General features: G+C 48.0%; 3 protein-coding genes across 26 annotated transcripts in view; 2 read left to right on the top strand and 1 right to left on the bottom strand.

Moving 5' to 3' along the window:
- Positions 1-5,360, bottom strand: part of LOC100278116 (uncharacterized) — a 7,336-nt gene extending 1,976 nt beyond the window's left edge. The window contains exons 1-7 of one of the 5 annotated variants that reach the window (XM_035960488.1): positions 4,834-5,360; positions 3,661-3,800; positions 3,381-3,495; positions 3,180-3,278; positions 2,730-3,077; positions 2,284-2,376; positions 1,999-2,205 (exon numbers count right to left, since the gene is read on the bottom strand). In XM_035960488.1, the coding sequence (XP_035816381.1) occupies positions 1,999-2,205; positions 2,284-2,376; positions 2,730-3,074 (645 nt within the window). In that variant the 5' untranslated portion in view covers positions 3,075-3,077; positions 3,180-3,278; positions 3,381-3,495; positions 3,661-3,800; positions 4,834-5,360. Of the gene's footprint in view, positions 1-1,998; positions 2,206-2,283; positions 2,377-2,729; positions 3,078-3,179; positions 3,279-3,380; positions 3,554-3,660; positions 3,801-4,833 lie in introns of those variants that run through there. The other 4 variants (NM_001349965.2, XM_035960489.1, XM_035960490.1 and 1 more) reach the window with 4 other exon arrangements.
- A 66-nt stretch (positions 5,361-5,426) lies between these two features.
- On the top strand, positions 5,427-10,202 carry LOC118471908 (pentatricopeptide repeat-containing protein At2g15980-like). 20 transcript variants are annotated; one of them, XM_035961085.1, is made up of 8 exons: positions 5,468-5,987; positions 6,063-6,203; positions 6,325-6,442; positions 6,545-6,601; positions 6,708-6,797; positions 7,245-9,237; positions 9,452-9,564; positions 9,836-10,202. In XM_035961085.1, exon 6 carries the CDS (start codon positions 7,386-7,388, stop codon positions 8,784-8,786), a length of 1,401 nt encoding a protein of 466 aa, XP_035816978.1. In that variant the 5' UTR covers positions 5,468-5,987; positions 6,063-6,203; positions 6,325-6,442; positions 6,545-6,601; positions 6,708-6,797; positions 7,245-7,385; the 3' UTR covers positions 8,787-9,237; positions 9,452-9,564; positions 9,836-10,202. The 20 variants fall into 20 exon arrangements, 19 of the variants coding, with proteins under 19 accessions (XP_035816977.1, XP_035816975.1, XP_035816971.1 ...); XM_035961084.1 differs by lacking the exon at positions 6,325-6,442 and having other exon boundaries at positions 5,427-5,987; positions 9,452-9,499; XM_035961082.1 differs by lacking the exon at positions 6,325-6,442 and having other exon boundaries at positions 5,427-5,987.
- Positions 10,203-33,942: 23,740 nt separating this feature from the next.
- Positions 33,943-55,988, top strand: LOC100217019 (uncharacterized). Its single transcript, NM_001143394.1, has 13 exons — positions 33,943-34,037; positions 34,164-34,301; positions 35,794-35,881; positions 35,973-36,049; positions 36,427-36,466; positions 45,613-45,679; positions 53,455-53,540; positions 54,067-54,148; positions 54,459-54,515; positions 54,848-54,886; positions 54,996-55,066; positions 55,465-55,518; positions 55,614-55,988. Exons 1-13 carry the CDS (start codon positions 33,974-33,976, stop codon positions 55,684-55,686), a joined length of 936 nt encoding a protein of 311 aa, NP_001136866.1. The 5' UTR covers positions 33,943-33,973; the 3' UTR covers positions 55,687-55,988.
- Positions 55,989-70,900: the final 14,912 nt, after the last annotated feature.

Here is a 70,900-nt window from a genome sequence, read left to right as displayed (position 1 = left end):
ATGGTCAAAAGGAACACCACCCTAGACAGCAGGCTGAATGTTAATGAGATAGGTAGCTAATGAGATAGGTAGCAGTAGAGACAACCTCAACTAGAAGTGAGAGGGAACACATGCGTGATCATGAGAGCACAAGCAATCTCAAGAACATGATGATGCTTATGCTCGAAAACACCATTCTGAGCATACATCAGGACAAGAAAACTGAGCAAGAGTACCAGAAAGATAATGTTAATGAGATAGGTGGTAATAGAGAAAACCTCAGCCTAAAAAGTGAGGGGGGCAGATGAGGCGAACATGAGAGCACAAGCAGTCTCAAGAAGATGACTATGCTTACGCTCGAAAACACCGTTCTAAGCATGCACCGGGACAGAAAAACTGACCAAGAGTACCTTGCTCAGAAAGAACCCAACGAAGTCTAAGAAAGATATTCTCCAGCAGAGTTAGCACAAAAGACACGAATAGAACTATTGAAATGTGTGCAAACCATAGCAGAGAAGATCGTATAGATGGATAAAGCCTCACTACAGTTTGTGGCCAAAGACGAAGACTTATTGTGGTCGTTAGTTGCTGCTAAGGGGTTTTCTTTCCTTCAAGTGCAGAATCCTACAGTTTAGTTTCGGCTAGGTGTAGGGATGTCTGCTTGTGCTGTTGGCGTGCTTCCTGCTGCTGCTCCTAGTTTGGAGCCGGCAATGGTGGGGATCCCAATAGGCAGTAGGTGTGAGTGTGCTGTGGATGTTTTGGGACCTTTCCCCTCTGTTGGTATGTTTTGTATTTGTTTTATTCTTCTTAATATAATGATACACAACTCTCATGCGTGTTCGATAAAAAAAGCCTCACTACGATATTTCATAAAGTAAATCCATGTGGCGAGAAAAATCATCTGTAGAAAATATATAATGTCGATCATTGGGTGGCAGCTTGCTTGAGCGTGAGGCGGGCAAGCCAACCGATAAAAGCGGGCGATTGCGAGGTGCATCGGCTGGCAGGCACACAAGCGATAGGCAAATAGACAAAAGCGAGCATCATTATATATGTCGTCGGAGCCAACGGGCGAACTCGGCGAGCGGTCACAGAGATGAGTGTCGCCAAGCCAAAGAAGCCAACTACGAAGGTGTGCACAACCACAAGGTGACGAGACAGAGCCACCAAGTGATGTGAAAGGAATGATTAGGGAAAGAGAGAGAGAGAGAGAGAGGAATAACTATAACCCTATTTTTTGGCTTTGTGTATCATGTTATGAATAGCACTCATATTCAAAATGAGGGCACTAGGTCCGAATATATACACTGATACAGGATTGAGACTGTACAAGAACTCTATATATAAGACCGGATACAAGGACACATGCATAGGCTTATAACAGAAAGAGCCATCTGGTTTTAAAAAACAAACCACCAGCACGTGCAGAATTTGAACCCTACTTGATGCACATTTTTGCATCATTGTATAAGATTTCGTCACATTTAAATGTTACGCTTCCTTGAACTCTATATTTGTAAAAAATTGAAGTTAATGGCAAATTAAAAAAAAAACTCAACAAGGTGGTCAACAAGTAACCGTGAAGCAATAACCATGCCATTGTGCCCCTACATCCAACTAACATTCAATTGGATCTTGACATTCGAACACCACTGAGGAACTATTGCTGAACAATAAATCACTATCTAAAGCTACCAGCCTACAAAAGTGCACCTTGATCCACCATTAGTGAATTGCACAGATTTTGAAGCATAAACCAAAAGAAGATTACAAGTTACAACTAATTGTGCCTTGGGGTGCTTTAAGCATTATTCATCCTCTGTAGCAATGAGCCAATGACACACTACTTGGCTCATAGCTGAGGAGCACACTGCCCATAACTGCTTCAAACAAGATTTTGTACTACGATTCTTTGTGGTCATAATAGCAAGCAACATAATTTTGTTCGCTTTACCTCTTGGATTACACTGAATAAAACTAAATAACCAGAAAACAGATTGCAAAGTGAGTGGGGAATACCTCAGCATTTTTAATATTTGGGAGCAGGTGGCGGTTGATCAATATATACCATAGGGAATCTCCAGCACGTGGAAGCACATAGAGGGCTAGCTCAGCCCTTCTAGCTTTCTTTTCCAAAAGAATTGAAAGACCCGACATCAAACCAGCAAACCAATACACAAGTTTGTGGTCTTTGTTCGCAACTTTTCGGTGCAAACATATAGCAGCCTACCACCATGCAAGAACACTATCAGAACCATGAAATAATTACGGGTGAAGTAACATATGCTGCTATGCACTGAGTACCTGGAATACAGTGACGAAGGCAGACAAAAAGGTGGTGGAGCGAACTGCACCCACAAGAGCACGCCAACAAGTTGTCGTTGGCGATTCCAAGAACTAACGTTTTTATTAAAAGGATTGCATGAGTTAGTGGCGCATACATCAGCAGTAAGCAAGACTACATATGGAAAACGGCTATACTATACTAGTTTTGTTTAGTTGTTAGCACTTGGGAAAATATTTCCATTGACAGGAAAAAATGGTGCAAGCATATTGAATGTAACATATTTCAAGCATGTTATGCAAGCACGGTGAAAAGGTAGTGGCACAAAATAACTGTAATCATGTCGAGGTAGGTTTCTGCTTGAGGCATAGTTATGTTGGAGAGAAATAAGTTGCACACAAATAATAGCAAGGACATATCAGTAGCTGAATCTTAAACAGGATAAAGAAATAAAGTAGTCAATTACCTTTTGAAGACGTAGGACAACAAAGGGCACAAATGTCAATGAGAAATATAGAGGGAATGTCTTCTTGAATGTTGATGAAACAACATTAACATTTTGAGCCAAGCATGATGCTCTGTCAGGGTGGATCACAGAACATGGGATAATGGATGGATTTGTTGTTAAATTTATCAAATCCGGATTCCTCTTGTTTGATAAATGGGCTGAGAGGGCAGTTAGATCCACAGGACCACCTCTGCAGCATTCTTTGACAACCTTGTAGACAGGTTCTGCTACTGGTCCTGTCTTAAGGATAAATTCTTGGTACGACTTAGGTAAGCTTTCAGGCCTCATAACAAAAGCATACATAACCTGGAAACAGAATCCTGGTGATTACACAATCCTTTCCCAACATAAAAGAATCATATTCATATAAAAAGCAAACTATAGTGTTAGGTAGCTTCATTTTGTTACCTGGGCACATGCTAATGAAAAAAGCAATGCATCTCCATGTCTCCAATGGCTTCCCCAAAAATGAAATTTGTTCTTAGATTTTGCAGAATTATATGCACACTGCAATATTAAGCAGTAATGAATCAATACTTCATGTATAATTGGTCTTCTATAGTTCTATCCATTTTCTCCATATGAACAAACTGTTTAGCTGTTAATGACCTGAGCGAGCCTTGCTAGAAGATATAAAGATAGAGTACGCCTCCTACTTGAATCATCCAGTGCTAGTATGGCCAATCCTGCCACCGAACCTGCTAATATTCTGCTCCATCACGCCCTTCAGTTGAGTCATGGATATGATTTGAGAAAAATATAGAAAATAGCCTAGTATCGACCTATTAGTGACTAACCAAGGTTAGGTACATACTTAAAAAAAACTTCTAAAAAACCAGAGCTCTGCATTGAAAATATAGGCAAGGAGTCATAGCATATAGGCACTTACGCATTGAATGGTGTCTCCTTTTTCCTAAATCTCCTAAGGAAACATCGAAGTGCATGATATGATCCAGTGAATCCGCCAAAAAGCAACCCTACCCGGCAAGCTTCCTCTCTTACTATAAGATCTTTCTCCGAAACCAGTTGCTGTAAATCAGAATGTATTCAGATGAGTATATAGATGGGCAGGCCTAGTGCTATGGTAAGAGTTGTCTCGCTGTGCCACTAGGTCACGGGTTCGAAGCAGCCTCTCCGCATTTGCGGAGGGAAGGCTTGCTCTGTTTATCCATTCCCTATACCCCACTCATGTGGGAGACTCCGACACTAGGTCTGTCCTTTTTATTCAAACTAGCAAAGTGCTTGTACGTTGTTTTGATTTCCATTTATAATTAGGTACAGAATATAAAACACACAGATGTGTGTGTGTTCTGTTGCTAGGTGGGTATGAATGTGGGGTTTAAAGCCAACAGCCATGGTGAATTCGTGCATAATTTTAGCATTATTTATTTATTTAAATGTGGGGAGCACAACGACGATGGAAAACAAGGAACCAGGAAAACTGGTGCTTTAATATAGTAGATAGATATAGATATAGTCTATAGAGATGAGTATATACTTAATTAAATAACGAAACATGGACATGGAGAGACATTAGTTGTGGGATAGTATTTGTAAACAATGAACCAGTAGGTCAGATAGTAGTGGCCGAACAGTATTTGTTTGGAATGGGGCGCGGACAGCCTCATGGCACGAAATAGACCAAAGCAATGCATACTAGGAAACATTATGCAGACATATATCAGTCAAAGCAACCAATTCTGCTCTGGCATGTACTGGCTACTAGAATATGCACTACAAATGCTGCAACAGCTGGCTCAAATATTTTAAATTTTGTCAGTTCATTATCACCGATAGTCCAATCTAATAAGAATTGAGAAAGCGAAAGCTGTAACATCAGCAGTAGCAGCATGTGAGCATGAATCTGTCCTTCGCTCAATTCCTTCTCATGACATTTTCATCAGCGTGCAAAATCGCCAATTCTACTCAAATCAACCAATGAAACCAAGGGTAGTGAATTTGCATATCCAATCCCAAGCTCTCAACTGAATTCCGGCAGCCGATTAATCTGTCATCCCAGCCGATCTAATTACGCCACGATGCGAAGTAACAGGAGGAGTACCTTAAGGTCGAGGAGCGAGCCATAGGACCTGCGGCGCACGAGCTTGAAGGCGCGGAGGAGGATGCCGATGCCGACGCGGACACCGTACGAAAGCAGGAAGCTCTGGCACAGGTTCCCCGCGGCGTGCGCCGCGCATGACTCCCCGTCGTGACCGCACCCCCGCTCTCCCTCCCGCTGCTCGTCCCCATCTCCCTTAACGCCACCGCCCTGGTGCCGGTGTAGCTCCTCGATGGCTTCCCGCAGCCGCTCCTCCGCCTCCCGAAGCCGCCGGGCCGCCGCCTCGGACACCGGCGGCTGATGATGCGCGGCCGCCGTGGGTGGAGGCGGCGGGGCCGCTGAGCGCGGGCCCAGGGTTGGCTCTGCGCCGGCGGATAGGTCGAACGACGGCGTCGACAGGAACGGCATCGCCGGCGACCTACAGGCTACCGCTCGGGCCTGGGCCTGGGCCTGGGACTGGGCCGGACCGAGCTTGGTTGGACTCAGGGGGACTCTGGCGGATCCCTTCGCTCCTGTTCTGAGGCCGCTCTCTCTCGTCGGACGTCGCGCTTTGCGACTTGAAATTCTTTGATGATGATGGCTAACAAAACTAGGGGAAAGAGGTGGCGGGGTCGTTACGGAGTACGGACTGTACCCCGGCACTGGCTACTGGCACGGCACGGCAACGGACCCGAAATCTTTCTTCGATCCAGCTGTGAACGGTGCGGTGTCCACTCCCTCCGGCGCCGCCTCCCTCCGGATCCACCGCTCTCTGGTTTCCACACGCGGTCGCCCGCCTCCTCGCCTCCACAAGCCTACGCCGCCGCCCTCGCCTCTTTGCCGTCGCCCCGCTCGCCTGCTCCGCCACCGGCCCGACCAGCCTCGCTTCCTCCCTCTGCCTCTCCCTCCCAACTCCCGCCGCCGAAGCGCGCAGCTCCGCCAGCCCCGACGCGGCTCTGCCGGCTGCCGCGCCATCCCTCCGCCGGCTCCCACGCGCACCTCCTCGACTGCGCGAAGCCTCCGCGCCGCCGCCGCCAGGGCCGCCTCCTCCGCGACCGCGCGCCGCCCCTCTCCACCTCCTCTGCGGCCGCGCCACCTCCTCTCTGCTACATCGACCAACAGCTCAGGAAGCAACGAGCGTTCCAGCGGTATGACATGATCCCACAGAACGCTTTGAGGTACGCAGCAACAGCGACGCCCCCGCCTCGGCCCTCCCCCATTTATCCCTCTGACCCTCTCCATCCTCCACACAGAGTAGCAGAGGAAGGAGGAACGAGGAAGGGTTTATAGTTTGGATTATATGATTGGATGATCGGATGGTTAGTAGTTTGGATTGGAAGATTGGATCACATCGCGTAGTCCACCTCTCCTCTCCAGTTTCCACGAGAAAAAAAGTACTGGCATATTAATTTCAGATTTTTAGTACCACTTATGTCATTAACATTAGCAATGGTAAATTCCTCTTATTTTGTTAACGTATCTCTCAACATGCTTATTTATATTTATTTGCTGCAGAACATATTAAATCTTTGCTTAATTTTGAATTGTTCGCTGTAAATTAGAACTTATATGTGCATATACATGTAGTCATGTATCAAATCCGCCGTTCAGTCATTCAGTGCTCTGTTCAAGTGTAAGTGTTCAGTACCAATTTTTAATCATGTTCAGTATTACTACATCGTGGTTCATGATGTTCACTTGGAAAATGTTGACCTTTTTTTTTGTTCTTTGATAGGTGGATCCTCTTTCCCACCAAGTCAAGGTTTGTGAATTCGGGAGTGCTAGAATCTTGGTATGTACATGCTCTATAATAACATCAAGAAATATAATATTTTAATTTCAATACATATTTATAGAATTGAAACTGATAACATAGTAAATAAATGGTCATGCTGCAGATCTTCCACAAGAGAATGTCTCCAGAAGCAATGGATAGGCTTCTAGAAAAAGATAAAGTGCCAAACCCATGCTATAGAGTATAGACTGAGGTACTGATTTTCCTTATCTGATGAACCATCTGCTTGGTGCTGTGACGATCTCTAGGATATGCGACTTGTTAAAATGATTTTGATTGCTTCGTTGGTTACATTAGTTCTACTATTACCATGCATTAATGGCCTTCCTGACTATCATTTGGTTATCTCATGTTTCTGAGAATAAAAGATAACCATTGCTGTAAAGTACTAACGTTGTTGTGCGCTTAATCTGCATTTGTATTTGTTTGCCTTATTACACTTGCTTGCCTTTATCTTGTGTTTTCTATGTATAAGTGTGCAATTTTGGCATTTTTGTTTATCTGTTACTGTTGTTCTCTACCTACCCACGTTAGATAAATGATTCACACGGCACTGTACAGGATTCAACACTGGCATGATTCTAATTGAACTTTACCTATTACTAGCATCCTAAGTGATCCCTTCATTTGTTTGTTTCAGTTTCAACATTGGAAGGCTCAACTAAATATACCAGTTCCGGATACACACTACAGGACAAAGGTGCACAGCACCCGATAGCGCGCTGCCTTTTTTAGTGTAGAACTAGAAAACCAACGCACAACACAAACCAGAGAGTTCTCCATGGACGTCGGTGGCGGCGCCACCGGCACACGCTGCCGAGACCCCACCGCTGACCCCTCGTCCCAGTTCTTCGTTGACGCTGGCCATCCATACGCAGTCGCTGCAGCCACTGCGCTCACCTCCCACCGCACCAAGTCCAAGTGGTCCCACCTCTCTTCGGTCCCCGTCCCCTCCCCCTTCCTGGCCTCCGCCGCCGCCGGCGTGCTCCTCCTCCTCCGCCACCGACCGCACACCGCGCTCCGCTTCCATGCCTTCGCCATCCGCCGCCTCCTTCCCTCCCGCTCCCCTCCCCCTCTCGTCTTCTCTGCCGCCGCAGCCCACGTCGCGGCGGCCTCCCGCCTTCGGGGCCCTGCCCTCTCCATCCTTGCCTCTGCCTCCCGCCACTGCTCACCGGCCCAGATCTTCAATGCCCTCGCTGCCACCTACCGCTGCTTTGCCTCCGCCCCATTCATCTTCGACCTCCTCCTCCTCGCCTACCTTCGCTCCCGCCGCGACGTCCTCGCTGCGGCCTCCGTCGCCCGCCGCATCCTCGCTGCCGGCGCACGGCCGCTCCCCTCCACTGCGGCAGCTCTTCTTCGTTCACTCCCTTCCGCCACCGCGGCCCTCGACATGTATCATCAAATCTACACGCATCCAAGTCCACGGAGCAATCACCTCCTCCTGCCGACTGTTCACACCTTCAATTCCCTCCTCCTTGCTTTCCACCGCGAAGGCAAGTGTGATGAATTCAAGATTGTGCTCCAGGAAATGGACAAATATTCCTGCAAGCACAACGTGTGCACCTACAGCATCAGGATGTCTGGGTACTGCAATGGCGGGCATGTGGATAAGGCGCGAACACTATGGGATGAGATGATTCAGGAAGGGATCCAGCCTGATATAACTGCGTACAACACAATGATTAGTGGGTATTGCCATTCTGGGGAGGTAGGGGTGGCAGAGGAGATGTTTAAAAATATGTTGATGGGTGGGATTGATTCAAGTGCCACGACGTTCGAATGGTTGGTCAGAGGGCATTGTATGGCACGGGATGTCGAGGCAGCAATGCTTGTGCGTGCAGACATGAAAAGGAAGGGGTTTGGGTTGGCGCCAGAGGTTGTTGAGGAATTGCTGGATGGATTATGTCAAAATGGGAGGGTTGAGGATGGCTTGAGTGTTTTGCGAGAGGAGATGAAGAGGGAAGAATTTGTGCCAACCCGGAGGAGTTACGAGGTGTTGATTATGGGGTTTTGTGATGGAGGGAAGGTGGAGGTGGCAATCAGACTCCAAGCAGAGATGGCTGGAAAAGGATTCACTGCTGGCAGCGAGGTGTACTATGCATTTATTAGTGCTTATGAGAAGTCTGAAAATTATGAGATGGTCGAGAAGTTGAGGAAGGAAATGTCGGCGATGGGCACTTAGAGCATGTCTAGCAGCTCACCAATAATTCATCCCTAATAAAATGGTATTGGTGGTCACCAATAGTGCTTTTTTTGGAATATTGGGGAGACTCTATAGTAGATTACCAATAATCTTTCCCAATACATGGGACCCACATGTCAGAATAGAGGATGTGGGAGGAAGAAGATGACGACAGTTGTTGTGGTCCCAACACCTATAGAGGGAGATGCAACTCCCCTTTTATTTGAGGGGAGATGGGAGATTTGTTTTGGTGACCACCAAAAAAAGGGAGAGCTATTGGGGAGCTGTTGGAGCAATGGAATTGCCTCATCTCCCCCAATATGACAGTTTTATGGGGATGAGGGATGGTATTGGAGAGCTACTGGATGCTCTATCGGATCTGATATTTGGCTTGGATATTGCACAGTGATGCATGGATATCAACCTCACCTAATTGCAGTTGAGAACTATGGTAAATCACTTATCTTTACATCACTCCTCTTCCTTTGATTAAGTTGCTTAGTTTTAAAACCAGCCATTTGTTCTCTCTTGAATCTGTTTCTTCTTGTAGTTTGTTATTTGTTCTGCATGGCATGTTATAACCATTTATTTCAGAAAATTTTGATGTCTAGTATTGAAACTTGAAACTTCAAATAATCCAAAATTGGTGCTAACTTGTTCTCTAGGTGAGAGGTGTGTAAAGCTTGTTTGCTTCAAACCGATGGTAACAACTGGTATGGAAACATCATGTTAGAGCAGGCATTAGTTCCATATTCCACTCAGTCACATTCATCTAAATGTAAGCGTCTATTGTAGTTATGTAGTTGGCATGAATATTTATACCTGTAAATTATGATTCATAGATGATGAACAATCACTTAAACAATATAAGTCTGGTGCCAAATGCTATTTCAGATGATACCTAAATGTTACAGCACATAGTTTTGATACATGCAGGGTATCCTTAGAAAAGCAAGTAAATTATGTAATAGTTGAAAGATAATTCTCAATATCATATGTCAGATGTTCTTTCTGGTTCACTTCTCTATCTGGTTCACAATTCATTCCAGAGTGGTGCAACAAATTCTGAATTGGTTGAAGGAGTTCTCTCCTAGCACTATCCTGGAGACGGATGTTGGAGAAATATGACTGCTGGATCTGCAATAGGATAATGTCTTTTAGTCGATCCCTTTTGTGCTTGTTTGGTGAACTTGTGTCCCCAATCTGTTGAACTCTGTAAACATTTGCTTTCCATAAAAGCAGAGATATTCTCCTTAAAAACTCAGTCCAGAATGGTGATATATGAATGATCCCTGAGAGTTTATAAGGTACAACCGTACAAGTCCAGGTGCTAGAGACTTCTCAATTTGCTGGAAAATGCTGTAGTATTTTGTGTTGACTTGCTGTTTGATATATGCTCAGTACCTCACTGTAAAATGTGGTTCTCTTGTTTGCCTCTTAACAAAATCCTGAGAAATGACATGAGAACAAATTGAGAATTAGTAGATCAGTACTTAACTGCAAAACTTTTGTAGTTGGAATTAATTTCCAGTCTCTAGCAAAGTAGCAATAGCTGAGAGAGCTAAACTTGAGCTATTGTGTAATCGAAAATGGAGGCACCATTGCAGCCAAACTTATGAACTAACCTCTGATCAGCATATCCCACTAAGCCATTGGCATAGTGGTAGAATAAGTGCAATCACGTGTGCCTCGTATTATGTCAAAGATAAACGTCTCTAGTGATAAGGTCCGAACGTGTGGCTTTATGTGGTGGTCCGCACACCATGTTCCTGATGTTTAACAGAAATCTTGTAGTGCTGGCTAATGTTGTTCTTAATGCTGGCTAATGTTGTTCCAGCGATTTCATCAAATGGGTTCGCAGGTCAACGGGCTTTGCATCTTCGATGGTTGTGTGTTGTGCGCACTCCAAGCGTGACTTTGTTGCTCTATACACTTTAACTGTCAGCGCAGCAGAGGGTATTGTATGTCAGAGCCATTCCTGGTTTGCTAGGAGAGTGAGTCCTTATCTTGATCCTAGTTGCACCAAAGCAGTGGTTGCCTATAATTGCACCTACTTCTCTGACCACTCTGTAGTTTCAAAGGGCGAGATGATGTGGGAGAGATTCAAGCAGTGGTTGCAGCTGCATGAAAGTTTCAAAGGGCGAGGGATGCATGCAAAAGTGGAGGGCAGGTATGGCTGATCTCCGTCACACAAACGAGTGATGTATGACAAGGATTATCCTTTAGTCGGAGTGTCTGACGCTCTGAATTTGGTAACTGCACTAACAAGGCCCACTTTTGATCATTTTCCACTCGGTGTATTGGCGATATGTAAGCTTGCACTCTGCTGTCGATGAAGCTCACAGAAACCACGACCATCCATTGTCTCTGCGAACGCAATCCAATTGTTTACGCCTTACCAAAATACAGTTGTAGCATAAGTAGGCATTATGGGCATGTTTGGTTCGTTACCCCAATTGCCACACTTTGCCTAACTTTTCTGCCTAAGGTTAGTTATTCAATTCGAACGACTAACCTTAGGCAAAGTGGGACACAGTTAGCCACAAACCAAACAAGCCCTATGTGCAACTATGGCTGGATCGATTCTTTTTTTTTCTTCATGTAACCGTTTTGGTGGCCAGCAGCTTAGCTGTATCTGTGTAACGCAATTGATTTCTCCCAACTCATTGAGCTGCAGTGTAGTACCACAAGGGTGTTGGACATAGTAGTGTACATTCAATCGTGCTGAGCTGCTGACTTCCTACCTGCAGATTTTGTGATTTTTCCTTGTTTTTTTTAATCCAAGTCAGTTACACGTCAAGGAATTACGACGATCCATTAACTAGCAGTTGTGTGTTGGAACTTTGGATACTAACAACTAGTATTCACATAAATATGCAGACTAATAGGTGAACTAATTTTTAGTCCGTGCCCTAAATTACACGCACCAGGTGAGTCAACCAATGTGAAAATTAGGTGTCCAAGAACATATCTGGTGAATCAACCAAATTGAACAGCAGGTCACAGGTGTCTATGAATCTATTAGGTGAATCAGCAAATTTGAGCAATGGGGGTCCATGAATCTGTTTTTAGTCAGAGATTCAAATACCACACCACGAAACTAGTCGGCTAAAACTTTAGCTGATTAGTTGTTTTTGATTTAAAGTACTCCTTCCGTTCTAAAAAAATATAGTTTTTTCTAGCTCTTTTTTTTCGTTCACATTTATTTATGTGTACGACCAGATTAATCCGACCGATGTACGACCAGCAAAAATCTACCATTGATTGAATGTGATCTTAACCATCGAGTAGTCTATGGAGCCGAGTCGTATATGAATCGTACGTTTCGGTCGTATGTATAGCATCGCTCTATATTTAATCTGAAATAAATTATATTTGGGAACGGAGGGGTAGCAACTAGTCCTAGACAATCAAATATGCCGTAGATTTTGGTGGTGGATTGTTAGTCATCGGTCATTAAATGTAATCTCGTGTTGAGTGTGCGGTGACAAGCTAAAGTACCACTCTCTCAGTTTCAAAACATAGTTATTTCTAGCGTTCTTTTCTATGTACATATTTATTCATTTATTCGAATGATAATGAATATATTCATACATACAAACTATATTTATATATTAATTAATTAATGTTTGTTTCTTCTAAATCGAATTATATTTTGGTTAGGAGGAAGTATGTTTGGGTGAAACCACGATAATCAAGAATAAGACATAAGAGAGGTCCTATCGCTAGAAACAACATTAATTTATCTAGACACCACATCAAAAATATGATCCCATTGAATTGATTTTATAAAATATTGTTGGAAGCCCAAAAAGGCCTTGCGGACGGTCCAGCCCTGAGGCCGGACGGTCCGCGGTCCGGACTGTCCGCGGTGGCGGCGCAGACGGTCCGCGCGTGCGTAGAGACAGTTACGATTCCTAGTTTCTCGCGAGATTTGTTACCTAAAACCGTGGAATTAACTCGGAAACCGGTTCGAAGCGGATCCAGACATCCTCCTTTATATAGATGAAGGGCTACGGTCGATTGAGCCCCCATCAATCGAACCTTCAATCAATACAATTTACATTTATCCTTAGGAGTAGTTCTGGCCTAGTTCTAGTTTAGCCTCTCAATCCCCAAATTCTCCGCTTCTCTTCGACTCTACGTCGATTAGAGGAGTCTAGGTCGGTCTGCCCGAGCCTAGACAACTCCTAGGATCTCTCCTCCCCGACGGGGTCCCTCCCGGGAGCGAGATCCAGGCGCCGCCGGCGATCTTCTGCTGCCCCTGCGCACGCGCGGACCGTCCGGCCGTCAGGCAGGGAACCCTAGCCCTGCGCCAGGTCACGGACCGTTCGGCCCCTGGCTGCGGACCGTCCGTGCCTGTGCAGAGAGCACCGCCGCCGGTTCTTGTTGGGTGTTTGGCGCCCGAAAAAGGTGTCAATATACTTTTGGCGACTCCGCGGGGGACTAGGTGTCTAGACCTGCTAAAAATCGGCCCATAGATGGCCGGTTCTAAGGATCACACCAAGATCTCCACCACCAACATCATCAAACCGGCCATGGAGGCGCTCCCGGCTTGATAGTCGCCTAGAGGGGGGGTGAATAGGGCGAAACTGAAATTTACAAAATTAATCACAACTACAAGCCGGGTTAGTGTTAGAAATATGATCGAGTGCGCGAGAGAGGGTGGAAAACAAATCGTAAGCAAATAAGAAGTGTGACACACGGATTTGTTTTACCGAGGTTCGGTTCTCGCAAACCTACTCCCCGTTGAGGAGGCCACAAAGGCCGGGTCTTTTTCAACCCTTTCCCTCTCTCAAACGGTCCCTCGGACCGAGTGAGCTTTCTCTTCTCAATCAAACGGGAACAAACTTCCCCGCAAGGACCACCACACAATTGGTGTCTCTTGCCTTGGTACGATTGAGTTGATCGCAAGAAAGATTGAAAGAAAGCACGATTGCAAAAGCCAAGCGACAAGAGCGACAAATAACACACGGATCACTTTCTCTCTCAAGTCACTAATCACTAATGATCTCTTTTCTCAATTGTGAAACTTGGAGAGATGGAGGCTTTGAATGTGTCTTGGAATGGATTGCTAGCTCTTGTATTGAATGTTGAAGGTTGGAATGCTTGGGTTAAGTGAATGGAGGTGGTTGGGGTTGTATTTATAGCCACCAACCACTTCCTAGCCGTTGCTCTATTCTGTCGACCGCGGACGGTCCGCCTGCCTGGCCCGGACGGTCCGCGCCTGTAGATCAACGGCTGAAAACGCAACGGTTAGCAGTAACGGCTATATCAACGGCTATATTGCATTTAATGCGTCGTCAGATGTCAGATAAAGCCAGTCGCGGACGGTCCGGTCGTGCACCCCGGACGGTCCGGTCGTGCACCCCGGACGGTCCGGTCGTGCACCCCGGACGGTCCGCGAGGACGCTATAATTCATTTTTCCGAACCCGTCACCTTCGGGTTTTCGGTTCCTCACCTACCGGACGGTCCGCGCCTGAGGCCGGACGGTCCGCGCAAGGTCTCGGACGGTCCTTTCTTTTCCTCCGGACGGTCCGTAGTGCAGACTTGGATTTTTGCATTGGTTCTGTCTGAGGGTCATCCTGGTGTTGCGGACGGTCCGCCGCAAGGTCCCGGACGGTCCGCGCTTGGTCTGTTTTTCCAAAAAGCTTCTCCTGTCCGGAATAATCTACGGTATTTCGGACAGTCGATTTAGTATAGTTGTAGATGAACCTTTGGCACCTGTAGAACATATAATCTAGAGCAAACTGGTTAGTCCAATTATTTGTGTTGGGCAATTCAACCACCAAAATTATTTAGGAACTAGGTGTAAGCCTAATTCCCTTTCATGACTGATGACCAAAGACCCTTTGAAGACCTTGTAATGCGCGATGAGAAGGAGGTGATGCGGCAATTGAACGAACAACGCGACAAGGAAGAGGCGGAACTGCTGCATAAACTCTCCGAACGGCGCAAGGAGGCGGCGAAAAAGTACTTGTCACACTTCACGGTGGATCGCCACCAGAAGATCATCCGTCAAGGGGACATCGATATGGAATCTCTCCTACCTCCACTTCAGGGTCCCGCTGTAAGTACTCCAGATCTATCTCTTACGACTTTCATGGATCAACGAGGAGATCAGTTAAAGCAATATGTAGGTGAATCTATTAAAATGCATCTACGTGAATACGAGAAATCAGCTGCTCCTAGCTTTCCATCGCGAGAGTCTAATACAGAGCCACCCGCATCAAACACATCGGCTATAAACGGGTCACCCTTGACCCAGCCATCATATGGTATGCCGATGCACGCTTTCGTGTCACCATCACAGCCGCAACCACTAGGCACGCGACAAGTACTGGACGTGGCCGGACCGTCCGAGCATCATCTCAAACAGTCCGGTTATACCGCGGACCGTCCGGCGTATTTTGCCGGACCGTCCGACCCGATGCAGGCCCGCACACAAAATGCTCAGGTCGCACCGTACATGGCCGGACCATCAGGGTACAACCCCGAACAATTCAGCCCCATCACGGACCGTCCGGTGCATCATGCTGGACCATCCGGATATGTTGCGGACCGTCCGCCATCTTACGTCGGACCGTCCGGATATGGCATGAACCAGTCGACGTATTATGCCGGACCATCTGACTCTACACGAGTCCACGCGCAGACTGCCCAAGTCGCACCATATATGACCGATTGATCCGGGTACAGCCCTGGACCATTCGCACCGATCGCAGACCGTCCAGTTCTTTACGATAGACGGTCTGGGTACGAGACTACCCACGTAGCACCATATACGGCTGGACAATCCGGATATACCTTCGGGTCGTTTGGACAGGTCGCGGACCATCCGGCCTCTTACGCTAGACCGTCTGGATATGCGTACGCAGAGCCGAGAGCTGCGCAATATGCACATTTTCCACATTCATCGCAGCAACATTATGGTGCCCCACCAGCAACGCATTATAATCATACCATACCACCTCATGGACATAGGGTTGAATACTGTTCGGCCACAAGAGAGCCTGAGAGGTATAGGGCAGGAGCTGGTGACATTAATAGGACACCTAACACACACCTCAAACATCCCTGGGAGGAAAGCCGACATAGTGATGTCAGGCAACCTGAGATTTCCACCCACAAACTCAATGGATGGTCGCCAGACATGGCGGAGAGGATCAGAGACGAAGTAGATGGGGTGTTTAGGGACAAACTCGGTGTAAGTGTGTCAGGTACAGGGCAATCGTATCGGAAGCCTTATAGCCATCGATTCGACACCGTGCCGTATCCACAGGGAACTAGAATACCAGACTTCTCTAATTTTTCTAGTGAAGGTGGGAAAAGCACACACGAACATATAAGCCAATTCATATCTGAAGCGTCCCCAATCCTCTGGGACTCAAATGTGATACAATTACTAGTCCCAGGAGGCTAGTAAACACATTTATACATCAGATAGTTCCAGATCTGCTTAAACGAGACAAACCTATAAAGGTGGCGAACAACTTTAAGAGTTGGTCCACAACTCGGGACATATCATCAGAGTGGGGCTGAAGCAGCCCGATATACGCAGCGAAGCAAATCAGCGGTCCAACAGCCACAGGCAAGGTTGGGAACAGTCGTAACTCTTACCCGATCTCCTTTTTCTGAAAAACAACAAATAAGCAAGGGTGAGTACAAACGTACTCAGCAGCCCACCTTCACCCGCGGAATGGGGAAATCAGATATAATGCATGGAATATGTGGAGCTCAGGATATTTTGCAGAAACAACAATATTTTATGAAGAGTTGTTTTGAAAAACTTTTTGTATTTTTGCAAAGCGCATCCTCTCCAAAAGGAGCAGGAAGTTTTTCAGTATTATAATAAAATCCCCTAGACTAAACCATCCAGGTATCTCAGCAGTTCCCACTGGTTTTCATTTTCAAAAACAGCTACTGGACTTCCCGTCCACCATAGCTCACGGCTCAACCGCCGAATCTTTTAAAAACCACTTTTCTCAAAACCATCTCTTTTTTTGGAAAACAAAACATTAATTGCCATACCATACCAGACTCGTCCATTCCTGTGGACACAGACTATTCGAATAGGTTTGAACTCTGCGCAGAGGGGTACACTTTACCCACTAGTTCGGCTCTGCGATCCCATGGCCAATGAGACCCGAATCCGACTCTCTTTCTTTCCCCGCACGTCCTAACCTTAACGGTTATCCGGAAGGAGTCAGGCCACCACCATGTCCAAACCGGACAAAACTTTCCCCCTCCTTATCCTCCCGGTGCTCCCCAGCCTTCATAACCCTAGGGTTGGACCGTACGAGTTCAGATTGAGTGACTGCCCACACAGTCTCGAGTGGTTGTACTATTAAAGAGTACAGGTAGTGAAGATGACAAATCGGTCCTTATATGAGGGGACAATCCTTCTGCTCACGCCTAAACCAGCTGAGCCAACACCTTAGGCCCTCCCCTAAACCAGGGAGTCCCTGATTATCCCACTCACAAGGTGATAAGGGTGAAAACCCTTCATCACACACATTTTTAAAAGCATTTTCTTTTGAAAACTCACACCTGTTCTCAAATCATTTGGAACATATATCTTAGGGATTGATTGCGGCAAGCGGCTGGGTGGCTATAATAACTTGTCTCAAAATCATATCATGCATAAAATAACAGGCTGAGGGTTGTGGTTGAAAAATCATAGGTAATTTATGCATCAAAGGGATCCAGTGAGCTTGCCGTGCTTATTCGGCGAAGGGGGAAGGGGAGCTCGCGGAACTGGCTTCTGGCTCCACCGCCTAGCGTAGACTTGCGGATCTGGCCTCCACGAGACGACACGAACGCTCCGATAACTATGTAACATGAACAAGCAAACATACAAACCAGCAAGTATACCAACAAATATTTAGTATAGTGATCAGAATAGCGATATATGGATGGGTAGAGTCTTGAGTAGAATCTGTGTCATATGGTGTTGTGATATTACTGGTGGTGGAGCGGAGGTGCTTACCAGGAGGGTGGACTGGAGGCGAGGCGACACTATGCGTGTAGCCGGCAGAGCGGAGTAATTGAGTGGGTGGGGTGTTTTTCTTGGCTGAGGGTGTTGAGTGTGTGTGGAGAGGGAGAGGGTAGCTGGGTGTATTTATAGCTGGGTGTATGTGGTGTAGCACAGTGAAGTTCACTGTTGGTGAGAATAGTGACGAAATGAATCGTCTGACTTAGTATGAATAGGAGAGTTATAGGCAGAATACGGGACAAGAGTATTTTGGGAGTTTTCTGGAATATGGACCATGGTTAAGGGATGACATGGTTGGATAGGGAATAGTTTGATAAAAATCTAGAAACAAGAATTATTGGAATCAGAGTTTGGAAGCCTGGTTCGAAGGAATCTTAAAGTTAAGCGTGCTCAACTTGGAGAAACCTAGGATGGGTGACCAGATGGGAAGTTCCCACTGGAAGGAAAATCACAGTTACCGGAGTTCGTATGACTGGAATATGGGTCTGGCTAGTCTTAGGTGGACTGGACAACATGATGTATGAGTAGTTGAAATTTGGGGTGATCGGCTAATCGCTGAATAGTAACGATGAATAGTAACGATGAATAGTGACGACGAAAAAGTTACTAGATATCATCGATGAGCAGTAACGATGATGAATAGTAACAATGACGAATAGTAACGCTGAATAGTAACGATGGTAAATAGTGTTAGTGAATAGTAATGATGAATAGTAACGGTGAATAGTGATGGTGAATAGTCGTATGAACGAACGATGAACGATGAATAGGAACTATGAACGAACGATGAACGATCGAATGATCGAACGAACGAACGATCAGAATTTTGGCAGCATAACGGTAGGAAAAAGATTATTTGGATGAACGAACGGACGAACGATCGAGTGATCGGACGAACGAACGATCGGAATTTCGGCAGCATAACGGCAGGACAAAGATTATCTGGAAGAACGATGAATAGGGACTATGAACGAACGATGAATAGGAACTATGAACGAACGATGAACGATCGAATGATCGAACGAACGAACGATCGGAATTTCGGCAGCATAACGGTAGGAAAAAGATTATTTGGACGAACGAACGAACGAACGATCGAACGAACGGACGAACGAACCATGAACGATCGGACGAACGATCGAACGATCGGACGAACGAACGAACAAACTAAGAACAGGGGACGAACGATCGAACGATCCTTGTGCTAGTGTGTGCGTGTGTGGAACATGGAGTGGGTGTGTGTGTGGGGGGGAAGAGAGTTGCCATGAAATGGCTTGGGGTGGGATGAGAGGAGGCCCTTGCCCCTCTATTTATAGCCATGGTGGGGGATTAGGGGGAGGGATGAGAGGATTAGTGGGAGGATGAGATGATTAGTGGGAGATTAGCATGTATTTGTCTTGTATAAGTGAGATTAGCTTGTAGAGCTCACTGTATGACACCGGAGGCATACATATACGTATGAGCATGAGGAAAGTTATGAAGAAAATATTTGTGGGGACTTGAAAAATGATTCTGAAGGTATTTCTCAAGAGGAAAATACCCGGAGATATATCGGTGGAATATTTGGGCAGTATTTCTGGAAAGAACTTGAAGAGGATCACTAGGGAAATATCTGGGCAGTATTTCTGTAAACAATTTGAGGGGGATCACTGGGGAAATATTTGTAGGATATTTTGAGGAGGATTTTAGAGAGAATATAGACCACTATACTTTATTTGTTGATATCAACTCGCAAACAAACATTTTGAAATTAAATTTGAAATTCATTTTGAATTTAGAGCAAGTTTGAGAAAATTTCAGGATTTGAATTTTTGGGATGCTACAAATCTACCCCACTTAAAAGGAATCTCGTCCTCGAGATTTGGCTTAGAAGGGTTATGGGTATAGCTTTACTTCAACTACATATCTTCACTTTGCAGACTCTTCGAGGAGATAGAGCTTCAACAAAATTTGGCCTTTGAGGGGCATCCGGTTGCTGATTGCAAACGCTGGTTTTGGCTACTCAAGATCATCTTCAGGCTTCTAGGTTTCGCTTGGCAGCTAGCTTATTGAAGAAGCATCAATGCCAACACGCAAACCTTTCTCTTGCGAACTCCCACATGGATTCCTTCCTTGATTGGTCTTCTGGTGCTTCATCAACAAAACTTGGGTGACCACTTCTCATCCAGAAACTTATAAGCTTCGGTGATCTGGTCCTCGACAAGCTTGTTGTAGGCCTTCTTCTTTTTCTCCACAACAGGAACCTTACTCGAATACTACCCCACTTAAAAAGAATGAGGGTGGAACTCTTGAATCTTGGGGAGTTGAACTCCTTCAAGTACCTCATAACAAGGGTGTTACGGGGCCTTCTTCTGCTGTTGCTGCTTGAGCAGGCTGCGGAGAGATGACTGACACAGGGTTGATTCTGGGGCAACCTTCTTCTCATCTTCTCTTCACTATCTTCTTTTCACTGACCCTTTCTTTCTCTTTGCTCTTTCCACTGGAGGATTCTATCAAAGAGTATTACCATCATACAAAGGAGGAAACCGAAGACTATGAACCATGTGCAACAGTCTTCAACCCAAGAATCACCAAGCATTGTGATCTTAGGGGCGAGGGAGTGGAAAATGGAGTTGCTTGCGAATTGGCAGAGGGGATTTATCTGGAGTGTGTTTTGCTTTGAGCTACGTCGGGATTGAGGGAGCTGGTGGGGGGGTTTATAGGCGAGTGGTATGCGAGGTGGTGCTCGGGTGTGGAGTGGCAGTGACGGAGCAGATGACACGAGGCAGCAGGTGCGATGGAGGGGGATGGTGTTTCTGGCGGTAATGGTGGTGGGTGCGCTGCAAAAGGGGGTGGGCGGCGGTAGTGCGCTGCAAAGGGGGTGTGGGGGCGGTGGTAGTGCGCTGCAAAGGGGGCGTGGGGCGGTGCCGTGGTGGTAGTGCGCATGGAGGCGGGCACGCGTGCGGGGGCACGGGTGAGTGGTGGGGTCAATGACCCTGATATTTGTGGTCTCTGGTTCCAAGAATCTTTGCCTCTCTGTATGGTAATAACTCCTTCTGTCCTCTTTTCCTGTTTACTTTGACTCAGGGGCAGTGCTTTGATTCTCACGGTCGGTCCTTTTGACTGAGCGGCTGGACTGGTTTCTTCTGTAGCTGGTTCCAGGCTTCAAGGGTAAGCTTCCCGGTATCTTCTTAGGTAAGACACTTTTCTCTTCAGATGGGTTAAGATGAGAATGGAAGCATAAGGTAAGGATTAGATCTAATTTGTGATCTATGTTTTTAGAGAAAACCTTTCTTAAAAAGAAAGAAAACACACAAGCTCAGCAATGATAAGCACAAACAAATCAAATGTTTTGAATAAGGGAAAAATAGAGTTTTTCCAAAGCACGAACTACTCAGATTCGGGGGCTAAGCATAACTACTATTGCTTGGCTCCTGAATTGAGAACTATGCTAAATGCAACTTATGATCACTAACGTTAAAGCATCACATATGCACTCAAAAGGGAGGAAAACATCAAGCGAAATTCATTTTGAAATGCCCTAGGGGGCAACACAATTAGAGTTTTGCAAAACACGAGTCAACACGATTACCTTTCATACATGCAGGGCTCTAGCCAAAGTGAAGAAAAACTTCACTACCCAATGCATGCAAAGAACTGGGCAAAACTAACTTCAGACCAGGAAGCTTCTCTTCTGGCAAGGCTGGCGCACAACTTCAATCTGAGACATCTCCTAGATGGGTCAAGAGGGAGCTGATGTTGATTACTTCTTCTGGCGGCGATTGAGATGGCAAGACGCGGTCGAACTCTTCTTCAAGCTGGACTGGCTCTTGTAGCTCCTCTGAGGGTGGCGGTGCTGGCGGGGTGCTTGCAGCTTCTTCCTTGACCATAAGGGACGGTGCTGGAATCTTCTTCATGATGAGGGGCTCAAACAACTCTGGCGGGGGATCTTGGGAGGATTCAGGGTGCTCTTGCTTATCCATAGCCTTAGGGGAGACTGGAATTCCTTCCAAGACTATGGCTCCTTCCGGGAGTTCCCAAGCCTTCTTCTCTCCTCTGACAGAGACCGGGTGACCTTCAAGAATCTGGGGATCTTCAGCTCTCAAGGGTTGAACTGGGTTGGATGGAGCGGGCTCTTGGATCCACATGGCTCTACGTTGGTTATGGGTTACCAAGTAGGCCTCCATCAACTTCTGGACGTGCTCATCCTTGGCTTGCTTCAGGGCTTCAACAACAATGACTTCACGACTCTCCAAGGCAGTTGCACGGGCTTGAGCTGTGGTGAGATCCACATGCAGCTGACGGTTGCGCTTCTCTGCATCTTCTGCTCGGGCAATCATGTGACGGTGGTGCCGAGCCAAGAAATCATATTGTGTATCAATGGTGAGCAGGTATGCAGTGAGGTACACGACTGTGGGGTCGTCCTCAAGCAGCTGCTAACCTTCCAATGCACGCATCCTAGCCATCCAAACGGGACGGTCTCTCTGAAAGGGCGGAAAGAATCTGAGCGGGGTGTCGGCCACTTCTTCTTCGTAGATCTGACACAGGGCCCTCAATGCCTTGCGAGCGACGACTTGGCAGGTGTCTTTGAATCTGTGCCCAGCAGCAGTGACACACCATTCCACATGGTGTGGACTGGATCCAATGTATACAGTCACGACACACTTCTCTGTGCCATGCTCGACGAACTCACGACCATCATACTCTGGCTGGCTCCTGATTCTGAGGCGAACTGTGCATGCTCTCAGCAACTTGGGGAAACCATCTTCATTCTGGCAGAAGCTGTTTTGGCACTGAACCTCCATCTGACTTCTGAGAGAAGGAAAGGGGGAAAGCATTTTTGAAATGAAGGGATGAGAGCAAGATTTTTTTTAAGAAAATAGTTTGGACTCAAAAACTTTTGATCAGGCTAAGGGTTACGTCCTGCGGCCAACCTAACAGCTCTGATACCACCTGAAGCGTCCCCAATCCTCTGGGACTCAAATGTGATACAATTACTAGTCCCAGGAGGCTAGTAAACACATTTATACATCAGATAGTTCCAGATCTGCTTAAACGAGACAAACCTATAAAGGTGGCGAACAAGTTTAAGAGTTGGTCCACAACTCGGGACATATCATTAGAGTGGGGCTGAAGCAGCCCGATATACGCAGCGAAGCAAATCAGCGGTCCAACAGCCACAAGCAAGGTTGGGAACAATCATAACTCTTACCCGATCTCTTTTTTTCTGAAAAACAACAAATAAGCAAGGGTGAGTACAAACGTACTCAGCAGCCCACCTTCACCCGCGGAATGGGGAAATCAGATATAATGCATGGAATATGTGGAGCTCAGGATATTTTGCAGAGACAACAATATTTTATGCGGAGTTGTTTTGAAATTTTTTTTGTATTTTTGCAAAGCGCATCCTCTCCAAAAGGAGCAGGAAGTTTTTCAGTATTATAACAAAATCCCCTGGACTAAACCATCCAGGTATCTCAGCAGTTCCCACTGGTTTTCATTTTCAAAAACAGCTACTGGACTTCCCGTCCACCATAGCTCACGGCTCAACCGCCGAATCTTTTAAAAACCACTTTTCTCAAAACCATCTCTTTTTTTGGAAAACAAAACATTAATTGCCATACCATACCAGACTCGTCCATTCCTGTGGACACAGACTATTCGAATAGGTTTGAACTCTGCGCAGAGGGGTACACTTTACCCACTAGTTCGGCTCTGCGATCCCATGGCCAATGAGACCCGAATCCGACTCTCTTTCTTTCCCCGCACGTCCTAACCTTAACGGTTATCCGGAAGGAGTCAGGCCACCACCATGTCCAAACCGGACAAAACTTTCCCCCTCCTTATCCTCCCGGTGCTCCCCAGCCTTCATAACCCTGGGGTTGGACCGTACGAGTTCAGATTGAGTGACTGCCCACACAGTCTCGAGTGGTTGTACTATTAAAGAGTACAGGTAGTGAAGATGACAAACCGGTCCTTATATGAGGTGACAATCCTTCTGCTCACGCCTAAACCAGCTGAGCCAACACCTTAGGCCCTCCCCTAAACCAGGGAGTCCCTGATTATCCCACTCACAAGGTGATAAGGGTGAAAACCCTTCATCACACACATTTTGAAAAGCATTTTCTTTTGAAAACTCACACCTGTTCTCAAATCATTTGGAACATATATATCAGGGATTGATTGCGGCAAGCGGCTGGGTGGCCATGATAACTTGTCTCAAAATCATATCATGCATAAAATAATAGGCTGAGGGTTGTGGTTAAAAAATCATAGGTAATTTATGCATCAAAGGGATCCAGTGAGCTTGCCGTGCTTATTCGGCGAAGGGGGAAGGGGAGCTCGCGGAACTGGCTTCTGGCTCCACCGCCTAGCGTAGACTTGCGAATCTGGCCTCCACGAGACGGCACGAACGCTCCGATAACTATGTAACATGAACAAGCAAACATACAAACCAGCAAGTATACCAACAAATATTTAGTATAGTGATCAGAATAGCGATATATGGATGGGTAGAGTCTTGAGTAGAATCTGTGTCATGTGGTGTTGTGATATTACTGGTGGTGGAGCGGAGGTGCTTACCAGGAGGGTGGACTGGAGGCGAGGCGACACTATGCGTGTAGCCGGCAGAGCGGAGTAATTGAGTGGGTGGGGTGTTTTTCTTGGCTGAGGGTGTTGAGTGTGTGTGGAGAGGGAGAGGGTAGCTGGGTGTATTTATAGCTGGGTGTATGTGGTGTAGCACAGTGAAGTTCACTGTTGGTGAGAATAGTGACGAAATGAATCGTCTGACTTAGTATGAATAGGAGAGTTATAGGCAGAATACGGGACAAGAGTATTTTGGGAGTTTTCTGGAATATGGACCATGGTTAAGGGATGACATGGTTGGATAGGGAATAGTTTGATAAAAATCTAGAAACAAGAATTATTGGAATCAGAGTTTGGAAGCCTGGTTCGAAGGAATCTTAAAGTTAAGCGTGCTCAACTTGGAGAAACCTAGGATGGGTGACCAGATGGGAAGTTCCCACTGGAAGGAAAATCACAGTCACCGGAGTTCGTATGACTGGAATATGGGTCTGGCTGGTCTTAGGTGGACTGGACAACATGATGTATGAGTAGTTGAAATTTGGGGTGATCGGCTAATCGATGAATAGTAACGATGAATAGTGACAACGGAAAAGTTACTAGATATCATCGATGAGCAGTAACGATGATGAATAGTAACAATGATGAATAGTAACACTGAATAGTAACGATGGTGAATAGTATTAGTGAATAGTAATGATGAATAATAACGGTGAATAGTGATGGTGAATAGTCGTATGAACGAACGATGAACGATGAATAAGAACTATGAACGAACGATGAACGATGAATAGGAACTATGAACAAACGATGAACGATCGAATGATCGAACGAACGAACGATCGGAATTTCGGCAGCATAACGGTAGGAAAAAGATTATTTGGATGAACGAACGGACGAACGATCGAGTGATCGGACGAACGAACGAACGGAATTTCGGCAGCATAAAGGCAGGACAAAGATTATCTGAAAGAACGATGAATAGGGACTATGAACGAACGATGAACGATGAATAGGAACTATGAACGAACGATGAACGATCGAATGATCGAACGAACGAACGATCGGAATTTCGGCAGCATAACGGTGGGAAAAAGATTATTTGGACGAACGAACGGACGAACGATCGAACGATCGGATGAACGGACGAACGAACCATGAACGATCGAACGATCGGACGAACGAACGAACAAACTAAGAACAGGGGACGAACGATCGAAGAACGATCGAACGATCCTTGTGCTAGTGTGTGCTTGTGTGGAACATGGAGTGGGTGTGTGTGGGGGGGGGGGAAGAGAGTTGCCATGAAATGGCTTGGGGTGGGATGAGAGGAGGCCCTTGCCCCTCTATTTATAGCCATGGTGGGGGGATTAGGGGGAGGGATGAGAGGATTAGGGGGAGGGATGAGAGGATTAGGGGGAGGATGAGAGGATTAGTGGGAGATTAGCATGTATTTGTCTTGTATAAGTGAGATTAGCTTGTAGAGCTCACTGTATGACACCGGAGGCATACATATACGTATGAGCATGAGGAAAGTTATGAAGAAAATATTTGTGGGGACTTGAAAAATGATTCAGAAGGTATTTCTCAAGAGGAAAATACCCGGAGATATATCGGTGGAATATTTGGGCAGTATTTCTGGAAAGAACTTGAAGAGGATCACTAGGGAAATATCTGGGCAGTATTTCTGTAAACAATTTGAGGGGGATCACTGGGGAAATATTTGTAGGATATTTTGAGGAGGATTTTAGAGAGAATATAGACCACTATACTTTATTTGTTGATATCAACTCGCAAACAAACATTTTGAAATTAAATTTGAAATTCATTTTGAATTTAGAGCGAGTTTGAGAAAATTTCAGGATTTGAATTTTTGGGATGCTACAATATCACACTTGGGAGAATTTGTTGATGGGGAAGCCTACCGCGTTCGTTTATTCTCGTTGTCCCTTACTGATACTGCATTCGCATGGTACGCAGTCTTGCCACCAAACTCTATTAACTCTTGAGAAGAATTAGAGCGGAAATTTCATGAACACTTTTTCTCAGGAGCACATAAATTAGAATTGTCTGACTTAGCCTCAGTCCGACAGGGGCCTGAAGAATCGGTTAATGACTATATCCGGAGGTTCCTGGATACTAGAAACCGATGCTTTCAGATCCATGTCGCAGAAAAACAACTAACAGGGCTGGCTTTCAATGGGTTGCGACCCTACTTAAAAGAAAAATTAGATAGCACCCAATTCTTTTTGCTAGTACACTTGCACCAGCGGGCTATGACCTGTGAAAGCCGAAGTAAGGAAACATCAAAATCGGCTAACTATAAGATGCATCTAGTGGCATACGATAATTCGGACGATGAATCCACGGATGTATATACCGCCGAACTAGTTTGGCCAGGACAGGCTAAACCTTCCGCATGTTCTGCTTTACAGTCGATTCGAAAGAATCGACAATAAGAAGTTAAGTTTACTTTTAATGTTGCCAAATGCGATAAAATATTTGACGAGTTACTAAAAAACGACAACTTTAAATTAACTCATACTATTCCTCCTCCTGATGAACTAAAGAGGCGTGCTTATTGTAAGTGACATAATTCCTTTTCTCATGCCACCAATGATTGTAATGTTTTTCGTCGACAGATACAATCGGTCATAAATGAGGGTCGATTGGCTTTTCAGGAGATGCAAGTAGACACACAACCTTTTCCTGTTAATACAATAGAACTCACATGCAAAAAGGTCTTGGTTCGGCCCGAAATGGCCGATAAAGGCAAAGGCAAGGGCATCGTCATTGGCGATCCTCGCATGTCAATTATATCACAAAAGAAGATTGCTCGAAAGGCTTCGGGCGAGAAGGCTAAAAGGTTCGAAGACGCCGGGGGTAGGCACAATTAATGAACCAAACACATCAACCTAGCCCGAGCATCGCAGATCGTCCGACACCTACGTGCGGACGGTCCGATGCTCAGACAAACTATCCGACTAACTCAGCTGGACAGTCCACCTATGACCAAAGGTGTCAGCCTCTACACGAAGCAAGTAAAAAGACGCAAGGTCAAAGCACATATAGTCGGCTGATCAAAGCCGATCCTACTTTTGATCAGTTGCTCTCCAAAAATGCTAGCAAAAAGACTGTTCCACGTGATCGGTCAACAAAGAAACCTCGGTCACCTGCTAAAACTAAACGTCCGAACAAAACGGCCCAAAAGGCGACGCAACAAGCATTGTCTGTTCATCCTATGAGACCAGGGTACTTTTCACCTGTTTATTCATCGTCGGTATATTGTCCTACTCAAATGTGGAATGGCACGACGATGAATCCATGGTACATGTATAGTCCCTTTGTCTATCCATGCTGGGGGGCACCTCCATTCTATTCATTTTGATGCATTGATCAAATGGTCGTGGCCGAGAAAGATACAATCCAAAACGGCCTTTATACATTGGTACTTTATTGAATGATCTCTATTTTAAAAAGCCGATGACTTACATCAGGTTTAGTTCATATGCTTTTGGTTCGTCAATCTTCACCAAAAGGCAGGGGCATATGTTGGAAGCCAAAAAAGGCCTTGCGGACGGTCCGCGCGTGCGCAGAGACAGTTAGGGTTCCTAGTTTCTCGCGAGATTTGTTACCTAAAACCGTGGGATTGACTCGGAAATCAGTTCGAAGCGGATCCAGACCTCCCCCTTTATACAGATGAAGGGCTACGGCCGATTGAGCCCCCATCAATCGAACCTTCAATCAATACAATTTACATTTATCCTTAGGAGTAGTTCTAGCCTAGTTCTAGTTTAGCCTCTCAATCCCCAAATTCTTCGCTTCTTTTCGACTCTACGTCGATTAGAGGAGTCTAGGTCGGCCTGCCCGAGCCTAGACAACTCCTTGGATCTCTTCTCCCCGACGGGGTCCCTCTCGAGAGCGAGATCCAGGCGCCGCCGGCGATCTTCTGCCGCCCCTGCGCACGTGCGGACCGTCCGGCCGTCAGGCAGGGAACCCTAGCCCTGCGCCAGGTCGTGGACCGTCCGGCCCCTGGCCGCGGACCGTTCGCGCCAGCCGGTTCTTGTTGGGTGTTTGGCGCCCGAAAAAGGTGTCCTGGCCACCGCAGATCGCCCAACCACCGCTGCCCTGGCTCGGCGGCGTTGCGCCGCCATGTCGGGGTCCTCCGACCATTCGTCGCCGCCCCATATTTCCCCCTCCTCATGTGCACTGCCGACCTCGGCCACGGCGCTCGCGCCAAGCACAGGCGGGAGGTAGACGGCGAACCCGACACCCGGGCCCCACTATCAGCCTCCCCGCGTCGCCCCCTCCTTCCCCCTCTCTGGGTCACCGACAGGCGGACCCCGCCCGTCCGCGTGGCCTCCGCGCTTCACCACACCCGCGTTTGTCCTAGGCCGCTGACCAGCGAGCCCGGTCCCGCCGGTCCCCCGTCAGCCCGCAGCGCGCTAGCGTCCCGCCGTGCGCCTTGCCGCCTGGTCGAGCAACTGGCCCATGGGCCTGTAACACCCTGAATTTGGGGTATAAAATTTATTTCTAATTACCAACCAAATTCAGGTGTTTCTCTTCTCTCTCTAGTTTCTCTCTCCTTTTCTTTTTGGTAGAATTAGCTTAATTAGTGAGGGATTAATTATTTTATTTTGTCAAAACAATATGAGTCATGAAATGTTGCATCATGCTGAGCTCCAAATATTCTTTGAACTGTTGCACATGTTTGAATTGGTTTGAATTTGAAACTTGATTTGAATTTGAATTGAAAACCCTAGAGAAAATAAATAGAAAAGCAATTAAAATTCCCTGGAAAAAGAAAAGACATTTTCAGGCCGCGCGCGTGCCCGCGTCGACTGACAGATGGACCCCATCTGTCAGCAACCGCTCGCGCCCACGTTCTTCTCCCCCCTCTCTCTCCCGCTCGCTGCTAGTGGGGCCGATCTGTCGGCGCCGATTCCCTCGCGCTCGCGCTCTCCCGCTGCCCGGTGGACCCTTTCCGTCAGTGTTGACCGCCCGTTCGCGGATCCCCTCTCACTGCTCCACAGACCCCACCCGTCAGGTCCCCCGTCCCTAACCTCTCGCCCATGCTCCCGCCATGGACGCGCCCACGTCCGCACGTTCTCCGGCCACCTCCTCACTCCCTCGCCCCTTTAGAGCCCGCACCCCGCTCGCCCACTTCCCCCTGCTCATTTGCGCCCTCAGCTGAGCTCTCTCGCCCCCTCTCCCGCCCCGCGCGCGCAACTAGGCAACTCCGCCGTCGTTCATCGAAGCCTGCCGCCCGTTCCACGACCGTCGTTGAGTCCCCGTCGCGTCTGTTGCCTCGGGGAGTTCCACCTCGCCGTCAGCAACTCGGGACACCCCTTGGTTCGCCTTCTTCCCCTGGTTTGCCCGGTCCACGCTCACAAGAGTGTTTTCCCGTGCAGCCAGAGTCCGCCACCATCGACCCGAGGCTTCACCGCATCCCCGCCGTCTCCCTGGCGCTCCTGAGTTCGCACTCGAGGTGAGCAATCTCCCTATGCACTTAATTCGTCCGTTACTGCCATAATGCCCGCGCAATTCGAAAGAAACATCAAAATCAGCTAACTATAAGATGCATCTAGTGGCATACGATAATTCGGACGATGAATCCACGGATGTATATACCGCCGAACTAGTTTGGCCAGGACAGGCTAAACCTTCCGCATGTTCTGCTTTACAGTCGATTCGAAAGAGTCGACAATAAGAAGTTAAGTTTACTTTTAATGTTGCCAAATGCGATAAAATATTTGACGAGTTACTAAAAAACGACAACTTTAAATTAACTCATACTATTCCTCCTCCTGATGAACTAAAGAGGCGTGCTTATTGTAAGTGACATAATTCCTTTTCTCATGCCACCAATGATTGTAATGTTTTTCGTCGACAGATACAATCGGCCATAAATGAGGGTCGATTGGCTTTTCAGGAGATGCAAGTAGACACACAATCTTTTCCTGTTAATACAATAGAACTCACATGCAAAAAGGTCTTGGTTCAGCCCGAAATGGCCGATAAAGGCAAAGGCAAGGGCATCGTCATTGGCGATCCTCGCATGTCAATTATATCACAAAAGGAGATTGCTCGAAAGGCTTCGGGCGAGAAGGCTAAAAGGTTCGAAGACGCCGGGGGTAGGCACAATTAATGAACCAAACACATCAACCTAGCCCGAGCATCGCAGATCGTCCGTCACCTACGTGCGGACGGTCCGATGCTCAGACAAACTATCCGACTAACTCAGCTGGACAGTCCACCTATGACCAAAGGTGTCAGCCTCTACACGAAGCAAGTAAAAAGACGCAAGGTCAAAGCACATATAGTCGGCTGATCAAAGCCGATCCTACTTTTGATCAGTTGCTCTCCAAAAATGCTAGCAAAAAGACTGTTCCACGTGATCGGTCAACAAAGAAAGCTCGGTCACCTGCTAAAACTAAACGTCCGAACAAAACGGCCCAAAAGGCGACGCAACAAGCATTGTCTGTTCATCCTATGAGACCAGGGTACTTTTCACCTGTTTATTCATCGTCGGTATATTGTCCTACTCAAATGTGGAATGGCACGACGATGAATCCATGGTACATGTATAGTCCCTTTGTCTATCCATGCTGGGGCACCTCCATTCTATTCATTTTGATGCATTGATCAAATGGTCCGATTTTTTTGCATTTTAACCCTTTTATAGAAAAAAATTCACGTTTAGACCCTAAAAATTTTAATAGCAATTTTGGACCCTTTGCTCGGCGTCATAGGCTATGGCGCCGAGGTAACACAGCTCGGCGCCCTAGCCTATGGCGCCGAGGTACGTGCTACGCTGGCATACCTAGACGTCGTGGCGCCGACGTGGCACCGAGCTCGGCGCCACAGATCTTGGCGCCGAGCTCGGTTGTGTTTTAAAAGTTTTATTGGAAAGCTATAAGCACAAAGCTTGTCTAGCCTAGTTGGTAGAGCGCAAGGCTCTTCACCTTGTGGTCTTGGTTTCAAGCCCTATAGTTTACATTTCACTATTTTTTGTCTTTATTGGATTTGTTTTATTTTTTATGTTGCTGATATGTCCATACAAAATTTTTTTTCATCTAGATTTTTTTTATCTTTGTCATCTAGATTTTTTTGTTTATCATTTATTTTTTTGGTAGTTTAATTATACGGCGATCTTATTTCCTAACAAACCGCTTTGCATTTGTACAAATTGGTTCCGTGGCTTTATTGTTGTATGTTCTGCCAAAAAAAAGATAATGAGCATCAGCGACATAAAAAAATTTACTACTGATATAGATAAAAAAATCAACATATATACTGCATGAGAAATAAATTTGTATGGACACAAAAAAATCAATGATAAACAAAAAAATCAACATATATATTGCATGAGATAATGAGCATCAATGATTTTTACTATACTATTCGTTGGTGATCTCTTTGTGCAGATCGAGCCCGTCTCAGCATGTACTGCACTCGTACGTGGCATTTCTCTGTGATTTGATGTTACCATGCGTAAAAAAAATATGTCTGACACCTAACAGGGTAATGCAGTGCTTGTAGGATGCATGATTACGTTAATTAAACAAAACACACGGTGATACCTAGCTATTAGATCTATCTCAATGCAAGCAGGGGGTGGTTGGAGTCATTGATAAACAAAACACACAGTGATACCTAGGTATTAGAATTATCTGATTTCAGTAGGACAAAAAAATTAATGATAAACAAAAAGAAATCTAGATGACAAAGATAAAAAAAATCTAGATGAGAAATAAATATCAGCGACATAAAAATAAATAAATCAATGATAAAGACAAAAAAATATTGAAATGCAAACTATGGGGCTCGAACCCAAACCACAAGGTGAAGAGTGTTGTGCTCTACCAACTAGGCTAGACAAGCTTTGTGCTTACAGCATTTCAACAAAACTGTTAAAACACAACCGAGCTCGGCGCCAAGATCTGTGGCGCCGAGCTCGGGGCGTCCAGGTGTGCCAGCGTAGCACGTACCTCGGCGCCATAGGCTATGGCGCCGAGCTGTGTTAACTCGGCGCCATAGCCTATGGCGCCGAGCAAAGAGTCCAAAATTGCTATTAAAATTTTTTAGGGTCTAAACGTGAATTTGTTTCTATAAAAGGGCTAAAATGCAAAAACTTCGGTCAAATGGTCGTGGCCGAGAAAGATACAATCCAAAACGGCCTTTATACATTAGTACTTTATTGAATGATCTCTATTTTAAAAAGCCGATGACTTACATCAGGTTTAGTTCATATGCTTTTGGTTCGTCAATCTTCACCAAAAGGCAGGGGGCATATGTTGGAAGCCAAAAAAGGCCTTGCGGACGGTCCGCGCGTGCGCAGAGACAGTTAGGGTTCCTAGTTTCTCGCGAGATTTGTTACCTAAAACCGTGGGATTGACTCAGAAATCAGTTCGAAGCGGATCCAGACCTCCCCCTTTATACAGATGAAGGGCTACGGCCGATTGAGCCCCCATCAATCGAACCTTCAATCAATACAATTTACATTTATCCTTAGGAGTAGTTCTAGCCTAGTTCTAGTTTAGCCTCTCAATCCCCAAATTCTCCGCTTCTTTTCGACTCTACGTCGATTAGAGGAGTCTAGGTCGGCCTGCCCGAGCCTAGACAACTCCTTGGATCTCTCCTCCCCGACGGGGTCCCTCTCGAGAGCGAGATCCAGGCGCCGCCGGCGATCTTCTGCCGCCCCTGCGCACGTGCGGACCGTCCGGCCGTCAGGCAGGGAACCCTAGCCCTGCGCCAGGTCGTGGACCGACCGACCCCTGGCCGCGGACCGTTCGCGCCTGTGCAGAGAGCACCGCCGCCGGTTCTTGTTGGGTGTTTGGCGCCCGAAAAAGGTGTCAATAAATATATTTTTTAAGTTATATATCTTTTCTATTATCCACCTATCTTAGATTTGTTTGATTCATGACTCAATTTTAAAATCTTGTTTTAGAATAGTCATATTAAGGACCGTCAGAATCGGTTTCTGCCAGTCAAATTTTTTGTCTCTGGCAATCAAAAGTTTTGCTTCTCATGTTACTTATATGAGAATTGTTTTTGCGAAAATCGTATAAATCAACATAAACACATAATCCGCCGAGTCATCGCTGCGGGAGAAATCCACTGCTTTCTGACTTTTTAACCGTGTAAATATCTTCATCTTACTCCGCATGCAAGCCCTGCTATGTTTATATTCTTTGTGATAGCTAGATTATCTAGAAATTCATATTGTTAGAAAAAGCTGTCCCGCGTAGGCTTAAAATACTAGGGCATCGTTTCATTTATAAAAATCACAAGCATTTAAAAAAAAATCCAGAAAAAGGACGAACGATGCCATCCAAGTCACCATGTGGCCCACCACCAAACCACTGTCCACGAGTGTGCTCATCTCGTGGCCTCAGCTTCATTTATAAAAATCACAAGCATTTTTAAAAAAGAAATACAGAAAAAGAACGAACGATGCCATCCAAGTCACCATGTGGCCCACCACCAAACCACTGTCCACGAGACCACGAGTGTCCTCACACTGCCACCAGTACCGCCACCAACCTTGTCCTTGTGCGTTCCTTGTAGCCATCTCCGACTCCGCGCCTCCGCTGCCTCCCGAAAGCATTGCCAGTTCCTCCGCACAACATGACGCGCATCCACCGCCTCCGCCCCCTCTTCCTCTTCGTTCTCTTGGCGTCGCTGCAATGCGGTAATGCCGCCAAAACCCTAGCCGGGCTCTCCGCCGCCACTGTGGCGTCCACACTCGAGTCTCCACTGGACCAGTCCTCGCTCTTGTTTCACTCACTACACGGTCTGTCACTTGATCCGATTGCAGGTGCGGCGACGGCGGCGGCTGGATACGGAGGTGGCGCCGAGGGGTTCTGCTCGGCGGAGCCGTCCAGCAAGTGCTCCGGGGATCAGCCGCTCTACTGGAAGGTCACCCATCCCACCCTCGCGCCCGCGCACCTCCAAGGTGCGTAATCGAGGTCCGAGGACCAGCCTTGAGTCACTCGTTTTGGAGTGACCAGTGGTGTGGATATTTGATCTGCGTGGAGCTTGGAGTGAGCTTCATAAATTGAAATCCAAGGTTTATAGGTCATTCACAACTGCAGCCTTGCAATCAGTGGCATAGGGAAAAAATTAGGGCATGGCAAAATTGATAACATAGATTAGCAATATATAATGAAGTGATTGTTAAGTATAAATTTAAAATAAAAAATTCAAGATAAATAGAAAGATACAAGTAATTTGAATACATACACTGAGCGACAATGAAGCTTCAGTTGCAACGAACTAGCCTGTTGCACTTGCTTTTCTAAAATGGTCTTTAATCTTCTAATTAAGATCAACTCTTTTGGATATCTCTCATTCAATGTAGCACACTGTTAAGTCATTAAGACAAATATGGAACAATCAATTGATGATGGATAAATTGAATAAACAACAATGGAAGAAGAGTTTGAGATGATCGTGGCTATGTTGTGTGGTCGACGATTGAATCAGGGCAGACCAACAGAGAATTGTTGTGATTATCAATTTGCCTGATCGTCGTTGGCACCACTTGCGTTTTGCGATCGGAAACACAAGTGTACATAATGCGACAGGGAATATATCTAAACTGATATCACATGGTGCTCTGCCCCTGCTTACAATAACCATGGTGTTTCTTGGACTTATATCACATCTGCTACACCTTTAAAGCGTGAATATCTTCGTGCGTCGTCCCCTCTCCCCATGCGCGCCCAAAATTCCCCGTTTCCTGCGCTCCCCGCGCAAAATTCGCATACGACGTCAAAAGATGGGGGTGGGGGGATTCGAACCCTGGCTATGGGGAACGAAGCTGAGCACCTCCACCACTGCAGCTTATGTCTGTTTGTGTCATATGAAGTATGGATAACTAACTAGTCCTAGTTTATATGGTAATAACATGGTTGTAACTGGCATCCAATTGGTGGTCTTATACTATATACTTTAAGTTTTTTTTCTTTCCATGCAGATGAAATGAGTTGGCTCAAATATGCTAACGTCTACATGAGAACCCAAGGGTTCTTAGGAGCTCAAATAATTTAATGGGCTAAGAAGAGGGTTAGACTCTATGATTCGACCTAGTCGACTTGAATGCCAAGGAGCCCAGTCAGGTGGCTAGGGTTGCTGGATCCGCCAGCGCCAGCGTTCTAGAAATGCCAGTTCTCATCTTCCATTGTTATAACCTATAAATAGATTAATTAGTGATATGAAAATATTTGGCATTACCTGCCTCTTGCTAAGCAGTCATAATAATCAGATATCTTTTTCTAATAATTCTGTAATCTGCATATCTGACCGAAAGCTTGTTTGCTTATCTACATTTGTGCTTCAGTGTTTATGTCTTATAAGCTAAGTCTTGTTGTTTCCACAAATATTGGTGCTCCTAATTCCTATTATCATTATTCCGTCTGATGATGATCCTTTTTTTGGAACTCTAGATTTACCTGGCTTCACACGTAGTGTTTTCAAAAGGGATCATGCTTTAATAACACCAGAGAGTCATGTATTCAGTCCTTTGCCTGATTGGTACGACTTCCTTTCATTTACAAATTTTTATTCCTTTCTAAAGCTATGCTAATGCCTAACGTCATGCATGTTACATTTACCCTCTGTTTAGGATCAATACAGTAGGAGCATATTTGATCAGTCCAGCTATTGGTGCACACTTCATTATGTATCTAGCAAACATGCAAGGTATGTTGTTTGTCCCATTTGCAAAACCATAGATAGAAATATAAACAGTTATATTTGCATGTTTTCTTATGTATTCCTTTTTGGGGACTTATATGACAAGACCTGGTAGTAATATTTTCTAGTTCGTAGTCATGTTGCACATAGTTCGATATGATTTGATCTCATTATTATTCAACAAGTTTTCATTGCGCTCATATATGATTTTCTGCTTCTATAAAGCTAGATTTTTGTTTCCTACCACATCATTGAAGTGGCTAGGAATAAATTAAAACATGTGGTTCTATTTCTTTAGATTAGTATGTGTTATTTTTAATTATTACTGAAACGAGTAGTTGTTGGATAATTACATATTTTGAAGTATTGTTTGTGGGGTGCAGATGGTTCAAAATCAGCCCTACCACCGAAAGATGTTGAAAGGTTGGTCCCTTAACTAACTAGTTAGAACAACAATAATTGTTAGGATTATTGTATAGTCTACACTAGCACCACAAGTGTAACACTTGTACATGGTTATATATATGAAAGCCACCCCCAATAGGTTTGTGGTTATTTGCCCAATACCTTTCTACATAGTATCAAAGACTTGGGCCTAGGTATTGTCCCACCCACCCAAACACTAGTGCCACCTACCCTTGGGTTGTGCCCGCTTCATCTCGTCGCCGACATGTCTCGGCTGCGGCGCTCCTTCTGTTGCCACACTGTCCAACTACTCAGACTGCTCCCACATCATTCAACTACTCAGAATGCTTCTCTCCTAACCCTCCTCTGAACCCTAGTCACGTCGTCGACATCTTCCCATCCCCTAGCAAGACGACAGAGTCGACCTCTAGCACCCTCTCCAATTCCTCCTCTAGATCGGATTTCGCACTGACATTCAACATCCCCCCATATGCCGTCAAGTCCCACTGCCGATCATCCTCAAGTCGAAGCACCCTAACTTCACCTGATGGTCGGCCTTCTTCTTCTCCTTGTGCGGCAAATTCGACCTTGCCCGCATGGTGATGGCACGACGACATCGTATCCCAATGACTCGTCGTGGGCGACCACTCATTCATGCGTCCACAATTGTCTCCTTAGCTCGGTAGCTCCGTTGTCGCCGACCGATTAGATCGCGTGCCGACTTTGGACAACGATCACGGGTCTCTTCTAGGCAAACAAGGTCCCCGCACCGTCTTCCTTAGTCACAAGTTATACTCCATGAGACCATGACTTAGGGTAACCTCTCCATCGATGAGTACCGAGGAAGATGATGGCTACCACCGATGCACTTCGTGATGTCGGCCACACCATCCTCGACTCGCAGCTCGTCCTCAATCTACTGCGCAGCCTCAACATTTGCTTCTCCAGCACCGCTGACAACATCATCAACTCTGATTTGTTGCCTGACTTTGCCACCGCTCATGAGAAACTAGTTCTCAAGGAACTCTATCTTGCCAATGAGGGCAAGGTCATGTCCTAGGCAACCTGCTACGTGCCGGCGACGATTCCCGCAATAATAGGAAGGACCACGACAACAACGGCATTGGTTAGTTCTAGGGAAGTGGTCGCTGCTCCCCTCGACTCGTTGGACCTTGTATCTGCTTCACCCCTTGAGGCGACCAATAGCCACAACGACGTCCCTTGGTGTTGCAACCCACGTAGGGTGTTGCAGATGTCCTCGGTGTGCTTGGTGCCTACTCGTCGGTACAAGACCGCCTTTGCGCCTTCTCAATTATTCAATGTCACCGCCCCTCTGCTTGCTGCTCCCTAGCAGGGCAACATCTGTTGGAATCGGGCTGGCCTCATCGCCGCCCTAAATTCGATGGCACTCCAGGGTTCCAACCCTTGGGTCCTCGACACCAGCGCCACTACACACATGTCATCATCGGATGGTATACTTCTTTCCTGCTTACCTCACTTCGATTTCTACATTATGGTCGCAATGGTAACACCAATTCCATTTCCTATCGTGACACCTCCATCTTGTTGACTTCCAATACTACATTCTGCCTTAATAATTTTCTCTTTTTGCAGCCTCGCTGATCTCTCATGTTGGAAATGACACTAATACCTTATTCTGGACAAGCAAATGGCTTAATGGTTGCTCCACCAGAGAGCTTGCTCCAGAAGTGGTGCCCAAGGTTTATAAAAGAGCTCTTACCACTATGACAGTGGCCTAGGCCCTGGTGAACAGGCAATGGATAGATAATATCAAGACCTGTGGGGGACAGATATCCCCCGGGTCCACTAGAAGGCAAGAAGGCCTCGTGCGGGGCTTTGGGCTAGTTACCTCGCAAGGCCATCCCTTCGTGGGCCGGGTCAGAACTACTGGTGGAGTGGGCCGACCCGAGAAAGAAGCAGACTCAGGCCCAGGCAACTCGTCAGACTCGTGCGCTATCCGTAGCGTCGACCCGACTTTCCCGCGTACGGCGCCCTTGAATATCGGGGCGGATTAGGGATAAGTCAGCAAGATTGTAGGAAGATCAGTTCAGTCGGTTCACTATTATTTAGGATACACATAATCCTCATATACGCATGTAGTGCCCCACGGTCGAGTATATAAGGCCTAGGGGGTACCCCATCATTTCCATCGACCATCTACCTATCTCACTAGCTTTTCTCCATTCAGGAGACTTCACTTGTAACCCACCACATAAAGATCCATACCAGTAAGTAGGGTATTACGCCTCTCCAAGCGGCTCGAACCTGTAGAAAATTGCCTGTCCTTCTCTCGTGCATCTAGCACGAACCATTGAGTTACAGTCGACAACATTGTCCTACCCAAAAGCACCGCGAGGGGTAACCCTGGGTGTGCGGTCGGGCTCCAAACACCGACAAGACCCCCCTATCTCTGATTGGAATTCAACAATATCTTCTCTTATGGGATGCTCTAGGAGAGGTGCATCTTTCTCAGGATCTTGACCTCCATGTATGGAGGCATGAAGCCTCGGGGCTATTTTCTTCTAAATCCTGTTACAATGTCTTATTTCTTGGCTCTACTATTTTTGAGCCTTGGAAGAGATTATGGAAGACCCGGGCCCCTCCAAAATGCAAGTTCTTCCTTTGGCTGGTGTCAGTGTTTTGACTCGAGGGTCCTAACCAACTAGTGTATTTGTGCTACGTGCCCTGGTCCAGATGGGTGATGCAAGAAGACACAAGATTTATCCTAGTTCGGGCAATAGAAGGCCCTACTTCCAGCGAGGGGGATGAGACTTATATTATTTTGCACCTAGGTGCTCGTAGTAGGGGGTACAAGCTGGTCGAGAGAGGGAGTGGATCCCAAGTCTCTGTGAGTGATTGAGGCTAGTGCCAATATCGAAAGTGGAGGGCAAACGATGAAGTGTTGTCCTCTCTCCCTTGGGGACCCTGGACTCCGCCTTTTATAGCCGCAAGGAGGGAGCCCAGGAGTACAAGAGTTGTCGTAGTGTTGGGAGGGGGTGAACCCGAGCCCCTGTAGCAGTATGGCAGCCGGGATGGCCCCTATCCTGGCTGTTGCCTTTGATCAGGAGTAGGATGTCTGGTTCCTGTATCCCGTATTTTGACCAAGCAGGGATGGCCAGGGTCGAGCGCTCGGATGCGTACCCGAGCCCATCTTATGGACGAGACGTCTGAGCCATAGTGGTTGAAATAGCGATCAATATGGTGAAAAGTGCATGGTAATTAGGCCCGTGTGTCATGCGGAATGGTGTAAAGCAGACTTGACACCAACCTTATGGTTTCTGTAGCCATCCCGTTGTCAGCGGTTTTTGTGGAAGGGTTGATGACGTCGGGTGTTCTTCTGTTGATGTTGTTGGTCGAGGCCATGCTCAGGCGAGACAAAGACTTCTCCCGAGGCCGAGGTCGGGTCCGTGCATGGGCACACAGTCATGCTGGGAGTGGCTAGAACAGTAGTCGGAGTGGTCTCCTGCGGGATTCGCGGGGAGTTGGTGGCATTTAATGCGCCACTACTAGGGCAGTTGGCCGAGACTGAGCTCGGGCGAGACGAGGTTTACTCTCGAGGCCGAGGCCAAGGTCGATCTCAAGCGAGGCAGAGTTTCCTCCCGAGGCTAAGGCTATGCCTAGTCATCGTGTGTCCTGTCCGGAGTTGTTGAAAATAGTAATCAGAGCGGGGGAACAGTGTCTGGTATTCCCGGGCGTGCGTCATCGTGGGCGATGAAAGTAGATTTGACTGTGGTCCCATCCTCCTTTGTTGACTGCAACGTCATTGGCGGAGCAGGTGTTCGTACCAGTCACATTTAATGCGCACGTTTTGTGGTTCTTGAGAACTTTGGCCGAGGCCAGACTCGAGGCTGGGCCTTCGCCCGAGATGCCCTCGTGCGAGGCGGGTTTTCACTTCTCGTCAAAGGGGGCCCCTCGGGTGAGTCGAGGATCCATGCGGGCACAACCTTTGCCCTAGGATGGGCTCAGACGAGGCGTAATTTTGGGTAGCCGGTAAGCGGGGTCTCCGGTGAATTGTGATTCGACCCTGCGTGACCTCGGGAAGCGCGTTTTTTGCCTTATGATTCCCTGGTACTCGGGTGTTGGGTATGCTTAGGGGCATAATCTGGGTACCCCTAATTTTGATACCTGACAACTGGCAATTAGGAACAAATGTTAGACAACTGATAGGTTGGAAAAGAGGGGGATGCCTCACCCGGATGTTTGCCCCATGTGTGATCAAGCCCAGGAGACAAGTCAACACCTCATTACCGCTTGCATCTTTGCTCGACAATTTTGGCACAAAATTCTTGCTGCTTTTGGCTTGAGACACCTCACTCCTACAATTGACGAGGAGTCTTTTGCAGAATTGTGGAGAAGGGTGAGCCTCATGGTTTCCAAGACCGGGAAAAAGGGGCTTAACTCTTTGATCATCCTGGGAGCTTGGTATCTATGGATCCAGAGAAACAGAGCATTGTTTGATGGGGAGTCCCCCCTCATTATCTAGAATTTTTAGAAGGTTCCTGGATGAGTGTATTAGCTGGACTATGAAAAGAGCTGAAGAGCTAAAGAGCCTAAGCTTAGTTGTAGCTCTTAGCGAGGTCGGGTCAAGTTTTGGTTTTGGTTTGTAATGTCCTACGGGTGTGTGTAAGATCCTTGGGGAACTAGCTCAACAAGATACACCCTTTTGTAAGGCTTTTCTTCCTCTCTTTTATATAAGATGCACAGTTCTCCTGCACGTTCGATAAAAAATAATTTTCTCTTTGCTCTTTCTCTTGTGTGAAAGCTTCTTTTTGTTCGGTAGTTCACTCGTGACAATTCTCGTTCTATTGGGTTTTAAGCTATGGGTTTTTCTGTTAAGGACTAGCAGACGGGGCGTGTGATTCTTTGTTGCAAATTGCAATGGTTGCAAGGACATCTACACCATCTTTTCATCGCCATCCTATAGTTGCAACCTTGCCGTCCACTATGGCACCATGGCCTTGGCCATTTCGGTCCTTCTACCCTCGCAACAATCAAGGACATGCCAGTCATCTCTTATAATAAGCAATGTCATGCCTGCCAACTTGGCAAGCACACAACACAACTTCCCTTCAACAGTTTTACCTCCATTACTACTGCTCCCTTTGAGGTGATTCATTGTGATGTATGGACATCTCCAGTACTCAATAAAGGTTTAAATATTATCTCATGTTGCTTGATGATTACACTCATTTGTGTTGGCCCTTCCATTTATGCCACAAATCTGATGTACATTGCCATATTGTTGAGTTTATTGCTTATGCTCATACGCATCGCCACACCAAATTCTTTTCAGGTTGGCAATGGCACTGAGTTTGTCAACCATGCCACCACCACATTCCTCTCTAACCATGACATTGTTTTGCGTCTTTTGTGCCCACACATCTCTCAACAAAATGGTAAAGTTGAACCCATTCTCCACACCATCAAGGCATTAACAACTCCGTCCGTACCTTGATGCTCCATGTGTCCATGCCACCACCATATTGGGTCAAAGCCCTGGTCGTTGCCACCTTCGTCTCGTCAATTGTTCCTCTACCTCCATCCACCACTCCATTTCTTATCACATCCTGCATAAGAAGCTCTCGGGTTACTCCTCTCCGTATGTTCGATTGCCTCTGCTATCCAAATCTCTGTGCCACGACACCCCACAAACTTTCCCCTCGTTTGACAACGTGTGTGTTCCTTAGCTATCTCTTCTCTTACAAAGGGTATCACTGCTTGGACCGTCTTATGCCAATGTTGTCACGGGCAAGTGGTTGTTCTAACACAAGTTCCACTCTGACGGCTCCCTAGCCCGACATAAGGCGTGTTGTGTCGCCTGCGACCTCTCATAGCAAGCCGGCATCGAGTGCGACGAGATGTTCAACTCGATTATCAAAATAGCCTTGATTTGCACTGTTCTCTGCATCGTTGCCTCGCGTGCGTGGCCATTCATAAGCTTGATGGCAGGAATGCATTCATCCATGGCCACCTTGAGGAGATCGTCTACTGCCATCAACTGTCTGGCTTCATGGGCTCGCCACACCCTACTACATTCACCTCCTTCAGAAGTCCTTGTATAGGCTCTAGGCTCCTTAGACATGGAACTATCGCATCGCCAAGTACATCTGTACCATCGACTTCATTGCGTCCATGTTTGACGCTTCTCTTTGTCTACAAAGGTAGAGATCGTGTTACCTACATGCTCCTCTACGTCAACATCGTCCTCAGAGTCGTCCTAACTCGGAGTTTGCCATGACAGATCTCGACGACCTACACCACTTCCTTGGCATCTCTGTGACAATGCAACATCCCTAGTCTGTTCTTATCGAAACATATGTGTGCCATCGACCTCCTCCAGCATGCTGGCATGTCGGAATGCCACCCTACCGCCACGCTTGTGGATGCGTGGACCAAGTTGTCTGACACCACCGACGCACCAATTGTCGACCCCTCTGAGAATCAAAGCCTTGGTGCGCTCAAGTACCTTACTCTGACGCGGCCTGACTTGGCCTATGCCGATCAGTAGGTCTGCTTATTTATGCACGGTTTGCGTGAACCTCACTTCGCACTGGTCAAGTGCGTCATGCGATACGTCTCTCTCCATGGGTATTCACCTCGCCACTGGCTCCGTCAACTTCACCGCATACTCCGATGTCGACTGGGGCTGTTTCAACACACGTCGCTCCACCTTCAGCTTTTGTGTCTTCCTTGGTGACAACCTGGTGTCTTGGGCTCTTGGCCCTCCCAACGCCAGACCATGGTCTCTCTCTAGTGTTGAGATGGAATACCATGCCATGGCCCATGTAATGGTCGAATGCTGCTATTTGTGGCAACTCCTCTAGGAGCTGCACATCTCGGTTCCTTTGGCAATGATTGTCAACTGCAACAATGTCAGTGTTGTCTACATGACAGCCAACCCTGTCTACCAATATCACACAAAGCATATTGAAATCAACATTCATTTTGTTCGCGAGAAGGTTGCTCTGGGACAAGTCTGTGTTCTTTTGACTTCCGGACCAAGGGTCTCCATATACAATTGTTTTCTGACTTTCGGACAGTCTGTGCTTTTGTGATCCTACCGCTATGATTGCGGGTGGATATTAGGATTATTCTATAGTTTACACTAACTTGTATCACAATTGTATTTCTTGTACATGACTATATAAATGAAAGGCACCCTATTATGAATCCTAGTTCATAGGGGGATAAACAACGTCTGGAAGATAGTCGAGTGGAGTCGGCTTGGGGGGACTAGACTATTAGAGAGATCTGGGACTAATTCTTCTTCATTGATTGATTCCTCCTTGAGGTACCACCCATCTTTATACAGATAGGAAGACTTGGCCCCCAAGTAACTGACTCAATATTATCTAATCTAATCTCAAGCAACATCTAATCTCAAGTAACTAACTCAATCTTATCTAATCTAATCCCAAGTAACTAACTCAATCTTATCTAATCTAATCTTTATCCACTAATCCTAATCCTGAGCCTATCCCTATTGGCCTCCATGCTCTGGGCTGCCGCCCCATGACATCCCCCCACCCTTCAAAGACAGCTTGTCCTCGAGCTGTAATGGGGTGCATGGCAACAACCTTGCTGTCTAACTTGATATGCACGTGAAAGTGCAACCCTAACTGGAAGCCTTTTACATCTCGGCTTTAATTTATTTGCAAATAAAATAAAGATCCTAACATATGCCAAGGTTGGTCCCCCCTGGATCCCATGGGAACAACCTCGTCCAGGCTGCAAAGGTCAAGACGTGGCAGCTCACCAGTCCTACGACCGGAGCTGCTGCGAGTTCCAGTGGAGACAACGCCACCCAACCAGACATGTTCTTGTTGTCCACATGGCTATGGATCATGATGGTGAACTGGAGTGGAGGATCGGCCAACCCTGCTGAAGGCCTTGCCTCCCCATGTGTCGTGTGTTGTTCAACACGCAATATCGATGCAAGTCGCTATGCCAGGGAACGACGGACCACAACCTCCAGTTGCGTTGCCGCTTGTCATGCCTGACGCCGCGCCAGGAAGCCACGTGTCGTAACCTGAAGACGACAAGTCGCTGCCTGCAGCCGCGCTGCTGCTTGCCGTGCTTGACGCCGCACCAGAAAGCCGTGTGCCGCAGCCTGAAGACGGCAAGCCGTTGCCTGTAGCCGCGTTGCCGCCGCTGATCAGCGGTCAGACTCCACCTTTGCCGCGAGTAGATCACGGAGCTGGAGGATATCAGATCGGGCCTGGTCCAGATCTGCCCTGGCACCGAGCGGGTTTGAACGCAGGAGGGTCCAAATGCAAGTTCAGGAGTTCGGAGAAGCGGCGCCATGATGGAGTGCCCTCATCTTGTTGTATTTGGATGAACCACAGCTGGGCGACGTTGTCTTGGTTGTAGGAGGCCATCCACATGCGTTCCTCGTCGATGATGCACTGTTGATGGAAGTAGGACTCACATCGATTAAGGAACACCCATGGATCAGTTTTGCCATCATACTTTGGGAAGTCCAACTTCTGGAACCGCGGAGGTCGATCCTGGTGATGATCGTCGGTGTGCTGTCCCTTCCCGCCCAGGGCAGAGGACTCGGTTCGGCGGTCCTGCTGGAGTTCGGCGACCGAAAGCTTGAGGGATTCCACCGTTGCTGCAAGGGATTGGATGATGGTGACTAGGTTGGATGTGTTGGGTTGTTTGGGGGGGGGACTAGACTATTAGAGAGATCTGGGACTAATTCTTCTTCATTGATTGATTCCTCCTTAAGGAGGTACCGCCCATCTTTATATATATAGGAAGACTTGGCCCCCAAGTAACTAACTCAATCTTATCTAATCGAATCCCAAGTAACTAACTCAATCTAATCTAATCTTTATCCACTAATCCTAATCCTGAGTCTATCCCTATGGGCCTCCATGCTCTGGGCTGCCGCCCCATGACACACCCCCACTCCACAATGGGTGCATGGTGATTTCCCCAATACCTTTCTATAATAATGCATACATGTAACTACTGCCTTTTTAAGAGTGCAAGAAATGGATCACTCTAAACAACAAGTGCTGTGCACACCAAGTTAAATGTTTCATTCTGGCAGTATCCAGCTCTTAGTTTGGCTTGGAATTGTCACCATTCCCTTTTTATTGAGGTTTCCACTGCCCTTATTGTGAACGACTTTCTAGGTTTGTTTTTGTACTACAAGGGAGCATTTCATTGACTGTGGGGACTGGAACTATCCATTCTCTGCTGGTAAGGCTTTATCAGAGTGCTCTTTTTTTCCCTTCTTTCTAAATCTTTAATCAAAGTATGTATATCTATGACTCAATTCTCATACACACATCTCTAAGCATTGGGGTTCGAAAGCATACTACTTCCCTTACATGATGGATTCATGAGGCTATAAGGGCATAGTTTCTGGTTTGTTTATGCATAATTTTATGCTGCACAATGTTATAAGGATGAACCTATTCAGCTTTAGTGCAAAAGTTTTTTTTTTGCTTGCATCTTCTGTTTCTGGAAAATGTTACTTTAGTGTTTACGACCATTCACTATGTTACTTCATTTCAAATTATAAGATGTTTTGGTTTTTCTAGATACATATATTTTTGCTATGCATTTAGATATACATTATGTCTAGATACATAGTAGAAGCAATGTATCTAAAAAAGTCAAAATGTTTTATAATTTCAAACAGTCTCCATCATATATTCCTGAAGAACTTGTCCTTGTGGAGATCTCTACTATGTCATCTCCCACCTCTCGGCCTCCCGGCGGCAACCACACCCCTAACCCTGCACTTCCACTTAGCCCCTCGTCGGTTTCTATTCCAGGACCGGCGACCACCCACATTTCTCTCGCATGTCCCGCGCCGGGAGGCTTCCCCCGTCCTATCCCTGCAGTCCTGGGTGGCCGCTCTAAGCTCCAGAGATGGAGTGACACCTCCTCTTCTTCTGAAGGTTCCTGTCGGGAAGACCCTCGCAGGGACGTTGGCGCTGCTCCTTCTCCAACACCGGTGTCTTATCGTGCGGCAGTTCTTTCGGGGCGGGGTTGTGCTGACGTTCCTCGTTCGTCTGCCCGCCCATGCGTGGGGGCCCTTCCTTCGGCTACGCAGGATCGTCAAGGCGGGGAAGGATGGCAAGTGGTGGTGCATAGGCGTTCTCGGAAGGTTCAACGTTTGCCTCGGGGCGGTGTTCACGTGGACCTCCGGGGCAAATGCTACAACTGCCTTTCAACCTTCCACCGTGCTGCTAGGTGTCGGGGACCTTGCCGGTGCTTCAGGTGCCTCCGGCTCGGTCACCGGGCAGCTCGTTGCCCATCTCGGCCTGCTGGAGGTGCGCGCCCCTCGGTGTGGCAGCGCCTCCACGTTGCGGCGGGCGTTTCTGCGCGGGAAGTGCCTCGTCCTCCGGCGCTTCGGCGACAGGTTTGGAGAAGGCTCTCTCCACCGCCTCTGGAGGAGCTGCAGGGAGCGGCCATGCAGGAAGGTGATATTGCCACGCAGTTCAAGAAGAGGAAGAGGAGGAGGGGGAGAGGTGGATTGGGCAGCGTGCATGCTGTGCCTTCTTCTGGGTCTGAGGCAGTCGCAGGCCCTCGTCAGATGCTGTTGGACTCGAGTGCACCTGCTGGTGTTTTGCCTAAGCCTTCTTGCGTACTCGATTTTTCAGAGGATGTGGCCAGGATGGAAGTTGAGCTGCGGCGTGCTTTGTTCGTTACGATCGTCGGGACAAGGCCGAAGGTGCTGGGTAGGGAGGTCATTGAGGAGGTGGCGCGTTTTTTCCAGATTGCTGAAGATGACATGGTGATCCATCATTCCAAGCCGGAGGATTTCATCCTGTTCCTCCCTGATGAACGCACAGCCACCAGGGTCCTCAATGGAGGTCAAGTGTTTCGTGGACCTCGTTTCAGCTTGCAATTCAAGCGTTGGACGCGGTTTGCCCATGCCTCGGCCTCCGTTTTGCCGTGTCTGGTTGATGTGGAAGTACGTGGATTGCCGGCACATACTTGGAGTCGCTCCACAGTGGAGAGGCTGTTGGGGGATTCCTGTTTGGTTACGGAGGTGTTTTCGGAGGCCTTGTTGCAGAAGGATTTTTCCTCATTCTTGTTGAGGGCCTGGTGCCGTAATCCGGATGAACTTCAAAGGGCCATGGATCTCATTGTTGTGGAACCAAGTTTTGGCGGGCATGAACAGCGGTGTCTTTCTTACAGTGTGGAGGTGGTGGTTGTTCCGGTGGACAGGCCCGTGGGAGATTCCCCTCCTCCTTCCCCTCCTCCAGATGATGACGTGCTGGACAAGGGTGGTGATAGCCAACGGCAGTTTTCTTCATCTCGACGTTCACATTCACATTCAGATGATCTCAGGCGGGGCCCCATCCAGCGGAGGCTAGGTCCGCAACCTCCAAGGGGTGATGCTGGGGGGGGCGCTTCGGGAAACGTTCTGGCTGCTGCAGCCGCTGGCGCAGAGGAGGAAGATCTACAGGCTGTCTTGGGAACCGGAGGGGAAGATCTGCAGACAGTCTTGGGAACCGGAGGGGAGGAGTCTGTTCCGCTGGCTTGCCGTTTTCCGTCGGCAGTGGTGGGTGACTCGACACCCAAAGAGGTGCTGGGGGGGTGCGCTGGGCTGGTTAATTCAGTGTGTAATGGCTTCCAGCCTGGACTAGCTCTTCAACTTCCGTACCAGTTTCATGAGCCGCTGGTTACTGTTGGGCCAGTTTGCTCCAATGTTTCACAGTGCACCCTTGAAGAGGCGGAATCTCCTGTTGGGTCGCTGGGACTGGGTCTGACGCTTTCGCCCCTACGCATGTGCGATGGGCCGCTGAAAGCTAATATGCCAGTCTCGCCTCATCAAGTGGTTCAAGGCAACAATTTTGTCTCGGCTGGGAATACAGTTGATGGGTCGCTGGGTCTTGGTGAGCCGTTTTCGCCCCCTTGCATGATCAATGGGCCGCTGAAAGCGGATTTGCCAGGCTCGCCCCATGAAATGGTGGCTGGGAATGGTGAAGTCGGGCCGCTGAGTCTGTTCAGACTGGCCTCGCCTCAGTTTTCGGCAGCTGAGTCGCTGGGACCGTCTGGGACAGTCTCGCCCCGTCTTGATGCGCCGCCCGCTGTGGCAACCAAAGTAACAACCTTGAAAGTATACCGCAGACGGCAGAGTGATTGTCCACGAGTTTTGGCACCTTCAGTGGATCACCACATTGAATTAATTCCGGACCTGGGATCTGATGATGCCCCCATTCAGTCCTTTGTGGCTTCCGTTACAGAGAAGGTGGAGTGTCTGCTGCCTCCGCCGGTGCCACAGAGACGACAGTCGGCTAGGCTGATGCCTCCTGATTTTATTCCCCGACGCAGTTGTCGCTTGGCAAAACAAAAAAAGTTCAACACTTCCGGAAGGCAGATTCAAGTGGACATCATGAAAAGGCTGAAAATTGTGTCGGATCAGCAGGCTCTTGGCTGGGAAACCCTGGAAGAATATGGAAGATTGTTCAGCAGTAGACCTTCGGATTCTCACATAAAGGCGCTGGCTGCTTTGTTCGGGTGGACTGTCCCGGATGACCCAGCTCCGGATGCTGAATTGCCCGCTATATCTGGGTTTTCTCCAGCTGATCTTGTGTAAGACAGTTTTTTGTTGGTTGTTGTTGTTCTTTAGTTTTATGGATCCTTCGAAAATTCTATTTTGGAACGTTAGGGGACTCAATCAGAAAGCTAGGAGAGATGTGGTGCGCACCATGATAAATGATACTAGACCAGACATTGTTTGTTTGCAAGAAACAAAGAAAGTCTCCATCTCCCGCTTTATGCTTCTATCCTTATTAGGCAATGAATTTGATGAATCATTGGTTCTGTCTGCGGCTGGTACTTGTGGTGGTATCCTGTTGGCTTGGAAGAGCTCTGTGTGCAAGGTTTTTCAGACAAGGATTGACAATTTTTCAGTTTCAGCGCAATTTCAGCAAGAAGGGAGATCAGCGTGGTGGCTCACTGGGGTTTACGGCCCCCAGTCAGATGATCTCAAAATACAATTTCTGCAGGAACTTCAGCTGATCCGTTCTGCATGCATTGGCCCTTGGATGATTGGCGGTGATTTCAATCTTATATATCAGGCAGGTGATAAGAACAATGATAATCTGAACAGGGCAATGATGGGAAGGTTTAGGCGGCTGCTTAATGATCTGCAATTAAAGGAGTTACCTCTGTTGGGTAGAAAATATACTTGGTCAAATGATCGGGCTAACCCTACTCTTGTTCGCCTGGATCGGGTCTTCTGTACAACAGACTGGGATGATGATTTCCCTAATTGTGTTCTTCAAAGCTCTGCCTCTTTAATTTCAGATCACTGCCCTCTTTTATTGGGTCTGAATGAGCTCACCCAAGGAAAAAGGAGATTCCATTTTGAGAGTTTTTGGACCAGATTGGAGGGTTTCTTGGAGGTTGTTGAGTGCTCTTGGTCCCAGCCTGTGGGTGCAGTTTGTCCCCTGCAGATTTTCGCTGCCAAGCTGCAGAGATTATCTAAGCAATTGCAGGCCTGGAGTCATAGAAAAGTGGGCAATATTAATCAGCAACTCCTTATGGCCAAAGAAATTCTTCACAGGCTCGAAATTGAGAGGGATTCTAGAAGTCTGTCCCCCGCTGAAGAATGGTTTCGTCGTAAATTAAAACATCATATTTTGGCATTGGCATCCTTGGAGAGAACTGTAGCCCGTCTGAGGAGTGGTTTACTGTGGCTGAAAGAGGGTGACGCCAATACCTCATATTTTCATCAACACGCCAGGTATAAGAAGAGAAAAAACTTCATTGGGAAGTTGAAGGTCGGGGACAGATTATTGTTCGAGCAGGAAGATAAAAAAGAGGCAGTGTGGGATTTCTATAATCATCTTCTTGGGACAGTTCATTGCAGGGACTCTACTCTAAATCTAGATGCCTTCCATAGGCCGGCCTTGAATTTACTTGATCTAGATCATAATTTCAGTGAGGAGGAGGTCTGGAATACTATCAAGTCACTGCCATCTGACAAAGCCCCTAGGCCTGATGGCTATACTGGGAGATTCTATAAAAAGGCTTGGCCAGTTATTAAAGGTGATCTTATGACAGCTATTAACAGATTGCTTCATGGGGATATTTCTAATTTGCATCTCCTTAATTCAGCTTATGTGACCTTACTACCTAAAAAGAAGGAGGCTTTGGAAGTTAAAGATTTCAGGCCAATAAGTCTGATTCACAGTTTTGCAAAAATTATAACTAAGCTGTTGGCCACCAGACTTGCACCAAGGCTTCCTGTGCTGGTGTCAAAAAATCAAAGTGCGTTTGTGAAGGGGAGAAGCATCCATGAGAATTTTATTTCAGTTCAGCAGACTGCAAGGGCTATTCATAGGCAAAAGGTGCCCCGTATCCTGCTGAAATTGGATATTGGAAAAGCTTTTGATTCGGTTTCCTGGTCCTTCTTGTTTGAAATTTTCAGGCATTTGGGTTTTGGTCCTGTTTGGTGCAGCATCATTTCCAAATTGTTGTACTCTTCTTCAACAAGAGTACTTGTGAATGGGGAACCTGGGAAGATTATCAAGCATCATAGAGGGCTTAGACAGGGGGACCCCTTGTCCCCTATGCTTTTCATCCTAGTGATGGATACCTTGGATTCACTTATTTTAAAGGCACAGGAAAGGGGTCTGTTGCTGCCTGTATTAAGACATGGAAAGGGTCAACGGATTTCCCTGTATGCTGATGATGTTGTACTTTTCCTACAGCCTAGCAGAAAAGAGATCACACTGATCAAGGAGGTTCTAAGGATTTTTGGGGAGGCCTCTGGTCTTAAAACCAATGTCAGTAAATGCAGCATGACTCCTATCCAATGTAATGATCTATGTGTTGATGAGGCACAATCCTTATTCCCTTGCAACATTGTTGGATTTCCTTGCAAATATTTGGGGCTTCCTCTTTCTGTTAAGAAAATGCCTAGAAGTGCGTTTTTGGAAGTTATTGATAAAGTTGCTAATAAGCTGCCAGGCTGGAAGGCTCCTTTAATGAACCAAGCTGGAAGATTAACACTTGTCAGATCTGTCCTCACTGCCATCCCTATTTATCACCTTATTGCGATTCCCTGCCCTAAATGGGTGGTCAAGGCTATCGACAAAATCAGAAGGGGCTTTTTGTGGAAGGGCAGAAAAGATGTTAGAGGTGGTCATTGCCTTGTGGGGTGGAATAAGGTCTGTAAACCCCTAAGTATGGGGGGTTTGGGAATTCACAATCTTGAAATTCTTGGTTGGGCTTTGAATCTGAGGTGGCTGTGGCTCAAGAAAACTCAACCAGACAGGCCTTGGGCTGAGTTTGATGTGCAAGTCCATCCTAATGTTACTGCCATGTTCTCAGCCTCAGTTTGCTCCATAGTAGGGGATGGGGGTGGTACACTGTTTTGGACTGACCGCTGGTTGCATGGCCAATGTATCTCAGAAATTGCCCCTTCCCTGTTAAATAGAGTTCCAATTCGAGTGAGAAAAAGGAAAACAGTTCAGCAAGCTCTCAGGGACAACAGTTGGGTTGGTGACATCTCTGGCAGCTTACCGGCAGAAGTGATTGTTGATTTCTTAATAATTTGGGATTTAACTCAGGATATTCATTTGCAACCTGGAGTACCTGATGCTTTCCGTTGGCTTCCAGGTGCTTCAGGGGAGTACTCTGCTAAAACAGCCTACCAACGTTTTTTGGCTGGTTCTATGGAATTTGAGCCAGGTAAAAGGATATGGAAGAGTTGGGCGCCCCCTAAGTGCAAATTCTTCATTTGGCTTGCTTCCCTTAATAGATGCTGGACAGCGGACCGTCTAGCTCGTAGAGGTCTTGACCACCCGGTGAAATGCGTTCTATGTGATCAGCAGGAGGAGACAATCCAGCACATTTTGGTCTCTTGTGTCTTCTCCAGGAATTTATGGTGGCAGATCTTATGCAAAGTGGGGCTGCAGCTTGTGGCACCAGGGCTGGAGACATCAATTTTCCAGGATTGGTGGAGTATGGCTGAAGATCTTGTGCCATCTTTGCACAGGAAAGGGTTCAACACATTGGTTATTCTCGTGGCTTGGTGGATCTGGAAGCACAGAAATGCTTGTGTTTTTGATGGTGTCTCCCCAAATTCGAATGCAGTTCTGCAACAGATCCAGGAGGATGCCAGGCTTTGGGAGATGGCAGGTGCTAAGGCTCTGAGAAGGCTGTGGCCTTAATTTAGGGGCTTGGTTCACTTGTTTTTTTGTTCTTTCTTTTTCTTCCTTTTTCTCCTTTATTTTCTTTTGTATAGCTGTTGTTCTTGGTCTTCTTTAGACCTTCTCTCTACTTAATATAATGATGCGCAGTTCTCCTGCGTATTCGAGAAAAAAAAAAAATAATTTCAAACAAAGGGAGTACCAAGGAAGAGTATCCAACAATGTCCTCAGTTGATGTACAATTCTATAAGTAACTGTTTTTTTTTGCTCCTGGTTTGCCTTTTCTTTTTGGCATAGGATGTCGTAACTTACAACATCATGTAATTAGTCCTACATATGTTTTAGATGCCGAAGTCCATGACCTAAGGGGTTGTTTGAGTCGCCTAGACTCTTATTCTTGTTCTTAATATAATGATATGTAGCTCTCCTGCATGTTTGAGAAAAGAGATGTGGAAATCCAAGGCTGATGCAAACTATCAGTTTTTTAAGAGATACCTATGAGATTGTAAATATTCAAATTCATAGCTTTCTTAAATTTGTGTTCTCGTGCTTTAATTTTTTTTACAATATTGATTATTTCTAGAACTTGAAGGGCAGGCTTGGTGCAATGGTGAGAGCTGTATCACTAAGTCACTAGCTTGCGGGTTCGAAGAAGCCTCTCCGCATTTGCGGGGAGGGGGGGTGGCAGTACTTGCCTTGGTATATCCCATCTCCAGACACCACTCATGTGGGAGCATCTGGCACTGGGTTTGCCCCCCTTTGATTATTTCTGGAACTTATTCCTTTCCTTGTTACCCACTCTGCATAAGTTCTGCTGATTCTGCACTGATGTGGCTTAGTAAATAAGTGCAGGTGGATTCTTATGGATATCTTCCTGCAAACACAAAGCATTCTATGATCTCAGATGAACCAACCACTCTTGTAATATTTGAGAGGAGGTACAATTTCATGGAGCTGCTACAGTTTTGCTGATGTATAACTGTAGAAATTTGATTGCTTGTTACCACTTCTATTTATATAACTGCTGAAATCCTCTTGTTCATCTGTCTAATTACTTCATCAATTGCTGGTTCAGTCACCTGTGTTGGACACTTAGGCTGGTGTGAGATCATGGTTGTTGTAACCTAGGTTGTGGTACGAATGTAACTATGTTGGGCTGGTAGGAGCAGGCATTGCCTCTCCTCTGTTCTTTTTTTCTTTAATGGAATGATATGCAGCTCTCCTACATTGTTTGAGAAAAAAAATGTACTGAAATCTTCAAGATTTGGATTAAGTTTGTTATAGAAATGATTGGACTTTAGGAGAACTAATAAAAATCTAAAGCATATGCTGTCTGTTGCTCTTCTCTTCGGTTAGGAGTGTTATATTTGTTTAACTAAGATGCAGAAACTTTTCAGTTAGCACTTCAGTTTTTTTTAATAAAACTAATTACACGGAAGACCTTTCTCAATTCTATTCCCTTAGGTACAATGCCATTGAGGATTCCCATCCTGATCTAATTGTGGGTTCAACAGATAAGCAACCCCTTCTCGAAACCCCGGGAGAGGTACAATAGCGTTATATCTGTGATCATCATCTACTCTATGCACCCAAAATACTTGGACTTCCTACCACTTAGGAGGCTCGTTTTTCATACCATGCACATCAAGTGGCATAATCAAATTTGTTTCCTTTTCTTTTAGAATCAGGGTATTCAAACACATTTACTGCTGCTTTCACTTTTTTTTAAAAAGTAATGGCTGCTTTCACTGACAGCTTACAATCTTGTCTCGCTCTGACCATGTTAGTTATTTTAGCTGTCATAATCGCAAGTCCTCAGTGCTGATGTAATTTGTTGTATCTTGTTTCTTAAATAGGTATTTCAACTAAGGAAGCTGCTACCGACTTCTCTGTCCTATGACTTTAATATCCATGTGCGTTTGGTCACTTTATGCTCATTATTTACTCAATGTATCCCACATTATTATGCTTAAGACAGGCACATGACATGCAGCAACTCAAGCATTTTTTTTAAACTCTTAGCTGTATATAAATTACTCAATTTCATCTGTAAACAAGATAAGAAGATTTCCATATCAGGGAGTGGTGTTGAACAAAAATGTCCTTTGTAATGCACCTGGTAGTTGGGTAGTGATGATACTGATTGCTGAGTTAAACATGTTATTTGGAAGGGCCTGAAAGTTTGTTGCCCTTTTCTTTTAGCTCATATGACGAGCATTATATAATATTTTTCTCTCATATGCAGATAATGGACTTTCAACCAGGCGAATATCTCAATGTAAAGGTTTGTAGAATTCGAGGTGTTTGGGCTATTAACTACTGGTGTAGTGGTGTTGCCGCATTGTGGCACTATCCGATACATCTGTTCCTGAAGCTTCTTTTATTTCTACCAGGAGGTTCATTATAATCAACATGGACTTCTTCTTTTAGAGGGGCAAGGAATATACCGACTGGGAGAGAGTTGGTAAGGAATTAGTTTGAAATCCTCCTTTTGTTTTAGTTTTATTTTCTTCATGTTAAGTTTTTAACCTTGTGCAATCTTGGAATAGCAGCCTATGTTTTGTATAGAAAAATATTCCGTATAATATTATGTGTATCACAGTGATATAACTTCTAGAAGACATGAGGTACAGAGATTACCTACCCATTTACCTCATTAAACATAAAATGATATGTGTGTTTCATATGCAAAATTATGTGTATGCAATTATGCATATAGCTTTTTAGTGTATTCTTTGCTATGATTTACTAATTATATGGACAAACTGCACGTGTTCCTTTTTTTCCCTTTTGAAGTTAACTTTTGTTTACATATTATATTCGATCCCAATAAATTCTGAAGACCACTTCTTGACTACGCAGGTATCCCGTGCAAGCTGGGGATACCATTTGGATGGCACCGTTTGTTCCTCAGTGGTAAGTGTTGTGTATGTCACCGTCGTGTTTGACATCTACTGACTTGGTTGTTTCTAGCTAGCTCACCCCTGTTGTCATAAACCGTAATGTTCCAGGTATGCTGCCCTTGGTAAGACCAGGACGAGATACTTGCTGTACAAAGATGTCAATAGGAATCCATTGATATGATCAAGAAACCAGAACAAGGAGGGAATAAATCAAATGTCGAGCTGTGCCAGGTATAAAGAATTTCAATGGGAGATGATCACAGGAATGAGAAAAGGAGATCTTATTGTATGCTGAAAAATCTTGAAACCAAAAATAACGTGGGAAGTTGAATGTGTACTTGTGATGTCCATAACTGTCAATCTTTGGTGACTAGTGCGACTGGAATTGTGATGTAACGTATTCTGGACAGCAGATGCCAAGTTGGATATGCTGTGACATTTGTGAATGGCTAATCCCATGAATTTAGGTGATGTTTGGTTTAGAAATGATAATGCATATGTAAACGGTATGAGATCCAGGGGCAATGATTACAGGACAAACAGTTTTCCATTTTGTTCGGTTCCACCGTAGATAGTGTTCAGGTACGTGTACCGCTCACCGTTCGGGCTTGTTCGGTTAGAGTTAGATTGAAGGAGGTTAAAGTTCTATTTGGAAGAGCTTCGCTTTAATAATTTTAGTTTCGATTTTCTAGCTTTATCATAAAACTTCATCAAATTATTGAGGTGGGTTATAGGACTGTTTGACTTACACATGGACTCGAGCTTCTATAATACCGTAACACCTTGAATTTGGAGTATAAAATTTCTTCTCTGATATCCACTAAATTTATGTGTTACCTCTCTTTTTCTCTCTCCCATTTCTTTTTCTCTTTCCTATAGTAGAGGGTGGTTATTTTATTTGGAAATGTAATTATACTCTAGTAGGCAAAACTCCATGGAAATATGAAATGTTGCATCATGCTGAATCATAAACTTTACTTTTGTTAGATGCATATGCTTGATGTGTTCTAATTTGAGTTTGTGGCATATTTAAATATGAGTCCGAAAGAGAAAATAAAAGGAAATAAAAACATAGTGGGTGTTTGAATGCACTAGAAATAATAGTTAGTTGGCTAAAAAATGTTAGTGGAATTAGCTAGCTAACAAATAACTAACTAACTATTAACTAATTTACCAAAAATAGCTAATAGTTAAACTATTAGCTAGGGTGTTTGGATGTCTCAACTAATTTTAGCCACTAACTATTAGCTCTATTGCATTCAAACACCCTAATAATCAGAAACAAAAGAAAAAGGAAAACAAGCCTCGAAACCCCTCCCCCTCGGCCCAATCAGCCCACTCCGCGCGCGCCCACTTCCCCTCCCATCTCTAGCTGGCAGCTGGGCTCGCTCTGTCAGTGTCACCCCACTTGCCCACGCACGCCCTCTCCCTCTGCCCCATGGGCCTCGCTTGTCGGCCGCATCGCGTGCGCAACCGCAGCGCCCCGGAGCCGCTCTGTGGACCCCGCTCGTCAGTGGGAGTGCGGGAGTTTAAACCCGCGTGGCCCCATCTGTCAGCCTCACCCTCGCCTTCCCCCTCCTACAAAATCACCCCCTCCGCCCGGTGCGCACGCACGCTGAGGAAGGCGGCCCACGCCTCCTCGCCCAACCACCGCTGCCCTGGCTCGGCGGCGTTGCGCCGCCATGCCGGGGTCCTCCGACCATCCGTCGCCGCCCCATATTTCCCCCTCCTCATGTGCACTGCCGACCTCGGCCACGACGCTCGCGCCATGCACAGGCGGGAGGTAGACGGCGAACCCGACACCCGGGCCCCACTATCAGCCTCCCCGCGCCGCCCCCTCCTTCCCCCTCTCTGGGTCACCGACAGGCGGACCCCGCCCGTCCGCGTGGCCTCCGCGCTTCACCACACCCGCGTTTGTCCTAGGCCGCTGACCAGCGAGCCCGGTCCCGCCGGTCCCCCGTCAGCCCGCAGCGCGCTAGCGTCCCGCCGTGCGCCTTGCCGCCTGGTCGAGCAACTGGCCCATGGGCCTGTAACACCCTGAATTTGGGGTATAAAATTTATTTCTAATTACCAACCAAATTCAGGTGTTTCTCTTCTCTCTAGTTTCTCTCTCCTTTTCTTTTTGGTAGAATTAGCTTAATTAGTGAGGGATTAATTATTTTATTTTGTCAAAACAATATGAGTCATGAAATGTTGCATCATGCTGAGCTCCAAATATTCTTTGAACTGTTGCACATGTTTGAATTGGTTTGAATTTGAAACTTGATTTGAATTTGAATTGAAAACCCTAGAGAAAATAAATAGAAAAGCAATTAAAATTCCCTGGAAAAAGAAAAGGCATTTTCAGCCCAGTCGGCCCAGCTCGGCCCAGCCAGGCCGCGCGCGTGCCCGCGTCGCCTGACAGATGGACCCCATCTGTCAGCAACCGCTCGCGCCTACGTTCTTCTCCCCCCTCTCTCTCCCGCTCGCTGCTAGTGGGGCCGATCTGTCGGCGCCGATTCCCTCGCGCTCGTGCTCTCCCGCTGCCCGGTGGACCCTTTCCGTCAGTGTTGACCGCCCGTTCGCGGATCCCCTCTCACTGCTCCACAGACCCCACCCGTCAGGTCCCCCGTCCCTAACCTCTCGCCCATGCCCCCGCCGTGGACGCGCCCACGTCCGCACGTTCTCCGGCCACCTCCTCACTCCCTCGCCCCTTTAGAGCCCGCACCCCGCTCGCCCACTTCCCCCTGCTCATTTGCGCCCTCAGCTGAGCTCTCTCGCTCCCTCTCCCGCCCTGCGCGCGCAACCAGGCAACTCCGCCGTCGTTCATCGAAGCCTGCCGCCCGTTCCACGACCGTCGTTGAGTCCCCGTCGCGTCTGTTGCCTCGGGGAGTTCCACCTCGCCGTCAGCAACTCGGGACACCCCTTGGTTCGCCTTCTTCCCCTGGTTTGCCCGGTCCGCGCTCACCAGAGTGTTTTCCCGTGCAGCCAGAGTCCGCCACCGTCGACCCGAGGCTTCACCGCATCCCCGCCGTTTCCCTGGCGCTCCTGAGTTCGCACTCGAGGTGAGCAATCTCCCTATGCACTTAATTCGTCCGTTACTGCCATAATGCCCGCGCAATTCCTCGCCGGAGTTGATCCGCGCCGCCGTTAGACCGCCTCGCCGTGTTCCACGCTCTCTGGTGCCCCCGCGCCGGTATTGCGCCCGGGACTGAGTTCGCCAGGTCGCCCTGATCGCGCCTGAGGCCTTCCCCAAGCTCCTAGAGTCCTGCAATGCCCGTTCCTCTCGTCTCCGTCGACTTCACCGCCGAGGGGCAGGAGCGGCGCCGCCCGCAACCGTAAAACCTACCCGACGTTGATCTTCACCGTTCGATCCTGATCGCATGGTCAAGATCACCGGGTACCGATTCGTGCCCGCGTGCCCTGTCCTTGGGCCCGCCAGTCAGCGCCTGCGCCCCCTGGCGCTGGGCCCGGCTGGTCAGCCCGCCTTGTCCTCTGGTCGCTAACGCCCTGTCCCCGCCTATCAGCGCTTGCTGCACGCGCGCGTCCGCGGATCTAATCCTGGCTGTTGATCTACGATCTGATGGTTGAGATCGTCCGATACCCCTTCACGTGTACTTTTGCTTAAAACCCCCCAGTTTTTAGAAAATCAACCCGCCGTCCTAAGTTTTAGCGCAGACCCCTGTTTTCTTTTAAACAACCCCTGACCTTTTAAATAATCATAGAATTAGGCTTAATTTCATATTTCAAACTTCAAAACTTGTTTATTTTACATCTTTTTCATATGAACTTCAAATTTAGTGGTTCAAATTGCAAAATTCTCATAGAAATATTCTCTGTACAAATAAATTATAATCAACCACAGTTTGTGCACTTTAATTTTATGCCTAAACTAAAGGTTAAGTTTAAGTAATAATGTATTTGTTTAATAAAATAAATAAAAAGGAAATGCTAATGGTACTTAGATGTTTAATTTTGTGAGATTAGTTAAATGTTATGCATGAATTGATCCATGTTATAATTTTGTGTCTCACTAAAATTAGTGGCACTAAACTAAATAGTCCATAATATCTAAGGAATCTCTGACCTTTAATTATATTAAACCTTAACATTTAGGTCTGCCTTTTTATGTTCATAATGTCTTGTCAAGCTAGTATATACTTGATTGTACATGTTTGGTGTGCTGTTCATTTGTACTTTCTAAATGTATTGAATGTATGATTGCTTTATTTAGACAACGAGCAGCCCGTGGTTCCTGAGTGTGTTGCCGAAGATCTTCCTGAGCAACAACCTGATGAAGGCAAGTGTCCTCTGACCTATTATGTCCTACATACTTTATAATTCACTGTCCCACATTACATTACTGAAACCTAAGGATTGACTAGTCTTTATTCACTTATCCTTGTTTACCTTTTGGGTTATCATGGTTAGCTTTATGCTATCGCTTTACTTTAATCAATGAACATGATGTGAATCTTATGGTAATGATGTTATCCTGATGATGTTCTTGTGATACTTTAGGGGTCTCAGGCCATTTTTCTGAGTACCTCTCCGTAAGGACCTGTTTGGGGAGTGACAACCTGGGATAATAGTGCAACCATGGGGGTGGAATAATGGGACGCCCTTAGCTGATTAATTAGAGGAACCAGAGGAGTAGTTGGCTTCGTTAGAGCGCCGTCAATGGGGTCCGGGCATAGTACTTGCTCTGCCGAGGCTAGTTGTAGAGGTTCTTGATTTGGTTTTGTTAGTCACCCTTCCTTTGGGGAGAGGTACTGTGTTTATCAAACTAGAGAAACCTAACGGGCGGCTATGATCTCTGGGGAATCTTTGTAAAGGCTACGTAGTGAGACCCTGACGTGTCACCTTGGTAGTGATCAATGAGGAGGCTAGAACCTCGGGCAGAACGGGAATCACGACTTATGGGTAAAGTGTGCGACCTCTACAGAGTGTTAGAAACTGATATGTCAGCGCGCTCACGGTTATGAGCGGCCTTGAGATCCTCTTTGATTAGAAGAACTTTGGTTACTTTTATGATGATGATTAATGATGATGGTATAAATATGATCTATGATATTTCCTCTTGGAGTGAGTGCTTTTGGGTAATAACTGGGTTTATTACTAAAATTTGGCTCTACTAATAGTTATAAATACTTGACCAACTAAAAGCATCTGCTTAGCCTTAACTCCACATACAGCTAGTCCACCTTACCCAAACGAGACATTTGCTGAGTACGTTGATGTGTACTCACCCTTGCTTTACAAACCACCCCACCCCAGGTTGTCCCCACTGTACTCAGTGCTCAGGAGGAGATGCTAGCAACATGGAGGACTTTGAGGAGTTTCAGGACTACGATGAGTTCTAGTTTATTTTAGTGGCAAACCCCAGTCAGCTGCCTGGGAAGGTCTTGTCTTCTACGTTTGGTATTTCCGCACTTTGATGTTAACGACTATGTTATAGACTCAGTGGATGTCTTGGACATCTTGTTGTAATAAAGTACTTTTCCGCTATTTACTTTGAGCAATGTGTGATGATGTCCAATTATGTAATCACTGTGTATGTGAGTTTCTGATCCTGTCACGTACATGGTTCGCATTCGGTTTGCCTTCCAAAACCGGGTGTGACAGGGCCCCACCTGTAAGTCGCCCGCACCCCGCATGCTCGCGCGCCTGCCTCACCGATCTAATCTCAATCGTTGATCCAAGATGCAACGGCCGAGGAAACCTGATACCCATTCACGCGACACTTTTATTAAAGAGACCCTCGGTTTCCCGAGAATAAATTCATCGTCCCTATGTATTTCACCTGGGTCCCTGGGATCTTGAAGCGAGGCCCTCGAACTTTTATTTAACCAGGAAAGTGGTACTTAAAATTGAGTTTTAAATCCCAAAACTTGTAAATTTCATAACTTTGTCATATGAAGTCCAAATTAGGTGCTTCAAATTGCAAAATGTTTATCATGTTTTTGTCTACTTAAATAATGTTCACCTACTATTTTCAGATCCCAATTTATAGTTGATCTCTAGTTTAGAGTTGATGCTATTGGAACCTTAATAGAAATAAAATAAAATGAATGTAGGAACCTCTAATAAATGTTCAAATAGTAAAGTTTATAGACCTAACACTACCTAATGAGTAATCCCATCCCTGAACTAACTAGATTAGAACAAGTGTCATAACAAGATAGACTTGTGGAGAGAATAAGAAACCACTTGGTATAGTGACCTACCCCAAACTTAAGACACACCTTATTGTCTTTACATTCCTATTGAACCTATGTTTACTCTGTTACATATGCTTGGTGTATTGTTCTTTTGTTATTCCCCAAGTGTGGTAAATGAATGATTGCTTTTCGTAGACAGCGAGCAGTCCGTGATTCCCGAGCGAGTTACAGGAGAAGTCCCTAAACTGCAACTTAGTGAAGGAAGGTGTCCTCTGACCCGTTATGTCCTACTTACTTTATAATTTACTCTCCCGCATATCATGATCAACCTAAGGATTTGACTAGTTCTCTATTATCCTATCCTTGAATGACCTTTTTGGGTTGAGCTATAATGATTAGTATCATGCTAGTGCCTTACTTTAATAAATGAACATGATGAGAATCCTTTATGATATGATGATGTTATTCTAGATATGATGATGAACTTGTGGCACTAAAGGGGACTTGGACTATTTCCCGAGTACCTCTCCGTAAGGACCTATTCATTGGATGACCACCTAGGAAAAATAGTACAACCATGAGGTGGTATGGAATGCCCTTAATTGATTAATTAGAGGAACTTGAGGTGTAGTCTGCTTGGTCGTTGTGCCGTCAATGGGGTCCAGGCACAATACTTGGTCTGTAGGCTGGGTGCCGAGATTCTTTTGTTTTGTTTTTGTTAGTCACCCCTCTTGTGGGGAGAGGTACTGTGTTTATCAAACTAGAGAAACCTAATGAGCAGCTACGACCTTTAGGGAATCTTTGTAAAGGCTATGTAGTGAAACCTTTCCGACTCACCTTGGGAGTGTTTAAGGGTCTGTACAACCCGAGGCAAAAAGGGATCACAGCTCGTGGGTAATGTGTGCGACCTTTGTAGAGGGTTAGAAACCGGTATATCAGCCATGCTCACAGTTATGAGTGGCCTTGGGAGCTCCTTTGATTAGAGACGTTCTGGATATGTTTAAGATGGTGGTTTAATGATGATGATTATAATTATGTATCCTTTTGTATTTCCTCTCTAAGGGAGTACTCTTTTGGGATAATAACTTGGGGTTTTTGCTAAAACTTGGCTTCTACTAATAATAAATACCCGACGAACTAAAAGCAACTGCTTTGAGCTTCATCCCACATACATCTATTCCACTTCAGCCAAACGAGACATTTGCTGAGTATGTTGATGTGTACTCATCCTTGCTTAAACACCAAACACCAGGTTGTCCACATTGCAACCATTGCTCAGGAGAAGATGAAGGCAACACAGAGGACTTTTAGGAGTTTCAGGACTTCGAGCAGTTCTAGACTAGATTAGTGGCAAACCCTCAGTCAGCTGCCTATGAAGGCCTTATCTTACGACGTTTCATTTAGCACTTTGATTTTTGTTTAAGGTAATGACTATGTGGATGTTTTGGACATCATTATGTAATAAAGTAATACTTCTTTGCGCTATTATTTGAGCATTGTGTGATGATGTCCAATTATGTAATCGTTGTATACGTGAATTTCTGATCCTGACACATACATGGTTCACATTCGGTTTACCTTCCAAAACTCCTCACAAGACATCTCAAATTTCTGCATCATCACCCTCCTAAACTCCTCACAAGTCTTTTGATTAATAGAACTAAATATTATGTCATCGACATATATTTGGCATACAACTAGATCAACATTACAAGTCTTAGTAAAGAGAGTAGGATTAGCTTTCCCAACTTTGAAAGCATTAGAAATAAAAAAAATCTCTAAGGCATTCATACCATGATCTTGTGGCTTGCTTAAGTCCATAGAGCACCTTAGAGAGCCTGTAGACGTGGTCAGGATACCTGTCATCCTCAAAGCCAGGGGGTTGTTCCACATATACTTCCTCCTTGATTGGTCCATTGAGGAAGGCACTTTTCACGTCCATTTGAAACAACTTAAACAAGTGGTGAGCAACATAGCCAATAATATGCGAATTGATTCTAGCCTAGCTACAGGAGCAAAAGTCTCCTCAAAATCCAAACCTGTGACTTGGTGTCGGCGTTTCGAGACCGGGGGGTCCCTAAGCCGACGAGTGAATGTCGCCGCGTGCCCCAGCCCAGATGGGTCGACGCGAGGCCGAGCGCGAAGGGGGAAGTGAGGCGGCCGGAGACAGGCGTGAGAGAGGTGGGAATCCCGAGGCCTCCGTGTTCGTCCCGCGCCCAGGTCGGGTGCGCTTGCAGTAGGGGGTTACAAGCGTCCACGCGGGAGAGGGAGCGAGCGGTCTCACGCGAGCGCCTGTCTCGTCCTCGTCCCCGCGCGGCCAACCCTCTCTAAGAGGGCCCTGGTCCTTCCTTTTATAGGCGTAAGGAGAGGATCCAGGTGTACAATGGGGGGTGTAGAAGAGTGCTACGTGTCTAGCGGAGGAGAGCTAGCGCCCTAAGTACATGCCGTTGTGGCAGCCGGAGAGATTTTGGCACCCAGCTGGTGTGATGTCGTGGTCGTCGGAGGAGCGCTGGAGCCTGGCGGAGGGACAACTGTCGGAGCTGTTGAGTCCTTGCTGACGTCCTCTTGCTTCCGTAAGGGGGCTGAGAGCCGCCGTCGTCACAGAGTATGCGGGGCGCCATCATTGCCTATCTGGCGGAGCGAGCCAGATGGGACACCGGTCTTGTTCCCCGTGGCCCGAGTCAGCTTGGGGTAGGGTGATAATGGCGCCTCCTGTTGACGTGGCTGGTCTGCGCCCTAGATTGGGCGATGTGGAAGCTCCTCCGAAGCCGAGGTCGAGTCTGTCTTCCATGGCCGAGGTTGAGTCCGAGCCCCTGGGTCGGGCGAGGCGGAGACCGTCGGCTGAGGCCAGGGCGGAGTCCGAGCCCTGGGGTCGGGCGAAGCGGAGTTCGTCGTCTTCTGGGGCTGAGCCCGAGTCCGAGCCCCTGGTCAGGCGGAGCGGAGTTCGCCGTCTTTCGGGACTTAGCCCGAGTCCGAGCCCTGGGTCGGGCGGAGCGGAGTTCGTCGTCTTCCGGGGCTTAGCCCGAGTCCGAGCCCTGGGTCGGGCGGAGCGGAGTTCGCCGTCTTCCGGGACTTAGCCCGAGTCCGAGCCCTAGGTCAGGCGGAGCGGAGTTCGCCGTCTTCCGGGACTTAGCCCGAGTCCGAGCCCTGGGTCAGGTGGAGCGGAGCTTCCTATGGTGCCTGCGGTCGGGCCTGACTGCCTGTCAGCCTCACTCTATCAAGTGGCACCGCAGTCAGAGCGGCGCAGGCGACGCTGTCTTTCTGTCAGGCCGGTCAGTGGAGCGGCGAAGTGACGGCGGTCACTTCGGCTCTGTCGGCTGAGGGGCGCGCGTCAGGATAAAGGTGTCAGGCCACCTTTGCATTAAATGCTCCTGCGATTTGGTCGGTCGGTGCGGCGATTTGGTCAGGGTTGCTTCTTGGCGAAGACAGGGCCTCGGGCGAGCCGGAAATACGTTAGCCGCTGGAGGGGGGCCTCGGGCGAGGCGGAGATCCTCCGGGGTCGGCTGCCCTTGTCCAAGGCTAGGCTCGGGCGAGGCGTGATCGAGTCCCTCGAATGGACCGATCCCTTGACTTAATCGCACCCATCAGGCCTTTGCAGCTTTATGCTGATGGGGGTTACCAGCTGAGAATTAGGAGCCTTGAGGGTACCCCTAATTATGGTCCCCAACAGTAGCCCCCGAGCCTCGAAGGGAGTGTTAGCACTCGCTTGGAGGCTTTCGTCGCACTTTTTTGCAAGGGGACCAGCCTTTCTCGGTTGCGTTTTGTTCCGGTGGGTGCGCGCGAGCGCACCCGCCGGGTGTAGCCCCCGAGGCCTCAGAGGAGTGGGTTGACTCCTCCGAGGTCTTAATGCCTCGCGCAATGCTTCGGCTAGTCTGGTCGTTCCCTCATGCGAGCTGGCCGTAGCCCGGGTGTACGGTCGTGTTCCAAGTTCTCGGGCTGGTACGTTGACGCTGTCAACGGTTTGGCCGGAGCCGGGTTTGCGAGAGCAGCCCCCGAGCCTCTGCACGGGGCGAGAGGGCGATCAGGGACAGACTCGACTTTTTTACATACGCCCCTGCGTCGCCTTTCCACAAGGAGGAGGGGGGGAGAGCACCATGTTGCCCTCGGTGGGCGCCGAACATGGTGTCTCCGGTGAGCTGCAGGCGGGTGATCCGAGTGGATGTCCGTGCCCCATTCGTTAGGGGTCGGCTAGAGGCCCGGAGGCGCGCCCAAAAGTACCTGCGGGTGATCTGCCGGACCCGGTCCCCTGGCGACGGGGTCCGAGGGCTCGATGCCTCCCTCCGATGGGATTCCGTTACAAGATCGTTCCCGCTGGTCTCGGAAATGTCCTAGGGTACCTCGGGAGCGCAGCCCGAGCCTTGGTTATGTATCGAACGTACCCATGGTCATCCCTCGCTCTGTGTCTGAGGCGGCTGTGAACCCTTCGGGGGCCAGCCTTCGAACCCCTGATCAGTAGTGGGCGCGGAGCCCGAGTAGCCTGAGGCGGTCGTTGAACCCTTCCGAGGGGCCGGCCTTCGAACCTCTGACCAGTAGTGGGTGTAGAGCCCACGCGATCTGAGGCGGCTGTCGAACCCTTCCGAGGGGCCAGCCTTCGAATCTCTGATCAGTAGGGAGGCTCGGAGCCTGGTTCCTTCACGGGGAAGGATCCTTTTCGGGGTATCCCCCTTTCCCGGTCCCTGTTGCAAGAGAGAGAAAGAGGAAAAAAGGAAAAGGATATGAAATCGAACGACGCAACGTACCTTTTTCGACGCGGTCATTATGGCGAAGGCAAAGCGTCGCTCGCTTCTCCTGCCAGAGGCGCCGCCTGTCCCGCCGCGGAGTTAATGCGACGGGGCGAGTGGTTCGCGGGGCGGCCGTTGCGCGTGCGCGAGCCGTTCGAGGAATGGAACACAGGCGCGTTGTCTTCACGCCGTGAGAGAGGGTTCTCTCGCTGCCCCCGGATGGGACGTGAGCTTGGCTGACGACGTGACCGCTGCTCCTGCCCGCCTGCCACCGCCATTACTGCCGGCCCATTTTCGGCCGCATTGACCGTCGCGCCAGGCTGACGCTGCTGGGTCGTGCGCTGGGTCGCCTCGAGTCGCGGTATTGATTCCGCAGTCGAGGAGGCGCGGCGGTGGCGCAAGTGGCGGTGCAGCTGCATGCACGAAGCATTCGACGCGCCGGTTGCATGACGCGTGGGCCTGGGCCTCCATGCTGGGCGTGTTGGGAGTCGGAGAAGTGCGCCCACTTGGCGCGGTTGCATACCGCCTGCATGGCTGCCCGCCCTTTCGCCCGCTGGTCTGGGCAAAAGTGGAGAGCCGCTTGTAACCGCTGGGCGGTTGTACGCATCGCGCACGGCGGTTTGGCTTCTTCTGCTTTGAACCGGCTTGCATGACGTGTGGGACCCAGCCCCCGCGCCGTAGGAGGAGGGCCTTGGAGCGTGTTGGAGAAGACTCAGCCCGCGACGGCTGGGGACGCAAGTAAGGAGAGTCGCCTTTAAAAGGAGGGTGACCCCCTTAGAAGGCGACCATGTCTTCGCGCTTCCTTATGCAACGTGTCTTTCCACCTTCCAAGCCCCCGGATGGGGGATACCCACCGTCTTTCCGCCTTGTCGTTGGGGGAACGCAACTCCGCGGGAGTTGGTACCTTTCAGCCATCGTTCGGCTTCAAGGATTTTCATCAGTCGGCCCGGCTGCACCCCTCCGCCGGCAGTCACCCAAGATGGTGACCTCCAGTTTGACGGTGGGGGAGAGAAAACCGGGCCGCGGCCTCTGCCCCTCCCTCAGCCTCAAGGATTTTCATCACCAGGGCTAGGGAGGGGAGTGTGCCGAGTTGGGGTCGGCCCCTGCGTGGGCGGTGGCCCGCTCCTTCCCTCAGTGATTGGGGGGAAGGGCGGTTATCGTCCATGGCGCTAGCAGCTGCCGCGTGCCTGGCTCTCGGGCTCGAGTGGCTTCGGAGCCGCTCTCGGCGCCGGCTTCTGCCACGGCAGCTGGAAGAGGTTCTTCTGCCGACGAGATAGCCAGGGCCGCCCACGGACCAACCTCCAACTCTACGACCTTCTGCCCGTCCTTGCCTCACGAGTTTGGGCATGGGCGGGGGCCTCCTGGCAGCAGCATCCGCCCTGAGGTCATTGCTGTCGCTGTTCGGCCCCCCGGAGCAGAAGTCGTCGTCGTCGCCGCTGCCGGAGCGGGCGACGGCGCGCCGTTCGTCGGTCTTCTGCTGCTCCGCAGGCCCCCCCATCGAGTGGGGTTGTTCGTACCTGCGGAGGTGGAACCGGAGTTCCGTTCGTAATGGCACTTTGAATGCCAGTGTTCTTGTTCATTGTGGCTGTCGAGGCCTGAACATGTATGTATTTTTTCCTCATTTTCGAGCGCTAAGACTCGCCTGTTGGTTGTCTGAACCGCTTCACCAAGCGTGAGTCGCCCCGTGTAAAGGTGACGAGTGAGGTATCCGTATCCCGGAGGCGTAGGAGTCCCTCGGCTCGGTCAGCCTTGTTGCCTGAGGCTTCTCTCGCTCAGTTAAAGGAACCCCTCGGCCGCTCTTCGATGAGCCGAGGCCAGGGGTAGCGGTGTCAGCGCGAACAGAGGCAGAGTTGGCTCGAAAAGAAAACCTGGTCGGCCGGAGCCTGGCCGGGTCGTCCGTTAGCGGGACCGACGCCGGAATTGACCTGCCGAGGCCTCGGGTCGGGCTGATGTCCTCGGAGGACAGCTGGCCGAGGCCCCGGGGTGACCGGCCGAGCCGCCTGCTCGGGCCGGGTTCTCGGGGAAGACCCTGGGGGCGATGGCCTGGGCTTGGTGATGACGTTGTCCTTCAGAGCGGAGACCCTTGGACCGCGTCGCCGTCCGAGGCTAGGTCGGACCTCGCCGAAGGTGTTGTCGATGCCGAGGGTGCTGCTGCTCCCTTTAGCCGTCGAGATCCGAGCCTGCAGGATCGGATTATCTTGTAGCGTGTGTTTTCTGCGGCCGCCGAGGCCAAAACACACCCTCGCCGTGTTGTAAAGCCGCGTCTCTTTTCCTCTTATTTCGAGCGTCTGGACTTTTTTGTCGGTAACAGAATTGTTTGTGCGAGCGAGAGTTGCTTCTCATGGAAGGTGATGAGTGAGGTATCCGTATCCCGGAGGCGTAGGAGTCCCTCGGCTCGGTCGGCCTTGCCGCTTACGCGCACTCTTACCCGTCCATGGGGTTCTGTCACCGACGCAGTCGAGAAGGCTCGAAGAATCGCTCCGGCAGAAGAGCTTCCGAACGTGAAGACTTGTTCGGTCCGCGGAATCACTTATCCGAACGTGAGTTACTTATCGCAGAAGGTGATGAGTGAGGTATCCATATCCCGGAGGCGTAGGAGTCCCTCGGCTCGGTCAGCCTTGGCTGCTTACGTGTACTCCGTCGTTTTCAGGATCCACTTTCGAAGTAGTCAAAAAGCACGAAAGACATTCTGGCAGGAAGGATCTTTTTTCGAGGAAAAAATTCGACGCAGAGGGGGTTCCCCCCTTTTAGCCCCCGAGGGAGGGTCGGGCTTTGCCGAGGCGAGGCCGACCCTTCCTTGATGACTAAACTTTGCGTGGGAGCGAGGTATATGAACAACTTGAAAACATCTTAAGGGTAGAAGCGACGTAGCTGTTGGATGTTCCAGGCGTTGCCGCAGACCTCGCCTTGACTGTTGGCCAGCTTGTACGTTCCGGGCTTCAGAACTTTGGCGATGACGAACGGCCCCTCCCAGGGGGGCGTGAGCTTGTGCCGCCCTCGGGCGTCTTGTCGCAGCCGAAACACCAGGTAGCCCACCTGGAGGTCTCGGGACCGGACCCCTCGGGCGTGGTAGCGTCGCATGGACTGCTGGTACCGCACCGAGCGTAATAAGGCCCTGTCCCGAGCCTCTTCCAGCTGGTCCAGCGAGTCTTCTCGACTAGCTTGGTTGCTTTGGTCGGCATAGGCCCTTGTCCTCGGGGAACCGTATTCTAAGTCTCTGGGCAAGATGGCCTCGGCCCCATAGACTAGAAAGAACGGCGTGAAGCCCGTGGCTCGGCTCGGTGTTGTCCTCAGGCTCCAGACCACCGAGGGGAGTTCCTTCATCCATCGCTTGCCGAACTTGTTGAGGTCGTTGTAGATCCGAGGCTTGAGTCCTTGTAGAATCATGCTGTTGGCACGCTCTACTTGCCCATTTGACATGGGGTGAGCTACGGCGGCCCAGTCCACCCGGATGTGGTGATCCTCGCAGAAGTCCAGGAACTTTCTGCCGGTGAACTGGGTGCCGTTGTCGGTGATGATGGAGTTCGGGACCCCGAAACGATGGATGATGTTGGTGAAGAACGCCACCGCCTGCTCGGACCTGATGCTGTTTAGGGGTCGGACCTCGATCCACTTGGAGAATTTGTCGATGGCGACCAACAGGTGCGTGTAGCCCCCGGGTGCCTTCTGCAAGGGGCCGACGAGGTCCAGACCCCACACAGCAAAAGGCCAGGTGATGGGTATCGTCTGCAGAGACTGAGCGGGCAGGTGGGTCTGCCTTGCGTAGAACTGACACCCTTCGCAGGTGCGGACAATTCTAGTGGCGTCGGCCACCGCCGTCGGCCAGTAGAAACCTTGTCAGAAAGCATTTCCGACAAGGGCTCGAGGTGCTGCGTGATGGCCGCAAGCCCCCGAGTGTATCTCTCGGAGGAGTTCCTGACCTTCGGTGATGGAGATGCATCGCTGGAGGATGCCTGAGGGGCTGCGGTGGTAGAGCTCCTTCTCATCTCCCAGCAAGACGAACGACTTGGCGCGCCGCGCCAACCGCCGAGCTTCGGCTCGGTCGAGGGGTAGTTCTCCTTGGCGGAGATATTGCAGGTACGGGGCCTGCCAGTTTTGATCAGGTGCGACCCCGCTTTGCTTCCCCTCGACGTGCAGCATCTCGCCCTCGGGGGCCGAGGGTACCTCAGACTGAACCGAGGGTGCCTCGGGCCGAGCCGAGGGTGCCTCGGACTGAGCCGAGGGTACCTCAGGCGGGGCCGAGGGTGCCACAGGCTCGGGCGTGTCGTCGATCTTGACGGAGGGTTGATGCAGATCTCGGGAGAAGACGTCCGGGGGAACCGTTGTTCGCCCCGAGGCTATTTTAGCCAGCTCGTCCGCAGTCTCGTTGTAGCGCCGAGCGATGTGGTTGAGCTCGAGCCTGTAGAACTTGTCTTCCAGGCGCCGAACCTCATCGCAGTAGGCCTCCATCTTCGGGTCGCGACAGTGGGAGTTCTTCATGACTTGGTCGATGACGAGCTGCGAGTCACCGCGAGCGTCGAGGCGTCGGACCCCT

Source organism: Zea mays, chromosome 7 (assembly GCF_902167145.1).
Source record: "Zea mays cultivar B73 chromosome 7, Zm-B73-REFERENCE-NAM-5.0, whole genome shotgun sequence".
Taxonomy (NCBI): domain Eukaryota; kingdom Viridiplantae; phylum Streptophyta; class Magnoliopsida; order Poales; family Poaceae; genus Zea; species Zea mays.
This window is presented reverse-complemented; position numbering and strand designations above follow the sequence as displayed.

Bases quoted from the DNA above. Each gene is read 5' to 3' on its own strand.
- LOC118471908 (XM_035961078.1), top strand. From the start codon at position 7,386: ATGGACGTCGGTGGCGGCGCCACCGGCACACGCTGCCGAGACCCCACC.
- LOC100217019 (NM_001143394.1), top strand. From the start codon at position 33,974: ATGACGCGCATCCACCGCCTCCGCCCCCTCTTCCTCTTCGTTCTCTTG. The intron at 34,038-34,163 runs GTAATGCCGCCA...ATCCGATTGCAG, and splicing joins CTTGGCGTCGCTGCAATGCG to GTGCGGCGACGGCGGCGGCT. The intron at 53,541-54,066 runs GTACAATTTCAT...CTATTCCCTTAG, and splicing joins CTTGTAATATTTGAGAGGAG to GTACAATGCCATTGAGGATT.